Source organism: Benincasa hispida, chromosome 5 (genome assembly GCF_027475165.1).
Source record: "Benincasa hispida cultivar pf3 chromosome 5, pf3_genome.v1.1, whole genome shotgun sequence".
NCBI classification, from domain to species: domain Eukaryota; kingdom Viridiplantae; phylum Streptophyta; class Magnoliopsida; order Cucurbitales; family Cucurbitaceae; genus Benincasa; species Benincasa hispida.
Genome location: NC_143482.1, coordinates 45591088 through 45663176, shown reverse-complemented (window position 1 = coordinate 45663176; position 72089 = coordinate 45591088). Strand labels below are relative to the sequence as shown.

At 32.0% G+C, this 72089-nt stretch overlaps 4 protein-coding genes across 6 annotated transcripts; 1 reads left to right on the top strand and 3 right to left on the bottom strand.

Moving 5' to 3' along the window:
• The first annotated feature begins 18645 nt into the window (after window positions 1–18645).
• Window positions 18646–22323, top strand: LOC120078779 (transcription factor bHLH95-like). Of its 2 annotated transcripts, none has more exons than XM_090314144.1 (3): window positions 18646–19008; window positions 20724–21221; window positions 22016–22323. In XM_090314144.1, exons 1-3 carry the CDS (start codon window positions 18727–18729, stop codon window positions 22112–22114), a joined length of 879 nt encoding a protein of 292 aa, XP_090170270.1. In that variant the 5' UTR covers window positions 18646–18726; the 3' UTR covers window positions 22115–22323. The 2 variants fall into 2 exon arrangements, with proteins under 2 accessions (XP_090170270.1, XP_038889014.1); XM_039033086.2 differs by having other exon boundaries at window positions 18647–19008; window positions 22019–22317.
• A 1443-nt stretch (window positions 22324–23766) lies between these two features.
• Window positions 23767–29887, bottom strand: LOC120077948 (glycoprotein 3-alpha-L-fucosyltransferase FUT11-like). Of its 2 annotated transcripts, none has more exons than XM_039032082.2 (7): window positions 29117–29887; window positions 28423–28587; window positions 27203–27444; window positions 25428–25532; window positions 24693–24849; window positions 24374–24601; window positions 23767–24286 (listed from the first exon to the last, which is right to left on the bottom strand). In XM_039032082.2, the coding sequence occupies exons 1-7, from the start codon at window positions 29329–29331 to the stop codon at window positions 24031–24033; spliced, it is 1368 nt and encodes a 455-aa protein (XP_038888010.2). In that variant the 5' UTR covers window positions 29332–29887; the 3' UTR covers window positions 23767–24030. The 2 variants fall into 2 exon arrangements, with proteins under 2 accessions (XP_038888010.2, XP_038888009.2); XM_039032081.2 differs by having other exon boundaries at window positions 28427–28587.
• A 2629-nt stretch (window positions 29888–32516) lies between these two features.
• Window positions 32517–36439, bottom strand: LOC120077171 (cold-regulated protein 27). Its single transcript, XM_039031075.2, is given in 6 exon segments — window positions 32517–32973; window positions 32976–33008; window positions 33107–33216; window positions 34834–35116; window positions 35210–35368; window positions 36052–36439. Coding segments are annotated over 6 exon segments (843 nt in total). The 5' UTR covers window positions 36235–36439; the 3' UTR covers window positions 32517–32898.
• Window positions 36440–55292: 18853 nt separating this feature from the next.
• ATHM3 (Thioredoxin superfamily protein) lies at window positions 55293–58352 on the bottom strand. The gene is made up of 2 exons (XM_039031430.2): window positions 57960–58352; window positions 55293–55884 (listed from the first exon to the last, which is right to left on the bottom strand). The coding sequence occupies exons 1-2, from the start codon at window positions 58135–58137 to the stop codon at window positions 55565–55567; spliced, it is 498 nt and encodes a 165-aa protein (XP_038887358.1). The 5' UTR covers window positions 58138–58352; the 3' UTR covers window positions 55293–55564.
• Window positions 58353–72089: the final 13737 nt, after the last annotated feature.

Sequence of the window (72089 nt, the reverse complement as noted above, 5' to 3'; positions counted from 1 at the left end):
GAAGAATCTTCGCAGTGGTTCTTTGCCCTCCGAAATGCCCTCCATAAGGAGAGTCATGACACTCAGCCAGGATGCGTTGTGTCTCTTCCTCCGAAACGCATCGACACGTGATGGAGTCGGGGCCTTGTTTATAAAGAAACTGTTCATCCCAAAAATAAAATTTGCTATCGTGTACTAACCGTTTCTTTTGCTGAGAGTTGAAGTTTTCAGGGAATTGCTTGGTAGTTAAGTAATTAACTATGTCAGCATACCAAGGTTCCCTACCTTCAACTCTGAACAAGCTTTCATCAGGAAATGAATCTTTGATTTAATTTTCTTGGCCTTGTATTTCTTGATTTTCTAATCTGCACAGGTGGTCAGCCACCTAATTCTCAGTCCCCTTTCTTTCCTGAATATCGATGTCAAATTCCTGCAATAGCAGCACCCATCTTATTAATCTTGGTTTGCATCCTTTTTATCATCGAGAACTTTATGGCTGAGTGATCTGTATAGATGGTTGTTGATGCACCAACTAAATAAGATCTAAACTTCTCGATGCCAAATACTATAGCTAACATTTCTTTTTCCGTGATTGTGTAGTGTTCCTGAGAGTCGTTCAGTGTCTTGGATGCGTAAGAGATGAGGTGTATCAAATTTCCTTTCTTCTGCCCCAACATTGTATCTACTGCAACATCATTTGCATCGCAGATGAGAATAAAACGTTGCGTCCAATCCGGTGCTATTAGTATCGGAGATGTAGTCAACGGATATTTTAGTGTTTCAAACGCATCGCAGCAGTCTTCATTGAAATCATAGGGCCGGTTCGCTTCTAATAATGCGCTTAGAGGTCGCGCAATTTGAGAAAATCTTTCGACGAACCTTCGGTAGAAGCCAGCATGTCCAAGAAAACTTCGTAGAGCTTTGACATTTGATGGTGGTGGAAGTTTAGCTCTGACAACTATCTTAGCTTCATCAACTTCCAACCCAGCTTTAGATACCTTGTGGCCTAAGAAAGTTCCTTCAGTCACCATGAAGTGACATTTTTTCCAATTCAGCACAAGATTTGTTTCCTCGTATCGAGCGAGGACGGCCTCCAAGTTATCTAAGCATGATTGGAATGAGTCTCCAAAGACTAAAAAATTGTCCATGAAAACTTCAACGGTCTTTTCCAAGAAGTCAGAGAAAATTGTCATCATACACCTTTGGAATGTTCCAGGTGCGTTGCATAGCCCAAAGAGCATGCGCCTGAACGCGAACATTCCAATGGAATAAGTGAATGTTGTCTTTTCTTGATCTTCTGGGTCAATTAAAATCTGGTTATATCTAGAGTATCCATCAAGGAAACAATAAAATTCTTTTCCGGCCAGTCTGTCAAGCATTTGGTCAATGAAGGGAAGGGGGAAGTGGTCCTTCTTGGTTGTCGCGTTGAGCTTCCTATAGTCTATACAGATGCGCCAGCCTGTGACAGTTCTTGAAGGGATGAGCTCATTATTGCTATTGACTATCACTGTTGTTTCCCCTTTCTTGGGAACGCATTGGACTGGGCTTACCTAACTGCTATCGAATATAGGATAGATGACTTCTGCGTCCAACCATTTTAAGATTTCTTTCTTGACCACATCCTTCATTATGGGGTTCAATCTTCGTTGAGGCTCGATTGATCCCGGCTTCCCTTCTTTCAGCCTGATTTTATGCATGCAATAAGATGGGTTGATGCCACGGATGTCCTCCAGCGTCCAACCTATTGCACACATGTGCTTTTGCAGCATCTGCAAAAGAGAATGTTCGTTAGGCTCGGTAAGATTCGCGGAAATAATTACAGGTAAAGTTTTATTTGTTCCAAGGAAAGCATATTTAAGGTGAATAGGTAACGGTTTCCACTCAAGTTCTAGTGGTTCCTCTAGTGATGGACGCATTGGTTTCATCCACCGCTCACTCAGACTTGGCGGCTCGGGTTCTTTCATGTTTTCCTCCAATGCGAGGACCTCGCACTTGAGTCACTTCTTCTTCAGGCAACTCTATTCCGTTCAGTTGACATTCTTCACTTTCCAAGAACTTTAATGCGTTTAACACACTTCTTGATTGTCTACGCGTATAGTCAATTCTTCTTTATGCACGTCTATTAACATTTTCCTAGTGGCTAGAAAGGGGCGTCCAAGAATAATTGGTACATCCTTGTGTGCTTCATATTCTAAGATGATAAAATCTGCTGGGAATATGAAGTTGTCAACTTTTACCAGAACGTCTTCAATCTTTCCTTCAGGCTACTTGATCGTTCTGTCAGCGAGTTGAAGAGTAATAGAAGTGGGTTGTGCTTCAACCAATTCCCAATTTCTTGAAGATTGAGAGTGGCATGAGTTTAATGCTTGCTCCCAAATCCCACAACGCATGTCCCACATCCAACCCTCTGATCGAGCACGATATTGTGAAGCTCTCAGGGTCCTTCTGTTTCTTGGGTAGACTGTCGCTTACTGACGCATTGCACTCCTGCGTTAGCGTAATTACCTCTGTCTCACTGACTCTCTTATTTGTCAAAATGTCCTTAAAAAATTTGACATATTTTGGCATTTGATCCAAGGCCTCTATAAGTGGAATATTGATGTGTAATTGCCTCAAGAGTTCAAGAAAACGCTTAAATTGTTGTTCGTCATTCTTCTTCATCAAGCATCTACGGAATGGTGCGTTCAGCGGCACTGCAGGTTTTCTCACATTAGACGTGCTTGGTTCTGAATAACTCATGGATTAAGGCATTCTTTCTTCTTGATCTTCTAATGCCATTAGACGTGTGTTGCGTTCTTCTGAAGGATTGTTGTTTCTTGAATTCCTGGTTCTTTCTTCAAGAACTTTGCCACTTCGCAATGTCACCGCGTGACATTGCTTCTTTCCATTGTTACTCCCCGGGGTTTTAGTGTTGCTAGGCAAAACTCCAGGCTACCTATTCTTCAACTCACTCGCTATCTACCCCACATGTATCTTCAGGTTTCTGATAGACGACGGTCCTTGCCTTTGCTGCTGGTTCGCCCCTGGGTGGTGCTCCATTTGATTTCCTGTCCAGGAAAAATTTAGATGGTTCCTCCATCCGGGATTATATTTATTTGAAAATGGGTTGTTTTTTTATGAAGCATACTGATTGTAGATTTTGTGGACAATCAACGTAGGAATGGGGATCTCCACAACCCACACAGCTAACCATGGGCTACACGAATGTGTCTACCTAATTTACCTCTTGCTGAGTTGATGCGTTCCCTAATGACATGTTCTGCAAAAGGTTAGTCATAGTAGTCACTTGTGCAGAGAGTGTGGCTATTGCATTGGAATCAATAGAATTAACATTCTAAGATCTCCTCTTCCTATCGACTCTTTTGTCATACGTATCGTTCACCCATTCCATGTTGTGCTTAGCAATGCGGTCTAATATTTCCTTAGCTTCAGTATAAGATTTATCCATAATTTCACCAGTTGCAGCTGCGTTGGCTGCCATCTGTGATGCTCTATTCAATCCACCATAAAAAGTCTCCATCTGGATGGTTAGTGGTAATCCATGGTTTAGGTAATTTTTTACCAATCCCTTAAAATGCTCCCATGTGGAGCTTAAGGTTTCAGCTTCTTCTTGCTCAAAGTTCATGATCTCTCGACGTCTCCTTACGTTGGTGGTGGGTGGGAAGTATTTTTGCATGAATTTCTCCACCAACTTCTCCCAGGTTGTGATCTCACCAGGCTTCAGTGAACTTACCCATTGCTTTGCGTCATCACGCAAAGAATATGGGAACAAAGATAGCCTGATCGCTTCTGGGTGATTCCAGGAATCAAAAATGAGTTACACGTTTCCAGGAAACATTTCATGTGGGCGTGAGGATCTTCTCCACGACCACCCCCAAATTTTCCAGAAATTTGGAGCATTTGTAGCATCACGGATTTCATCTCGAATCTTGTCCCATCTGGCGTTGGGTATATGATTCCTAGTGAGAAATCATACAATATAGAAGACGCATACTCCCTCATGGGATGCGTACTACGATTTGCCATTAGGATCGAATTTTGTGTAGCATGAGCTAGTTGTTGAACTAAGTTCTGATTTGCCTATTCATTCGCTATTTCTTGTTGCCTTTTTTGTTGTCTGAGAAGTTATTGCCTCAACCTACGACGACGATTAGATCGATTTCTACGTCGAAAGGTTCTTTTAACTTTCGGGTTGTATATAAGTTCAGGAGTGCTCTCCCTGCTCATAAACGTTCACAAGCTTAGGCTTAGCTCGTAATACTCCCTCGGTTGAAGTGTTCCTACAAAAGATACAAGAAATATTTCTGGTTAGTTTTGTTCCTGAATCCCCGGCAACAGTGCCAAAAACTTGTTCGTTGCTATCGTGATTCGAGCTAGGAGTGTATCGTATAAAATGATTTGGAAAAATAAGTTCTAAGTATGAATGATGCCTTGTTGCGTTTGTGTATTCGTAACGTGTTGATGCGTTAGAGATGTGCAACAGAACGCACGAAACTCCTCTACTGACGTTTAAGTTTTCCTAAATCAGACCCAAGTATAATCCAATTTAGGTTCCTGGTAAGTCCAGGGTCAAACTCAGGGATTCAGATTAAGCTAACCAGACCTTGCATTGTAACTGTTGTAGGGGTTTCCTAAATGTATGGAGAAATGTGTTATTTACACTAAGGTGTTGTGTGTGTGCAAGAAGATACAAAAGGGTTGAGCAAAAAATGATGGATCGTGTGAAAATGGATTTTGATGCAAGTGGTATGCATCAATCTACGTTGAATGTACACGAACTAGAATGTGATGAATGAGATGATTTGTTTATCTTTGTTTATGCGTTAGACTTTATTCAACAATTCTCAATGCGAATAACATACAAAACCTATCTCTAGGATGCATGCATTAAACACAGGATGCAATAAACACCAGTAAGTCTATCTCTAGATGTACTATGCATTCTAACTCGATGCTGGCTTACTTATTCTCTCGAATAATCTAAGCTAAATATGCTTTTACCAATTGATCAAGTTAGCTTAAGCATTTGGAATGAAATTTTGCATGAAGTATAGATGCATCCAACATAAACAAGAAATAAACAATGGCAAAGTGTGATAGATCAAATATGTGAATTTATAAAGAAGCAGATTGTCTTTACAAAAGCAATACTTAATCAGATGAACGGATGAAAGTGATAAATAAGATGAAAGGAAATGAGTCAAGCCGCAGTACAATCTCTTGTCCTCTTTGGCTCAATTCTAGTTGTGTACAATCACTTGTATAAGAATTGGTCGAAGTGTCTCTCTCAAGCTCGGCTTCCTCCGCTCCTTGATCGGCGGTGGTGGTGGTTCTCTTCCTTTCTGCTCTTCTTGACACCACACCACAGCTCTAAAGATCTAAAACTACAATTAAGCTAATATTGAGAGTGAGAACTTGAAATTTTCTGAACTTCAAACTCTGGAGGGATTTCTTCTATTTATAGGTGTTGATCTTCTCTAGCTTGATGATGGGCAGCATTAAAGTCCATGCCCTGGTCAGCCGTCTGACACTCAGAAGCTTTTTGATGCCGCCTGCTGCAGGTGCCCATGCTTGCAAGTGGTGATTTGACACAAACAGCCTGAATCAATGAATCTTCCTTGCGTTGAATCCCTCCGACGCATGGCCCATTCATTAGAACTTTGCCTGTGACACTTCTTAATCATGTATTAGCCTCTTGTTGAAATCCTGTAATATAATGCGATAATGCCATAGTATTTTAGTAATAAACATTCTTTTGCATGAGTTTTCTAATGTTTGAGTAATTCCATGCGTTTCTTCTAAAAATGAGGAGAATTTATCATTAAAAATCTTAATTGTTCCAACTTAAGAGCCACAATAACTTGTATTTCTACAAGTTATCAGTTTGCTTGGTAATTACTTTGTAAAATTAGCTAGCATGAGAATAATCTTTCTTTAAAACATGGTTTCTTTAAAACATTGTAAACATTTAGTCACTCACAACTTTTAGAACTATTTCTCAAGAGTCGATATGCTTCTATTATTGGTGTCAATCCTCTGAACACAAAAGCATATATTAGCTACTAGCATAAGTCTTTCTTTTGAGACTAACCCTTAAGTAAGCTTTGTGTTTAGCCTTCCGCTTGAAGACTTTCACAATAATGCACCTTGTTGTAGGTTTAGATACTTAGGAATTTATTTGAGATTTGGCTCATGCAAAGCTTCCAACCGCTCTTCACAAACGCAACACCACTTATGCAACCAACACTTTTCTCTCCAAGTGTTCTTACAGCTGCATATAGTCGTTCTCAAGGCTGCTTATGCATCCAAGACTCTACTGCAAGCTCTCCTCGACCTACACAGTAGGTCTAGCGCACGAAAAAACTCAGCCCTTGGTTTGTCCAAGCGTTTCCTTCGAGCTGTCAGCTTATTCAAATCAAGCTACTGTCTACTTGTTCATAAAATTCTAGATTCATCTTACGAAATTAATAACTCAAATTCTAGAGCTCATCTCAAGAAATTTTCTTCTAAAAACTACTTAACAAACGTCTTAGGAATCTTACCTCAAAATTTCAACTTCAAACTTCTCGTGATCTGTCCTAGAGACTCTATTCTTTAACAATGGCCAAAATTCACCCGAGAACAGAACCTCTGGTCCTTTTTCTCCTTCTTCGTCCTTAATCCGATGCGGAATTGATCAAACTAATCGTTTGAAGTTTGACCTCTCCTATTTATACTGCTTTACACTGCTTCTCATTAAATGTTAGCCCGACACCTTCAACTTTCATGGAGTCAAGTCCGGTGCTAAGGACATCTGGTATTTTTAATCGATGATTAATGTCGATCAATACAAGTCCAATTGTTTAGCTCACCGCCCCATCGTTTAGCTCATCATTTAGTGACCTCACACTGATGCTTGTCACTCGACGATCTCGCCCAACGCATAGCACACTAATGCCCATCGTGTAGTGCTGAAGCCCATCGTCTAGCGCCCACGCCCATCGCGTAGTGCCATCGCCCAGTGTCATCGTCTAGCGTTGATGTCGATCGTGCCATGCCAACGCCCCATCGCTTAACGCTATTGTCCAACGCATAGTGCTATCGTTTTGCATGACCCTTCGCATCGTCTAGAGTCGTACCTTGCCGCACGACCGCCTACTGCATCGCTTAGCTCCGCGCATTTGCTACACGACCGCTTACCGCATCGCTTAGCTCCGTGCATTGCTACACAATCACCTACCTCATCGTGTAGCGCCACTCGTTTGCTACACGATCGTCCAGCGCATGCAACTCCAACGCCCAGCGCCTATTACTCACACACACTTAAGGCTGCTGCATGCTTTGCTAACCTCTCAAGACTTTGGCTGTCGCATGCTTCCCACACATAGCTTTTCCTCTGGCCACACTTTGGCTTCCTTCAACTCCCAAATAACCCCTCAAATGAGCAAGGCCAACGCATGGCACAACACTTAGCCAATTTTCTAACATCCAATGCATGGGTTATACTTAGCCAATTTTTCAAGCTTTACCCAAAAGTCAAGTTTTCAAATTCAAACTTTTCTTCTAACTTTTCACCTTTTTCTCTATAATTACACATTAATTTTCACATCAACCTACTCACCCCGCTGGTCTCAATAGGGAACATACTCAAGTAGAGAAATGAGGGCTCAGGGATCATAGTCTATGTTCTTCAATTTAGTTTGGGATCTTGTAGATCAACGTGATGGGGTAATGCCTATAGGTTGCAAATGGATTTAGAAGAGGAAAAGGGGTGCATATGGGAAAATGTAAATTTTTAAGACTAAACTAGTGGTAAATGGTTATACCTAGGTTGAGGGAATTGACTATGAGGAGATTTTCTCATTTGTTGCCATGTTAAAGTCTATCTGGATACTCCTGTCCATTGCCGCATATTATGACTATGAGATTTGGCAAATGGACATCAAGACTGCCTTTCTAAATGACAATCATGAGAAGACCATTTTTATGCAACAACCGGAGGGATTCATAATCCAAGGTCAAGAGCAAAAGGTTTGCAAGCTTAATCACTCATTTATGGAATAAAAGAAGTTTCTTGATCTTGGAATAGAAGATTTGATTATGCAATCAAATCTTATGGCTTTGATCAAAACGTTGATGAACCTTGTGTTTACAAAAAAATCATCAATTGTTCAATAGCTTTCTTCGTGTTATATGTAGACAATATCCTACTCATTAGGAATGATGTAGGACTACTGACTAATATCAAACATTGGTTGGCGACCCAATTCCAAATGAAAGATTTGGGAGAAGTGCAGTTTGTTTTGGACATACAGATATTTAGGGATCGTAAGAACAAATTGTTGGCCTTGTCTTAAGACAACATATATTGACAAGATACTCATCAAGTATTCGATGAAAAACTCCAAGAGAGGCTTGCTACCTTTCAGGCATGGAGTTGTCTTGTCTAAGGAGCAGTGTCCTAAGACACCTTAAGAAATTGAATAGATGAGACAGATCCCCTATGCATCGGTTGTTGGTAGCCTGATATATGTGATATTGTGTACTAGACTTAACATCTGCTATACAGTGGAGATAGTCAGTAGATATCAATCTAATCCAGGATAGTCAGTAAATATAAATCTAATCCAGGATTAGATCACTAGATAGCCGTTAAAACTATACTCAAATATCTTAGGAGAACGGGAGATAACATGCTCGTATATGGGCCTAAGGATTTGATATTTACAAAATACATTGACTCTGATTTTCAGACTGATGGGGATTCCAGAAAATCCACTTCAGGATCAATGTTTATGCTTAATGGAGGAGTTATAGTCTGGCAAAGCACTAAGCAGGGGTGCATTGCTGACTCAACTATGGAGGTAGAATATGTAGTGGCTTGTGAAGCTGCCAAGATGGATGTTTGGCTCAGAAAATTCTTGACTAATCTAGAAATAGTTCCCGACAAGTCAAGGCCTATCACCCTTTATTGTAATAATAGTGGTGTTGTGACTAATTCTAAAGAGCCTAGATGCCACAATCGTAAAAAACATATTGACCGCAAGTATCAGTTGTTTCGAGAGATTGTGTATCAAGGGGACGTGATCATCACGCAGATAGCTTCAACACACAACGTTGCTGATCCTTTTACAAAGGCCCTTACGGCTAAGGTGTTTGAGGGTCACTTGGACAATCTACGTCTATGAGACATGCCTCATTTAGTTTAGGGCAAGTAAGAGATATTACTAAGCACATACTGTATGCCCTAGTTTCTAGTTTTTGTACGTTGTACTTATTTGTAATTTTATTTTTTAGACTCCACTAACTTTGGGACAAGTGAGAGATTGTTGGGGTTGGTACCCTAAATCTCATGGGTCTCATAGTTTGTAATTGTATTGTACAAACACTTTATTTATCTAATAAATAAAGAGATATTTTATTTAACATTTAGTAGCATTAACCCACAAAAACCAATAAACTAAGATCTAGGGTTATCTTCTATAATTTAAACATGTATGTAAAGAGATATAGGTAGGTCATATTTAAGTGATAACCTAAACGGTCTGTAGTAGATGGATAAAGTTGGGTACCTTATCCTGGTGACATTACGAATACGACCCGTTTTGTAGTTGTTACAATTGTTGTAAAGTGCTGCAAATGATCTAATCTTGATCATTCATGTGGAGACATGTGAGCGGGGGTATTTTATATAAATAGTGTATAAGACTGGACCACAAAATGAATAGTCTTTCTATATAACACTATTGAAGAGACAATTTCACTAAGTTGGCCATAGGTGACTTGACTTGAATCTTAAGTGAGTTGTGAACTCCTACCTATAAAGGCGGCCCTTTGATTTGCATGGGTGAGAGTAGCCAGTTTTACCGACTCAATATGCCTACCATTTTGGGGATTTGTTTGATTAGGGAGCTGGGAACACAGCTACACAAGAAGGAATTCACCCATTCTCTTTAGTTAGAGAATATTAAGAAATTTCTCCTTTAAGGGCTGATTAAGGAGTTAGATTTTTAAGGCTTGAACAATGTAAGTTAGGTTATAGTTGGACTATAACTTATTGTTCATTAAAGGGACTAGTGGTAGCTAAGAAGTTAGATGTAACTACAGGGGGAAAACAATAATCTTGGCTTAGTTGTATATATGAACAATTTATGAAGGGTCTAACATACCGTTGATTGGTTATATCCAATGGACACAGAAATATATCTATAGTGCAAAGAGTGCAGTTGTCGGTCATCAGTGGAGTAACCGATAGTTAATGAAACTTGATTAATTTAATCAAAAAGTTTGATTAATTAATCAAGTATCATTGGAGCTTCAATCTATAGGTTTCATAAGGTCCCCTTGTTAGCTCAATAGGGATTTATGATAATCGAATTAATTTGGATTAATTTGAATTGTTCAATTTAATAAAGGGAATTATTTGAATGTGATTCAAATATTAATATGGATTTGATTCATATAAATTAAGTGAGAAAATATTATACTATAGGCTATATTATATATGATATAATATAAACGGTAGGTTATATGTTATATCTTAATATAACATATAGTTCTAATGTATATATATATAATTAATATTAAGAAATTTGTTTTAATTGATTATATAATTTAATTATTTGGGAAAGTGTTATTTTGAATAACTCAACCTCATTATTTTCTCATATTAAATTTATGGAATTGAAAGTGCAAGAGGTATGGAAGATGACTATATAAGGACACACTGTGTTGCTGTTGGAGTGAGTTTCTTTTGGTGTTCTACTCTCTCATATTATTTTCTCAAATCCTTTCTTCAAATTAATCTTGAAGCCCACAACTCTCATCAATTTCTCTACCCAAGAACAAGTAGGTTTCCGTATGGTGGTGTTTGATTGATTGCTGAGATTTTGTGATCAAAATGTTGATTGTGTTCGAGAATTGAATAGGAATTGTCAAGAGACTAGTCTTCAAGTGTATGTGATCTTTAGATCGCTTGTTCCTCTTTAATTTATTTACAAATGCATACTTTTTAGATTGTGAATACTTTGTTTCCATCTTTTATATTTTCTGTATGTTATGTGAAATTAGAATTAGGACATAATTACTTTTGCAATGAGTATTCACATATCCTTTCAATATCAACTCTTAGTTTCAAATTTGATCATTTGCAATTTCATCATTAGTTTGATAAATGACGTGGCGATTTGTGATTGGTTCGAAAATTTCTTCTCTTTTCAAAACGTGTTGGTTTTAAAAATGTATTGATTTGGTATACTTTCTCACATTTCCATCCCTACTTATGTCATCTCTCCATAATTGATAAGTAAACTTTTTAAAATTATATGTAACTCTTATATGATGTTTATGTTGATTAAGAATGCATACTTTAAACTAGTTGAACTACGTTTATGGTTGACTACTATTATTTCGTAATAGTAGTGATTATGATTCCTACACTATTTTGTGGTTGCGACTCCAAAACAAATATATATATATATATATATATATATATATATATATATATATATTAAGATTCCAAAAAATTGTGTTCACAAAATTTATCTAAAATATGATAAGTGTTTTCAAATGTGAAAAAAAAACGTAGGTATATATAAGTAGTTTTGCGATGTACTTGAAAAATGGGTAGTTTTCTGGTTTTAATTTTTATAAATAAAAATAGGAGAAGGAACATTAAAAATTAAATAAATAAATAAGACCTTACTGAAATTTTCAAATCCCCATTCTAATTTATTGTTTACTAGTCATATTATAAATTTGGTCTATAATACTTTCAACGTTATATCAAGTAGGAGTGCTCATAAATATCGATGATTAGAAAAATCCGATTAATCCAATCCAATTCATATAATTTGGATTAGGTTATCAATTTATTCGGGTTGGATTAGATACAAATAAATGAAAACTTTATTAGTTAGATTGGTTTATGAGTTCACCTAAAATAACTCAACTAAAATGAGCTTATTATTAACTTTCAGAAGTATCTTTTCTTACTTCCAATACACATATACGTATATTTATTTTAATTTTTCTTAATCTTTTTATTCTTTAACAACTAATAAAAACAATTTTTAATATGATGGAAAGAAATTTTCATAATATAAATTAAAATTGATTTATTAATCTTAATTTAATATCGAAAAAAATTTAATAAATTCTTTTACCTATTAACATTTTACTTCTTTTTAAAACAAAAATTTAATAATCACCCAAGTATCAAAAAAATAACAAAAAAAAGTTTTCATCTTTTATAAATAACACTCTTTTTGGCCAATTTTTTTAATGGTTCATCCATATGCATTTCGGTTGGGATTAAATAATGGTCCGTGCGCGTTCTATCACTTAGTGGATTGATCTTCATGACCTCCTCTAGCTTGTTTGTTGTTCGTTGTCTTTTGCCTCCTCCTAGTTTCTATGGTTCTTGGATTGTCCCTGGTGTGGGGTTTCTTATTATGTTTACTCTTTGCTTGTGTTTGGTTTGTTCGTCTCTCTGTTTGTGGGTTGTGGTGTTTTGGGTTGGTTGTTTTGAGTTCTCCGATTGTGCATTGTTTATGTAGGTGTTTTGTTTGCTTTGATACTTTATCCTAAACTATGGGATCTCTCTTGTTATTGTATAATAATATTGTCTATTCAATATATATATATATATATATATATTATGACCAAAACGAAAGGTTAACTTTTTTGATTGAAGCATTCAAACCATCCATTTTTTTGGGGGATTTTCTCAGGAAATCTTGGCTAGGACGAATACATGGACTTTTATTTTGCATGTACTTCCAAAATTATTACAAATAGTCTTTTTCAAACTCTCTATTTCTAATCCAAATCGAAAATTCAATCCTTGATTCTCATAGAATTCTCTATTACAATACCCATCCAAAACTAATTAGATAAAATTTGGGAAAATTACGTAAAAAAATAATAATCAATCTTCATCTTCATCTTGGTTAGAATTCCACCGAGAAAACCTAAAAAATTCGTTAGTTCGGATGGTTCATTAAATGAAGTTAAATTTTTGTTTTGGTCCCAACATCGATCCAGAAGCATCAAGATCAGCCACAAAGCAATTGACCAAACAGAAAATGCTATTTGTAAAACATGAAAAACTTTTTTATGCTACTTATGTAATTTTTCACTGTTTTAGTTGAAGAAACTCATCACCCAAACGATTGAGTTGAGTCTAAAAATTGTTCCAACCCAATCCAAGAATACCTCATTGTTTAGGGGTGGGGGAATTGATCACATATCTCTTAGTCCCTAAAACCTACTATATACAGTTGAGTTATGTTTGCTTAGACGATTAAATTTCAAAATTATATGAACATTTTGGGTGCAATAGTAGGTAGATAAAATGTAATTTTGGTGTGTGTATATACATATATATATTTAATTATTAAATTTTTTTTATGCAAGATGACAAAGTGAATTTTGTATGGAAGAAAATATGGTTATAAAAATACATTTTCCAAAGTTGTAATGACTAAGGAGGTTTGTTACTTTAGTAACGCTCCCCTAACTTAAAGAATCTCACAGCCAAACAAACATTACTTTTCTTCTTACTTTTTAACAGTTCACCAACATTTTTGTTTTGGTACAACACGCTTTCTTTTCTCTTTCCTTTTTTTTTTCAATATTATTTTTAATTGAGGAGAGATTCGAATTTCTATTTTTTTTTTATTAAATTATATATTTTAGACCTTGTTTAATAAATATTAGGACTCGTATGATAATTATTTAAGCCTTATTTGGTAAACATTAGGATCTCATTTAATAATCATTTAGGTCATGTTTGATAATCATTTCATTTTTCGTTTTTTGTTTTTGAAAATTAAGCTTATGTACTCACATTTTCTTACGATAGTTTGCATATTTTTGGAGTAATAGAGTCCAATTCTTATCCAAATTTCAAAAAAAATTACCAAACATGGCCTAAGTTTTTAGCTTTTTGTTTTTAAAAATTAAGCTTATAAACATCAATTCCACCTCTAGATTGCTTGTTTTGTTATCAGTTTTTACCAATGTTTTCAAAAACCAAACAAAGTTTTGAAAACTAAAATCCTATTTGAAAACCGTTTTTTGTTTGTAACTTTTGAAAATTAAGTCTATTTTCTTCTCATTTCTTAAAATGATTTGCATATTTCTTAAGTACAATGTATGAATTCTTAGTCAAATTCCAAAAACAAAAACAAGTTTTTAAAATCTACTTTTTTTAATTTTCAAAATTTGGCTTGGTTTTTTAAACCATAGTAAAAAAACAAATAACAAAAGAAGAAATTTAGGAGTGGAAGTAATGTATCTATAGACTTAATTTTCAACCAAAAAAAATAATAATAAATGGTTATCAAACAGGGCCTAAAAATGTAGATTTTAAAAACTAGTTTTTCTTGTTTGGAATTTGGTTAAAAAAATCAACTATTTTGCTTTTAAAAACATGTAGAACATTGTAAGAAATTGAGAGAAAATAGACTTGATTTTTAAAATCTAAAAATTAAAAATTATACATGCTGCCATGATGGTAGCAGCGGAAATTTTTCTTGTCGAAGGCCCAATTTGATAGCCATTTTATTTTTGGTTCTTGGTTTTTAAAAATTATTCTCTCAATTTCACACAATGAAAAAAACAAGTTTTTAAAAGGGGAAATTGCAAATGTAGCAATTAGGCTCAAAGTATTTGCAGATATAGCACAATGCAAAAGAATTTGTAGATATAACAAAAAATTTAGATTTTTCTTTCAAAGTCTATCAATGATACACCATATTATAAGTAAGGGTCTATCGGTAATAGACCATATCACTGACAGAAGTCTATCACTGATAGATTTTACTATATTTAAATTCTTTTAAAATATTGCTATATACTTAATTATTATCCATATAAGTGCTATCCAATGCAATGATGCTTTTTAAAAACTAATATTTTAGGGGGCGTTTGGGGTAAGGAGTTGGTTATTATAGTTCTAGATTATTATAGTTAGATTAATAGTTTGTATTTGGGGTGTAAATTATTTTAGGTTGGGTTATAATAATATATGTTTGAAGTGTAAACTATTTTAGTTTGAGAAGCAAATAGTAAATACTGTAGCAAAAAATTAAAAAAAATGATTAAGGTAAAATAGTAAACATTGTAGTAAATAGTATATACTATAGCAAATGGAGGTTTTGAAATTGTGTTGACTGTAGCTAATTGGGAAATATAAAATAGTATTTACTATAGAAAGATGTGATTATTATAGTCTTAGGATAATTCTTGCCCTAAACACACCCTTAGTTTTTAAAACTTGGCTTAATATTTTAAAACAATGGTAAAATGTAGACGATAAAGTAAGAAATTTAGTGGTGTATGAGCATTTATAAGCTTAATTTTCAATAACAACTTACCAAATCAGGTCAAAATGATTATTTTTAATACAATTCAATACTATCTTTTTATGGTTCTATTTATTTAATCAATCAAGTAAACTATGAAAATTTTGAATTGCAGTCTCAAACTTTGATTTATGATGGAATATAACTCCCTCCAATAATATTTGATTTTAAATTTCTAGCGAGTTGAAATTAGAATTCATTAAGTATGTGACGTCCTAATTCACAAATACTATAATCGCTAGATTAATTCTATTTTTAACTTTAAGAATTGGGTTAGACATTGACTATTTTAAAATCAAAACTTTTACAATAAAGAACAAGTCTTTTTTTTTTCTTTTTTTTCTTTTTTTTCTTTTTTTTTTTTCTTTTGTCCAGTTTCAAACACTTTCAAAATAAGATTATTCATATCTCCGGAATGTTTTTAGCATACAAAATAGACGAGTTACCAAATTCAAAAAATTCCCTAGCTGAAATTGAAACAACCATTACAGGCCAATAAAATCCATACAATTAAAGGGTATTGTTTGATTTGATTAGCTATTTATTTATATGATTTGATTATAACAAAACTTTTAATGCTAAGATATAAGCTCAACTGTTACATGCAACTATTCAAGTAGTTCTTGAAATTTATTATTGTTTTTTTAATTAAAAAATGTGAAGATTTTTACTTTTAACAGTGTTAATTAAGAAATGTAATAAAGGATGATGATTAAAAAATAATGCTTTGAAATAAAACGAAACAAAATATTCATTAAATGGACTCATAATAGAATGATTTATACAATTATAGATTTGGTTCTTTAATAATTAGGGAGCAAATGAATCTAACTCAACCTACATGGATTTACTTTTATTTTCCTTTTTCATTTTCAGTGAGTAATAATTAACCTTCTATAAAGGAATCCAAACAAACCTATATTTTTATTACTATATATATAAATTTTTATTTTTTTAGGAATATTACCTTATAAATGTGGGGGCAAATTTGAACTTTGAAATAGGTGATTATTAATTATCTTAACCAAGTAAAATATATTTTAGGAGAAAAAACATCTTTATAATTCTTAAGTTTTAAGTTCCATTTTTATTTAGCATCTCAAAATATTACATTTTTTTTCTTTTAAATTTTGAGTTGAATTCTCATTTGATTATAAGTTTCAAGGTGCTACTTATAAAAAAGAAAATAAAAAAGGAAAAACATTACTTTTTTACTTTTTGAGTTTAATTTTTGTATAGTCTTTAGGGTTTTAGTTTATACTTTTGCCCTCAAATTTTCACCAATACTAAGTTTGGGCATTTGGCATTAATTTTCAATTAATTCATTTAAAATAATTATGATGTGAAGATTTTTAACTAATTTTAAAAAATTAGTAAAAAGTAATTTAATTATAATTCTTCAAAATTAATTAATAGAAATTGACTACAATGACCAAAAATGAATATTTAGTGATAAAAAAATCAAGAGTAATAGTGTAAATCTCGAACCTTAAAGATCAAATGAAAAAAAAAAAAAAAAAAAAACTCAAAACACAAATGATAAAAATGTAACCATTTAAAACTTAATAATCACACATATAAACTTTACCTAAAATTAATTCAAAGGTAAAAATACAATAATAATACATTTTAAACCTTAATAAACCAAAATAAGAACTCGATAGTTTTTCATATAAATCCAAATTTTATATAGAATTTATGGACCAAATAGATACTAGACTCAAAAAAACTAAAAAACTAAAGATCAAAAAGATACCTTTCTTATGTTTTAATATATGAGCTTCATAGAATTGGTAGAATAATAGGAAGAAATATTAACAAACAATTTTTTAAATTCTTCCAAATATGGAAGGAGTGAAAAAGATGCTATATAAAATTTGGATTTATACGAAAACGTAACGAATTTTGGTTCTGATTTCGATTATGCGTTTTCTTTAAAATTTCATAAAAAGAATCCTATGGTTTTTTATTTCCTAGTTCAATTGCATGTGGAGTGTTAAAATGGGTTTAGCTCAACGATAATTGACATAACTTTCCAAAGATGAAAGATTTGATCTCCTCCTACACAATTTTCGAACTAAAAAAGAAATTGACGATATTTCAAATTCATGTATATATATAAATAATGTGTATCTAAATACATATATTAATTAATCTAGATATTAAATATTCAAAATTATGAAATAATATTAACGATCCAAACAGATCGTAATGAAACTAAATTGACGATCAACTTTAATATTATCTATTCACTATGAAGCACAGATACTTCATGCAAGGCAAAGAATCAGTATTAGACATGTATTGGATACCGATACTTCCAGATACTTCTTAGATACGTATCATGCGATTTGACATATCTATTTCTATGTGTACTTTTTTTTAAAGAAAAAAAACAAGCAACTCATCTAATCTTCCCCAATCTAAAATTAGGCAATCTATTTAAAAAGTCTACTACTCGAGTCCAAAACTAAAAAAGTTAAATAAATAAATAACGGACCAAACCCTAGACTATAATCATCTATTGAACAATTCAATGAAGAAATTCTTCGTTTATCTTCGTACTTCGTACTTCATATTTCTCCCTCTAATCTAAACCATTTGGATATCTTCAACAATTCAATGAATAAGTTCTTCGTTCATCTTCGTACTTCTCCCTCTAATCTTCTTTTTCTCCTTTGCAATATGAGTCATTATTCTATTGAATTTTATTAACTATTGTACTTCAACATCTTAGAAGTTGCGTTTTTGTATTGTATTTCAGTGTTTGTATTCTATTTTGTGTTATTATTGTTAACTTGTATGCTAAATTTATCTATATCATAGATTTTTTTAAAGAATATATCTTCAACGTTTCAGTATCCTCGTTTTTTTAAACATATATATTAAATATATATATATAAAATGATACATCCTCAGACGTATCTGTATCTTAGTTTTTTAGAAATTGACGAATCGTCGTATGCAATTGTATCCATATCATGTAGAGATATTTGTGTCTGCATTTCATGGTCTATTGAGCTATACTCAAATTAACTTTTTAATTTCATTCGATAAAAAACCAATTAATTTATAATGGATGGTGATAAAAAAAAATGAATAATAATAATAATAATAAGATGTGAAGTAGAAAAAGAGAAAGAAACAAAGGAAGAGAAGAAAGGCAGCCACCACCAAAAGTGGGGCCGGGATTCGAGTACTAAGAGGTATCCGTTTTTGTTTTTGAGCGCCGTAACGCCATCTTCTTATGATTGTTTTTTGTGTTTTTTCTCTAACTCCTTTATTTTATTCTCTCTCTCCTATTTCAATTTTCCACCACCTTTCTTAAAATTAAGTTAAAACCAACCCTCCGCTCTTCTTTAATTCCCTCTCTTCTCATCTTCCACCTCCCATCTCCGCCATGTCCGGCCACCACCACCCTCCTTGGACCCTCCTCAACTCCGGCAGCGAAATCGCCAATGATAACAGCAACAACAAGATATCCCCCATCAACGATACCCACCTCCTTCCTCCTCCGCCGACGCAGGTGGGGAAGAAGAGAGAGGCGACCGAGGGAAAATCCGGTGGCGCTACCGAATCGTCGGATCACGACATTCATATTTGGACGGAGAGAGAGCGGCGGAAGAAAATGAGAAATATGTTCTCTAATCTTCATGCCTTGCTTCCTCACCTTCCTCCTAAGGTAACTTCACATTATACAAAAATTGTATCACTCTTTTTCTTTATTTATTCTTATTATCGGTCAAATTGAGCCTAGTTTAATAGAATTTCTCAAATATTTCGTCTTTTAAAATTAGGAGGTTTGAATTACCATATTCACAATTTTTTGTAAAAAATCTCTAATGATTATTTATAACTTAGGTTGCAACTAATCTCAAGCATCACTCTCTTAATACATAGTAAACAAATATAAATTGATCAATTTTTTTTTAAAAAAATAGTTTTTTGGCAAAATTTTATTAGGTAAATATCTGGACTACATAAATATATACAAAAATGCAACTCATAACACTCGAGTTTTTTTCATATATGTATATATATAATTTTCTTTGAACCATAAAAAGCTGCGAAAAGTGGCCTTATCTTATGTATGTTTTTGGATTTTAATCATATGGGATTCTTTATTAAATGTATATTTGTTTTTTTAGGGTATATCATGTCTTTTAATAATTATGGAGAGGGAAGATTTTAATGACATGTTTTTAATGTAAAAAGTGAAAAAGGGACATAGTTTTTTTTTATGTACTTTAAACAGAAAATGAAACAAATAAATTGTTGATGAATAACCCTCATTTAAAAAAAAAAAAAAAAAGGTGAAATTTTTATTTTTTTTGTTTCAGAGAAGCATATTTAGAAATTAGTTTTCATGAGTTCACTTGAAACAATTTTGGGTTTTTTAAAAACCTAAGAAAATTATTTAGGTTTGTTTTGTTTTGGGTGTGTGTTTTTAAAAATGCAGTGTGCTTATTTACTAATTCTCTTTTTTAAAACTAAAGAGAAATAAATATCTTTCACTCACCTTTTTTATCTTCTTAGAGTAGAATATTGACTATTGAGATTTTTTTTCTTTTAAAAAAATAAAGTTAATTTTAAGGGGAAAAAATTGAGAACTAAAACAAAACTAGGAGATAAGTTCAAATATTCATAACGTAAATTAATATTTGTGAATGGAAAGAGTGATGAAAGTTGAAACAAACACTTAAAAAATATTACTCTTTTTCTAATCTTTTGTACTTTCAGAAAGTTTAAGGAAACGTTAATACATTTTTTTTTTTTTTTGAAATCAACCAATGTTATACTATTTTTAAGATTTATTAAAAGTGGAACTAAATTTGAAAAATGTATAAAATTAAAATTGAATGAAATTCAAATACACTTACTAAAATATATAATATGTATTTTAACCATGTATATGATTTAGTTAAAACCTCAAATTATAGTTCAACCTTAAATCTAATAAAATACCTTTTCGTATATATTTATATATATGAATGATTAATGTAGGTTCATTTATGAGTTGTTTTCAAATATAGCAAAATGAATCTATTATTTATAAATATAGTAAAATGTTATTGTCTATCAATGATAGACACTGATAGTCACTATCAGTAGACTCTGATAGAGGACTATCAGTATCTATCACTATCTATAATTGATAGACAGTGATATTTTGCTATATTTATAAATATTTGTTCCAACAATTTTTTCGTTTAAAATAATTTTCCTTTATTTTATTTATTCCAGCATCCTAAACTTTAGTCTATCTTCTCTATTTTCTATCTTTTTAACTCTTTGAAGTTTATAGATATATAGACAGATAGAAATAAGGTAGAAAAATTCAAACTTTTGATCGATTAGTCGAGCAGCTTTAACTAATTGAAGAATAAAAAATGGCAGGCAGACAAATCCAGTATAGTTGACGAAGCAGTAAACTACATAAAAACCCTTCAAGATACCCTCCAAAAACTCCACAAACAGAAGCTTGAAAAACTCGACAATAACAATAACAACAATTCATCTATGAATTTCTCCAAGATTGTTCATCATCCCTCCACCACAACCCGTGAGGCATTCTTGGCCGACCAAGCCTCCTCCAACGACGACATGTCGTCGTCTGCTGCCCTATTTTCTCATTTTTCCACCACCGTCGCCGCCGACAATGTCGTTATGAGTAGTCTCCCACCGCCACCGCCACCCTCCGCCTTCCAAACTTGGACTTCCTCCAACCTCGTCTTGAGCGTCTGTGGCCGCCACGCTCATATCTGCGTCTGCTCCGCCAAGAAACCCGGCCTGTTCTCCGCTCTTTGTTATGTTCTTGATAAGCATCAAATCGACGTCGTTTCTGCTCATGTCTCCTCCGATTTCCATCGCTCCTTCTTCATGATTCAAGCTCACGTAAGTATCATATTCATACTTTCTTTACATTTTCAGTTCTTTTCTTCCTAACAATTCTTTCTGTTTCTTCTTGTGGGATACATGTTTGCAAGTTTAGTTTTGAAAAGTATGAAATTTTTTGTTTAAGTAAAATGTAGTTTGAATGTTTAGAATTTAAATAGAACATTATAATTTTGAAAATGTGTTGGGTATAGTACAAGTTTAGTCCATTAAGTTTAGTACAAGTGTTAAGTGTATAATTGATTTTTGGGCTTAATTTCCATTTTATGCCTAATAAAATTTGGATATATCCAAAATAGTTTAAAATGAATTGATTTACTAGATATAAATTTAAATTTTATATGTCTAAATAATAGAACTATAAACTTTCAATTTTGTGTATATTAAATTGTGAATTTCTATTTTTAAAATATATATCTAAGACACAAAATTGAAAATCAAATGACTACCACCACATATGAAATTAAAAAATTTAACAATCTATTAGACACAAAATTAAAATTTTTAAAAAATTTAAGATTCTAGCTATCAAACATTTTTAAAGTATATGATCTATTAAGACACTTACGAAAGTTAAGGACTAAATAAATATAACACTGGAGGATGAAAGATTAAACTTCTAATGTCACTATATTTTTCATATATTTGAAAATCTTATTACATGGAAACGTAATTGAAAATTAATAGGCATTTTTTAAACTATCAGAACAAGAAACAAGAAAATTACCAAACAAATTTTTTATCGAGGTGATTCCAAAAAAGTTTTTATTTGAAACGATTTGTTTCGATGAAAGCAGGCGAACGGAGGTTACGACGAATTTGGGGCGACGACGGTGGCGGAAGATACATTCAAGGAAGCTGCAGGGGAAATCATATTTTGGTTGTCTTCTTGATGTGATTATCAAATCTCTTCTTGACCATGAAGTTTCAGAGAGCTTGAGATCATATATATTATGTATCCACATGATTAATAATGGCTTTTCTATCTATATCTTGAAAATCATATCTCTCATCTTGTTATGGTTCTATATGCAAATATATATAATCCACTCCATAAACCCTAGCTAGCCTCTTCCCATATAATTTTGTCAAATTTTGGACATAAAATAATAGAAGCTTAAATGTTATTGACTAGGGAAATTTCTTCATAATCAATTCTATTGGGGTTTTTTTTTTTTTTTCTTTTTTTTGGTTCATTGAGGGTAGAGATCGAACTATCAATGTCTTTGAAATTGTAATTGGTGCCTTAAATGTTAAAAGTTTCTCGGACACCAAAAGAATTCTTATTTAACAAATTTAATATTATATCATCTTACACTCCTTTTCACAGGGCTTGAAAAGTGAAAATCAATTTTAATTGAAGAGGAAATAACATTGAAAGTGTTTGAACATTGGACCACTTAGACCACCTACTATGATACATCTTAAATTAACGATTGACTCAAAAACTTAAGAAACTTAAGATAATGGGTGAAAGCAAATTTAATATTATATCATCTATCACTCACAATAACCAAAGAAAAAATGCATTAATGATTTCAATAATTAGCCCAACACAAATTATTCTAACGTCTATACCAAAATTTATTAGGACCCAACTATCCCCTTTAGTTTGTTCAAGCATCTAAGGGGTCATTTGGTTCAAGGTTTTATAGATACTTGGGAATAAAGTATAATACACTTATATTATCAATTAAATTTTTTATATTTCATATTTATAATATAATCTTTTACTAAAAATATTGGTGATTAATTTAAATATCTATTTTCTTTTTTTTTTAATGTAGTTTTGTTAATTGGATAGTTAACTAACTAATTGTTTAATGTCAATTATAAACCTTATATATATATAAAAGAATATATATACAAAAGTAGTTGATATAAACTAATTGATTTCAAATCATCAAACAATGTTTTTAATTTTAAAAAATAACTATAGTTATAGATTAAAACTAGAAGTACAAGTGTACTAGATTGTTTATGAAAAAATTAACTTCTTTTATTATTAGTTAATTAATTAAAAAAAATTAAAAGACTAATTAATAATTCTAATAAACAATTTATGATGTTAATATATATTACCAATAAAAAGATATTTAAGAAAATATAATTATGGTTATTCATATTTTTTTAAAAAAAAATTATGATTTTTTATATTAATTCATAATAATAGAATAAATTATTATATTAGCATTATTATTAATAAAATTAATTACAAATTTAACTTAAACATATTTATAAAAATTAAATAAATTAAACAATGTCAAGAAAAAAGTAAAACAAATAAAATGATAAGATAAAAAAGTAAGAGAGAGAGAAACCATTGAAAACGTAGAAAACCCATCTATTTGAATGGTTATGTGGAAATATGAAATACCTTTGAATAAATATTCTCATTATCAAGGTTGAAAACTTGTGACAAATATGGTGATAAAATACCATTTTCCATTTCCACCTCTTAATTCTCGTGAACCTAACGGGCCTTAATATGTACATATGTTGAAGTCCCAAAGCACAAAAGAAAGATGAGAAAATAAGAAGAGGATTGTTCGTGGAATTGGCTAGATTCAACTAGCAAAATATGCATCACGCCCACAAAGGCCAATTCTGTTCTCAACATTTACAAGAGCGCATGATCTGTAATTAGCTGATCAAAGGAAACCCCCATTTGGCAGCCATTGCTAGGTTTCTGCTCTCGTCTTGTTGCACCCTAAACTTACATTAGTTCAGCAACTATGTTATACAAATTATACGTCCAATGATGAACGAGTTAATCGCATATCGGATGCGCTCGGAAGATGATTTAGACTCAAACAAATATGACTTCCATCTTTGCACAAGGGTGTGTTTCTATGTGAGTTCTGAAATGATCATTGCCTTCGAATCTGAAGGTATATAAAGCCTGCCTCTGAGTCAACCCAACAGGATATATTCTATATAGTTTTAGTTCATCTCCTCCTCTTATGCTTTCGGGCCGTTCTTGCTTCCAAATCGGTACGTGTTTCAAAGAATTGAAGTTTTCGAGTACCCTTGATTCTAAAGCCTCCAATGTCAAATTTCCTGACCTGCCATTTTCAAGGCCAAATGATTTGGTTTCCCCTAAGACAGAGCTTTGGAAAGATAACTGTGTTTGGACTTGAAAGGTTACCTACCTCAAGAAAATGGATTGCATTTCAAACCTCCCTCTCTCCCTTACATATAAATGATATACAGTTTCAGAGCCTCGAGAACATTTGCACGGTCGTTTCTTGAACCTGGGACTGTTTTCTTCTTTCTCATGGATGATGGTTGCCATGTGGATGCAAAGGCGGCAGGATGAGTGTACGGCTGCCATATCGACAAGGGCCTTGAAAGACTCAGATGGACCGTCGTACTTCCATCTAAAAGATAAAGACAGCCAAATCTTCATCAGATTTCATATCATAATGAAATGGAAGAAATTGATCTGACTAACATCATTGCTCCGAGTACCTTAGGGATTGATTGTACAATTTGGGATTTTCAGCAAGGTATTTCATGGACTTGGCAATTGACTCAACATCGGAGAATTCCTTGATATGCAAAAATGAATCAGGAGAAGGAGCAAACTCCTCGATATTTGGAGCACCAACCACCACCGGAATAGTTCCTACAAATAATTGCATTGGTACTTAAAACTCTACAAAACAGTTGATGTAGCAAAACTATGAGAGTTCTATAACTTTTCGAGATTTCCAACTTTAGAACTCTATCCATAACTGGATTCTTCAAAATTATTTGCTAAAAGTATTCTGGTAAAAATATGTGCTAAAGTGAGGGTCTCTAAAGAAATATAAGGTAACTAGCCCTAGAGGTGCAGTGCAAGCCAAAACAAAAACCAACAAAATGGACAAATACGAGTTAGTTTGGACAGTTTGACTTTGAACTATACTAGCTTGTCATTCCTTTTGATTTTCTTAAATATCTACAAAAATAGTCGATTGATCTGATGAGAATTTGCAGTTTCAATTGGTTCAGTTTGATCTCCATCACTTTGTTGAGTATGGTCATGTTACAATATCGAAAAGAACTAAACACCTGTAAAGACAAACTGTCAGCAGAAACTCTAAGTACACGGAAAGATTTAATGAAGTCAGATATAAAACTTAGAAACCGGCAAGCCGAATCAACGTGTCTCACAGATGTTGGTAACAGCATGAAACGGAGAAATACGTATGAACCGCATACCTGCAACAAGAGATTGGAAAAACTTTTCCGTGACATAATCTTCCTCATTGGAATTCTCAAAAGCCAAGCTGAACTTGTAGCGCTTCAAAGTTTCCACCTTGTCAACTGCAAATATCAATTAAATAACAGTAGTTTGTAAAGATTGTGTCAGTAGGATTAGATGTACACATTAGAAGTTTACATAAAAAAAGGTGTTAAGAAATCGACGATCAAAGATATACAGAAAATGTAAACAATAGAGAATCGACACGGAGAATTACGTGGTTTACTAACAATGTGTTAACTATGTCCATGGACAACGGGAGAGAGCAATTTTATTATTAGGGAGAAAAATTCAGATTACAGATCAAGAGACACCTCTAGGGTTAGAGAGTCACTCCTCTAAACCCTAGGACCAAAATCATAAATAACGTAAATAGGAGAAATACAAAAGGCTAGATGAAATATTCAAACCATTACAGAAAAAGGGAAGATCTGAAGCATATAGTATTAGAACTAGAATCTGAACCATAAAATTGATGACAAAAAGAATATGTTTAGAAGATGGAAAGTTCCAACTTCTAGTCATTGAGGTCCGAAAATGCCAAATTGTACTACCTTCCAAAGTCTCTTATCCTCACCTACCCTGAGTTGTGTATTCTTCCCAATATCAGCAAAAGATCACTAAGTTCTTCCATTTTCAAATCAGTAAGCACCCTCCTTGTCACTGTATCTCTTACTGACAATGCTTTTGAGCATGATGTCCCATTCAAATAACAGCAAATACACTCGTTGGGGACGTTATTTAAACATTTGATGTGAATCCCAGGACAATTAGCTAGACATTCCAAAACGCCAACTACCTAATGCAACTAGACAATCAAGTAATGGTGTTGATTTTGAGAAGCTGGAAGAGGCAAAATACATCATCTGAGGGCTTCTTCAAAGTTCAAATACATCATTTGAGAGTCAAGACGCGAAGAAACGTTCCTCTTCAGAGTGAGATCCACGGAATTAAACCTTCACTGGTTACCAACCAAGTACTGAGAAATAAACAAATAAATAAAAGGTGCAAAAAACCTTTACACCTTCCAAATTCTACAAAAGGGGAACTGAAAAGTTGAATTGGATGGAAACACCAACAAAGAGAGAGTGAGAGAGAGAGATCTTTTTTCTTGAAAGGAACCTAGAAGCAAGGATAATCCACTAGTAAAGAAACCTTCAAAAGTTGAAGCTAACATTTAAAAACTCCAAAAAGGATGAGAAACAATCAATAAGGGCAAATATAAACCTGGCAAGATTGTAGAGATGAGGAAATATTATGACCATCCTTTTGAGCCGAATGTCATTCCAATTCTCTATCAAGAGGAAAGGGAGTTCCAAAAATGAAAGCATGAGAGACAACCCCTGCTGATTTAATTAACCATGGGCCCAGAAGGATACCATTTTCTTAAGGTTTTCCCTGGGGATTATTCCTTCATTAAATAGTCAGAAATCATGATTTTTTCCAATGGATGCTGGGAAGGAAAAAAAATTCAGCAATTCTTGAATGCATCAAGACAACTGATATCCATTATCTTAAACAAATTTCCATTAGTTTTCCCAAGATAACAGTCTAAGTGGAAGAACTATGTAGTTCCCATCTGCTACGAACCTAAGAACTAACTGTTGACTCCAATATTCAATCAAGATAAGTTGTCAATAATATTAAAAAAATAAGAATAAAAAAAAACAGAGTCGGTCAATAAATCAAAGTAAAAGTTTCAAAACTAATACTTGTAAAGGTTTTAGCGCACCTCGTCCATCGTGGTTCCTGTGGCAACTACCATATGAATCAATTTTGACATTCAACTTCTCAAGCGCATCAAGAGCTTGCAAACGGAAGTTTCGGGCACCACAATTTGAAATGAAGGCAGCTGCAAGGGCAGGCTCAGTCTTTGGCTGTACTGGTGCCATTATCTCGTATTCTGCCCAAGAAAAATATCCAACAGGGACATCTGATGATAGACTAGTGGTCATAACCACGGTATAACCCTTCCTACAGAAGTTGAAGTTCATTTATTATAGAATTATAAAAGAAGCATGCGTCTGAAAGCAACATATAAAAGCAGATTGAAATGTGACCAGCAAAAAAAAGAATCCAACATTAGCAGAACGTTATAGGGAAGAACATTTCAGAAATGAGTACAGACCGAAATAGTTCTCAATTTATAGGTATTCGACCTTAGACTATCTAAAATATGATAGTGCACAAGTGACAAGCGTAGGGATAAGACAATCCACATATATGAACCCCCTTTGATTCTGCAGTCCGAAGAAAATAACTGCAACGTGGAAGGAAAACTATGGTCCAAAACCTAGATGATGAAGATTGAACAGGGGTGAGAATCCAGTTAATTTCCTTGAACCATATAATCCGAAGGCTTACCGACGACTTTGCGGAACAGAATGAGATGTTGGGTAAGCTTCAAAAGTGGTGGTGGATACCTATGAAGTGAAGTTCATGGTGGCAGTTTGGTACTTAACTGCATGTTAATTGCACGTGTGCAGCTGGCAGTGGTAGTTAAGTTAGTAAGTTGGCTCGAGTGAGTTAGTTAATAAGCTAACATTGAAATGATATTAATTTTTTAAAAAATAAATAAAAATAAAAAAATAAAAAACCGCGAGGGAAGATTGGAAGGGCCAAGAGGCAGCTTGGAATTTGAAAAAGAATTGGGAGAGGGTAGGATTCTCAAATTTCCTATAACCTTAGCTAGAAGAGAAGATTAATCCCTGATTACTGCATTTTGTAACCAACCATTTATAGGAAATAAGACCAATTGTTGGTTAACACTATCAGTTCAAATGAAAAATGAACAAGTACCATTACCAGATATGATCTCACTGTCATAACCAGATCAATAAAGTTATCTTTGTCATGGAGCTGCAGTTCCATAAATTTAAAATACAGTAAGCAGTACTGTAAAGGAAAGCAGTTCTCTGAACTGTAAGAATGCATCATATTAGTTAGGCTTACCCACCGTCTTGCCAAAGCAATATTGTTCTCTGGATAGTAATGCGATGACTCCATGGATCGAAGTACGCTAGCAGCACTACCTTGTTGAGGCGATCCGAATATAGCATCAGGCTGCTGGCCAGGATTAAATCCAAACTGGCATCCCACATCACAAGTTCTCCACTCCTATGATGAATTCCAAAAGAGTAAAGGTTTTGAAGAGTAAACGGGAAAGAACATCTTTCTTCTTCATTAATTTCCACCAAGTATGTATATAGCAGCAAGTTAATGACTATAACCACCTCCCCTATAATCCATCTATATGATCTTTCGACGGCTCACCCAAAAAGGAAAAGAAAATGAAGAGGTAAACTCAAGAACCTATGGCAATCAATGCCCACAAATCAAAATTATGTAACTGTAAGATATCATTATAGCTGTGACTCATCACAGTATGAGCACATCAAAATACTTCCAACAAAATCTCATACAGAAATTCAGTAAGACATCTACAAATTCATACATTGGCAAACAATTAGAAAGTGAGATAAGTAAAAAGTCATATGTATAAGGATTAACTTAGCAGCTCTTGAATGAGTTTATACATGAATTGCAAAAATATAATAGGATTTGCAACATACTTCTTCAAGCCAGAACACCACTAAAATCAAAACTTCTAGCTACAAAGGTTCACAAAAGGAGAGATAGAAAGAACCTTCTCGGAACCAGAAACCAAAACAGGTTCCCTTTTGAAGTCCCTAGAATACTCCACAGCATCCTCCTTCTCCAGCCACTCCTCACACCTAACTCTATCAATTTCTCCATCATCAATAGACATTCCCGTGCCCAATTTACTACCACCTTCATTCCCTTCTTGCAAAACCGGAGATCCATAAAACAAGTCGACCCAAGAATCCACCATAGCCGCATTTTTCGCCATGTCAAGCCGACTCAAAGAAGTGATCTCTGCTATAACCACAATGGCCACAAACAAAGGCAAAAAACGAGTCCATTTCCTCTTGCTCGTTGCAGGAACCCCATTAAATCCCATCGAATCATCATGGGTCGTTCCCGCTCTCCAGATTTTTTGCTTTGAAAAGATACCCATCTGGCAAATCGAGGAGTTAAAGAGATTTGGGGGGAGAAAACGAAAAGAAGGAGAAATGGGTTGCTGATAAATAGTGTGGAATTGACGTGTTTTCAACATTTAAGCTCTGTTGAAGCCATAGCCATAGTGATGGCCAATTGGGTCAGAGCAGAAGAAGAGGGAATGATGAAAAGTCAAGTGGGCTTTGCTGGGGTGTCAATGGTTTCGTCTTCTTCAATCAAGAGAATACGATTTTGAAGGAAGAGCATAGACTTTGGTCGTTTTTCAAGTCTACGCTTAAGAGATGAGTACCTAATCCCTTTGCTTTTTTGAGAAAGTTTCGTTCTCTTTGGTTCATAATTTCTCTCTTTGGACAGTACTGTCAACTGTGGACAGATTACCACTTTTTAGGATTAAAACATTGGATCAATCTAAGGAATATTTAACTTATGTTTAGTTTTTTTGAAGAAGAAAAAAAAATACTTAATACCATTTTGGTTGGAATATTATGAGATTGATTCCATTTTAGTTTTTTATATATTTTTAATTTTTCTAAATTTAGTTTATATACTTCAATAAATCTCTATTTTAATAAATTGATTTTTACCGATAATAGTTTTTATGAAAGAGAAGATGTTCATTTGAATATATTTTCAAAATTTGTTAAGAGAATGTTAATTTGAGATTTGTTGAAAGTATATGGTTAAATTTGAACAACTCAAAGCGAAATAGACTTTAAACTAGTATTTTTAATTTTTTTTTTTTTTTAATATTCTCAATGAAAAAAATTATGTCTTACCTTTTCTCTTTTATTAATAATAAATATTTTAACATTTTTTTCCCTTTGCACTACATTAAAAAATGTATTTTTTTCAAGATTTTTTTATTAATCAATTTAAAGTCATTTTAGATAATTTAATAGTCAAATAGTTTTAAATTAATCTAAATTTTGTAAGTACTTTTTATTTATTGTGATTATAAAAAACATTTTTGATTGTCTAAAGTTATCGCTCCCTTAACTAAACTAACACATCTTAAATTATTCATTTTTTAAGGGTAATTATAGAAATTTTGTTTTGTTTAAAAAGTAGTTTAGTAAAAGAGTCGTTTCAAATGCACAATGTATATACATTGGTCAATTCATAAATTTTCATAATTTTTTTTTCAAGATGACCATTCATATTTGAGAAGATAACAATATTACTAAGACTAATATCTATGAACAAAAAATAATTCAAACCAGAGAGGAAGGATTTAAATTTATGAACTTTAGAGAGGTAAGTAATATCTATGACTAATTGTATTATTCCTATATTATTTTTTAATTTAAATTATATTTATTATAGATAATTTTAGACTTATGAAAAAGATCGAAGTCGAAGTTTGAGAATAAAGTTGGGAAAGTCGTTTAATCTCAAACTAGTCCAAGATGGAGTAGAAACAAGCCCAAAAAAGTCATAACCAAAGATTAGTGAGGCGATTGTGGTCATTCGGCCCAAAAGACCTAAACAAGTTTGGCCCTCTTATAAGGGGCAAGTGGGCCATTCGACCGAAAAGGCCCATCTCAGCCTTGGACTTTGAGGTCAAGGCTAAGGCTAATCTACCTCTAGTGGATCTAGTTCTCTTGAGTCCTATTAATAGGGGATTGAGGAAACCTTAGAATTGTGTAAGATCATCTCCTTTCTAAGATGTTAGTTCGGTGTCTTCTAATCCTTTGTTAGAAATTGACTTACAATTTGGAGTTTACCTGGTACGCACCACATTGGTGTTCCATTTTTATTATTTTGCATGTCATTTTTTCTCTCTAATTAAAAGTTTAGGTCAAGTGAGTTGAGCCATTAAGAGGTTGTTCGATGACCAATTAACCTTTGTTTGGTAACAATTTTATCTTTTTTTAAGAAAAAAAAATACTTGTAAGAGTTTTTTTTTTAACATTTTGTCGGAAAATTAAGAGTACTAATAAAAATTTTGAAAGGCCATTGGTATTCTTGGAAGAAGGTATTGACAGATTATTTTTATATACTAGCAATAAGGACAACTTTTTTAATTTAAAGTTATTAAAAAAAATAAAGCTAAAAGGCATATTAGAAACAAGTATTAACGGCAGGAATAATTTTTTAACCCTTTTTTAAAGTTAAAGGATATTGTTGAAACTTTTTTAAAGTTAAAGGGTATTGTTGAAACTTTTTTAAAAGTTGAGAGTCTAACATACATACAAAAAAAAAAAAAAAAAGTGTGGGTTTGAGAAATTCTTGCCTCCTCGAAGTGGCTTGTCACCCACGCATTCCCTCCCTCAAAATTCCATGCAATAATATAATCTAAATTTCATCTTCACAAATATTTGTCTATTTACCGGAGATCTACATTTTTTCTTTAATTCTTAAAATTTGACTTGGTTTTTTAAATTAGATAACAAATGAAAAATTTTTGAGGTAAAGGTAGTATCTATAGACTTCATTTTTAAAAATAAAATAATTACCAAACAAAATCTTAGCTTTTTTTTTTTTTTTTTTTTTTCTCTTGAGATCTTACAAGTGTGTCCAGACAAAAAGTTAGTCCACAAAAAAGGCAGAGGGAGCCTCAAACTAACTAAAAAAGGGGATCCAGTCAAACATAGCACTAACAAATACTCACGCACTCTTCCAAATGCTTAACAAAATTGTTTAGTTTTAACTCATCCAGAGTTTTGCTTGGTGGAATAAAACCACAGCAAGCACTTAACCCCGTCAGTAAAATGTCATCGACCATCTTCTGGGATGAACTCCATAAATAAGAGCAGAAGCTCTATTATTTCATTATCTAACTGTCCTCCAAATCGCTTGAACACAAATGTTTCAACCTAGCAGCAAAATGAGGATATGCTGCTAGCAACAAAAGTAACAAATATCAAATAGTTGAGTAAAACACCAGGATACAATACAATGGAAAAACTTTACCCCCTTAAGAAAATCAATAAGTTTGTTCAATTCTCTTTCAGTGCCACAAAAGAATGACACTTTGTTTTACGTAATAATTTACACTTGAGAACTTCAGAATGAGAGTATTTCAAACAAATAAGAGAAAGGGTGTGTATCTATCTCACTATCAGGGTTTCTATCTTCTCTATAACATGTATGAATTACCCTACATCTAGTAGACTTTCCATCTTTTCAAACTCTAAGAAAAATGGAAAACAGGAGAAATGAAAGGGTTAACATATTTCACTCAATATTTGAACTAGGAAAAAGTTTAGTTTGTACCATACACAAACATATTTTCTCCTTCCTGCCACAGATCTTCTGGTAGAATTATTTCCTGTCACTTCCCTTATTTTCTTTACAATGCTCTTTCGAGAAGAAAACAAAATCGTGTCGCATTTGGTTAACGAGCTTGAACAGCCAGGTACTTTTACTGGTTGAATTGAATTGTTGTCAGCTCCCTCTTACACAGTAACACAGTTCTGAATTTGGAGGCATAGAGTTTTGAGGATGCTCTGAAGATAATATTATGACGTCTGGCTTGATCTTTTATATGGTACAACCTAAGAGTTCAAACAGCAGCATATTCGACCTCAGATCACTCGTGTGATGCAATTATAAGTTTTCCAAAGTGAAATCAAAAGGTAATCCAGAGATTAACCTGGTCATTGCCCGACGAATCAGAAGAAACTTTTTTTAATCTTTTTGCAATAGGTATGCCACCAGACAACTCTCTCGGATGATCATCCACAAAGTTTTGATCTGAAACTTCTGCATAGAAGACAAAATGAAGAGATAAAAGACGCCAAGTTAGTATGACAAGAGGAAAATCATATTCAACATTGCAATGGTATCAATAACGTCTGTAGCATCAATAATTTCCTAATTATGAATCTTATTAAATTGATATGTTTTAAATTCCAAGCTAATCACGTCAGGGAGACTTCTTTAACAGGGAGTGTGGTAGCATGCACCTTAGATGAGACGTTTGCCCTTTGGCATCTGACCTAGATATTTGATCCTTTAATTAAACAAACAGGAATGTACCCTTTAAGAAACAGCTATTTGTTATTTCTTGCTGAATTATGAATCTATGAATCATTCAGCTTTGTAAAAGGTAAGCTTTAAGTCTCCTTATGCACAAAAATTTAAATTATTTTGTCGTTTATTTGACCCATAACAATAAAACTATTCTTCATCAGGTTTCAACTCTACAGGAACGTTTATATATATTCAAAGTGGAAGGAGAATTTCTTAAATTGAGACAAATTAGAGTGTAACCACAAGGTCCACAACCACAACTGCTCTTTTCACTTCCTTCAACTCAATATTAAAGTAGTTTCTGTCTATCAGAGTCATTTTCATTCATTAAAGAAGGCTAATTCTTTATGCTTCATGGCTCCTCTAATTTGACCAAAATATTATCCTCCCAAGAATTTCTGCTTTGATTCATTCCTAAACAGCTACTGTCCTAGAATTCGTACCATCAGGATGGCTTCATCAGGTCATCGAGAAGTTCATCAATATCCAGAATGTAGTCCATCCTACTCATGTCTACTCAGTTTTAACCGTTTTTTCCACTAATACAATGTACATAAATGCTCATCTAACTTTAAAGAAAGGACCTCTAGTTTTTCAATTATAAATACACATCGAATAACTTCAAATAGAAAAGGCCATCACAACACTGAAAACTATGTTGAAACTATTAGATTAATATATCAGAATATATAGATTTTCCATTGCTAAGAAGATAACACAATATCCTAAGGTTGTCGTACAAATTTTACAATTTACATGCCCAACTTATCCATACAGTGAACAAAAAGTTCAAACAAACACGTGATAATATTGGAAAGAAGATTTGCAGGACTTCAACTAGAGCAGGCAATGTGGTATGGCAAACTAGTGGGAACATCACAAAGTAATGGTCATATTGGTACACCAACACAAAATTGAATCAGAAAAGTGAGTGCATCTAAATGGTGCTAAAAGGGAATACTACTACTGAAGTAATTATTGCAAATACCTTCACCATTATGAAATACGATTGAAAGATCACAGTTGACAACAACAAAATATGTAGCGTATGGTCAATCCAATCATCATCATTAGTGTATATGCATAATGAGGATATAGATTACAAATTGTAAGTATATTAGAAGCTAGAATCAACAAAAAGTGAGACTCTGGAGAATTTTCTCCAGCAAGGGGATTGGAAGACATGAACGACGTGTTCAGGTGTGTCACTATGAGAGGAGTGTTTGAAGGGTAGAAGATGACTACTCAGACAACAGAAAAGAGTACATAAAGCGCCAACAACATAAAAAAAGATATAAGTTATAGAAAGAGAAACTTTCAAAAACATATGACATCAATCAAAATTACCTGTAATGATTATATTGGAATCGCGACAGCATGGAGGGATCTGCTGTGAACTTCTGGCAGATCCACAGGAGTTCGACGTGTTTCTTAAGTGTCTCCTATCACTACAACTTCCACATTCTTCAAGGACATCAGGAATTTCCGGAGTACACTGTTTTCCTGCAGAAGGAAAACGATTTATCCATAGATCCTCTAAAATAGCAGGAGAATCGGCAGTCTTATCCAATGAAGGATCATTCCTCCCAATGTTAGCCTTCTGCCAGGAGGCATCTTGAAGGATCATCAACTAAAAAAAATATAACAAGGAAAAATCATTAAGAAGGTAGAGGAATGAGATAGGGAACTCACTCCCAATCTTGCTATGGATATGTTGCCTCACCTCTGAAGAAGATATATTAGGCATGAACGGCTTCCAATGCATTTTCTGTTCCATCGACAAAGCATGCCTGCGCCTATGTTGATGCAGACCTTGAACAAAAGATGCTTCTAAAGAATCAAGATATAATCTGTGTTTCTCATCTGTCCAATGGGTTTGCTCCTGTTCACAAGTATTCAATTGAGTAACCCATTTCCATTAACTAAAAATTCGAAAGACGTGACTTTGATCAATAATTTAATAAAACCATTCCACATTTGATAATTTGGCTTGGTTTTTGAAAACATCGTAGTAGAGGTGAAACAAGTGTCTATAGTCTCGGTTTTAAAAAACTAACAACCAAAAAACAAATGGTTACTAAACTAACAACCTAATTAATTCAAAATTCATCCGTGAATTAACTTGAATATGCCCTAACGCTAAAAACTAAAACAAATGGGAAAGATAAATAATAAATCAAGCATTACAAAAGAAATTCTTCCCCATGGCCATTCAAGAAAAAGGGGGAAACAGAGAAATGGTAAAGACATGGCACTAAAACAAAGTCATAAGCAAGTACATACGTACGTACCTGCCCTGTCTTACAGGTTTAAAATAACCCCAAATGGGAGGTACCCAAAAACCAATTTACCATTAAAAATTCCAAAAAGCACAACAAAAGCAACAGAATCACTCATAATCAGACATAAAACTTTCGAGAAGCCAAAAAATAAGTCACAAAATCTCCTAGTGGTACTTTCAAAGGGGGGGAAAAGTACAATCCGCAAACAACTCGTCATACCGAGGAAAAGCAAAAAAAAATAATAACAAACCAGAGTACCGAGAAAGAGAGAACCACAATTTACCGCATCGAGTTGGAGAGAATGATGAGAATACAAAAAAGGGTTGGACCCATCAAGAGTAATGGAAGAAGAGACGGATTGAGAGATAGAACGAGTGGAATCGGAAGCAGAGGGCGGCATGAGTGATTGTCGTCGATCTGGAAGCGGCGGCGGCGAGATGGAGGACTGCGTGTGAGAATGACCCATTACGGAGGGGATGAAAAACAAGGCGAAATCGTTGGAAACAGCCCTAAAATAGAAGGGGATCAAATGGAAATGGTGGGAGAAAATTTAGGTCCGAAACCCTCTGGGGATTCAGGCTCGTGGAGAAATGAAATGAAATGAAGAGGAAGAGAGAGAGAGAGAGAGAGAAGCGGTGAATGGTGGTATGATCTTTTTGGGGGCGAAACCCAAATAAAAAGGCTCCACATGGGCGCTACGCTTTTACACGTGTAAAAAGCGTCAGCTAAATTCCACGTCATCATCCATATAAATATCTTCCGCCAATGTCAGCCAGATATTTTTATCTACACATACAATCCTTAGCATTTGGCATTTGCATTGGTGAACAGAAACGACTAACCGGCCTTTTCTCCACGCGCCTTTACGATATTTTTTCGCGCGTGACAAATAACACCATCGCATTTTCTTCTCGGTTGAGATCTTTTTTAGTTGATATATTATTTTAATATTTCTAGTTTGGGTTTTATTTGGGATTTTCAAAAATAAAAAAAATAAGGAAACTATTTATCTAAAATAGTAAAATTTTAATTTACATTCGTAGAAAATAATTTGACATTTTTTTTATTCCTGAAAATTTTCTTTTATTTTTATTTTAGAACATTTACTTTTATATGTCTAAATTTATATTGTTAATAATCTTTATTAGAATTGTTTTTGCATTCAAATTAATATTATTATTTTCTCAAGAAAAAAGTACTGTTATTATTCAACCAATATTGATAATTAAAAGGTTGGAATATTATTTTGACATGAGTTGATTTAATTTTAGTCTTTATATTTTTAAATATTTAATTTTAGTATTTTTACTTTTTAATCAATCTTATATTTAGTCTCTCAAAATTAATTTATCAATATTGCTTAAATACTGATGATGTTACTTTTCTTGAAAGAAAATACAATTTATGAATATGTTTTCAAATTTTATAGTGAAAATGCTAATTGATAACAAAAGTTTTTTTTTTTTTTTTTTTGCACAATAAATTAGCAGTAGAGAGTGCATTTAAGATTTATTAAAAGGCATTGATTAAAAAATTGAATAAACTTCAAAATACAGATATCAAACTTGTATTTTAAATACTAATTAAAATGATTAAGATTAAGATTTATTGAAATTACAGAGATCAATATTTCAATTTCTGAGAGTATATAGACTAAGATTTAGTCTTTCAAAATTAATTTATTTGTTTTGATTTATTATCGATTTGGTTCTAGACATTTTTTTTTAACTTCCAAATTTTTCTTTTTGTTTCCACTTTTGTTTTGAATTTGTTATTTTTGCTATTTTTAAATTAAATTGGGTTCATTTCTTTTTTTATAGATTGAAATTGGACACTTTTTTCTTGGTACTTTTCTAAATTAAAAAATATATATATACTCCATAATAATTGGTATTGTTCTAAACAACAAAAATGCATCATAACAACAAAACATGCACACTCCATAGTTTATTTTTAAGGGTATATACTCTCAGTTCGGTTTGATTGATTTTTTTCAATAAAAAAGGACCAAAATCAATAGTTTTTTATTTTCTCCAAATACACCAAGTTATCCAATTTTAAATCAAAAAACCGAACCAAACTAGTGAATCGTTTATAATTCTCTGTTACACTCCTAAGTAGAATAAACCACTCCCGACAAGGAGCATGAAGAACTAAAAATGTTAGCATAAATTCTTTAAATCTATATTGAATAGATAAACCCTAGGATCATTCATGTCAAATTGTCAAGAATAACATACCGGATTCCATTGAAAAATTGATGATAGCTTTAAGATGATGATGGATGACTATGGTCTTCCTCAACCAAAACTCCGAATGCCTTAGTATGATCTCTCTCTAGATAGGATTCAAGAAAGACTGAGACCACAGCCCTAAGGTCTCTTTATAAAGTAGTTCAATTAGGGTTCTCATTAAACCAGACTTCTACCATTAAGTCCATACTCAATTAGGAATCTAGGGCCTTAATTAATTAGATCACATAATAGGGCCCAATCTAATAAAATAACCCAATGTGATAAATTATTAATCCACAGCCCATACTTTAATTAAACATATTATTATTTAAATATGTCTAACAATCTCCCACTTGGGCTATGTCTATGTACCCAATATAATTAAATCACATAAACCTTAAGCGTGCATAAACAGGTTATTTCAATAATATAATTCCCCTTTAATTCAATCTGGTCCATCTCCTGTATTAGCATGGAATCAAGGCATCTTTCGTCACTACCCTTGTAACTAAACCTTCCTTGATCACCAATTCTAATACATTCAATGACATATATCAAGTATGGATGGATAATATGGAAACTACATGCAAAGTGATATGGATCATGCCTGTTTCCAACTGGTCCAAATTCCTTAATGAGATCATTCTAAAAAAAACACTTTATGCGAAACTGCATGCATGATAAACAAGTTCAGATAATAAAACATAAACCATCAACTTTATTTAATATAGAAAATAAACAAAATAAGGTCAAAGAACATCCTCAATAACAAACTCCCACTAAACCGTGGAATCAGAAAAGTGAATAATGCCCATGTGAGCAACATGCTCATGAAAAACTTTAGGTGGTAAACCTTTAGTCAATGGATCTGCCACCTTAGAGTTTGTTCCTATGTGTTCTATCGAATTTTGACCATTATGAACTATTTCTTTAACAACCAGAAACTTCACGTCTACATGCTTTAACTTCGTATTGCTTTTGTTGTTATTAGAATACATCACAACCGACTTATTGTCACAAAATAATTTTAGTGGTCTTTCTATGTCAAACACTATCCGCAGCCCAGTGACAAAATTTCGCAACCATATTCCATGATTGGATGCCTCATAACATGCTATAAACTCCGCAACCATGGTAGAAGAAGCCATAAGTGTTTGTTTAACACTTTTCCAGGATACAGCTCCTCCAGTCAACATGAAGATATAGTCTGAAGTGGATCGTAAAGTCTCTTGACATCCAGCATAATCAGAATCAGAATACCCAATGATCTCAAAAACTTTCGATCTCCGATAAGTGAGCATATAATCTTTTGTTCTCTGTAAATACCTCATAACCTGTTTGGTTGCTTTCCAATGATCCATCCCCGGGTTACTCAAATATCTACCTAACACTCCAACTATGAACACAATATTTGGATGCGTACATACTTGAGCATACATTAGACTTCCAATGGCCGACGCATAGGGAACCTTCTTCATCTCCTTAGTCTCGAGTATGGTCTTGGGTCATTGACCTAAATGAAATTTATCACCTTTAGCGATCGGGGTATCTCCCGGCGCACAGTCTTTCATGTCAAATCTACTCAAGATCTTTTCAATGTAGTTCTTTTGTGACAATCTCAAAATATCTTGAGAACGATCTCGCAGTATTTCAATTCTTAATACAAAAGAAGCATCACCAAGATCTTTCATCTCAAAATTTCTTTTGAGAAATCTCTTAGTATCATGCAATAAACCTACATCATTACTAGCTATGAGTATGTCATCAACATATAACACCAGAAAGATTGATTTACTCCTACTGAACTTGTGATATACACAATCTTCCACAATGTTCACCTCAAAACCAAATGAAGTTATCACTTCATGGAATTTGTGATACCATTGAAGAGAGGCTTGCTTGAGACCGTAGATGGATTTCTTTAATTTACACACCATAGACTTTGAATTGTCAGACACAAAGTTTTCTAGTTGCACCATATAAATCGTCTCATTAATGTTCCTATTGAGAAACGCAGTTTTTACATCCATCTGGTGTAGCTCTAAATCAAAGTGAGCTACCAATGCCATGATTACCCTAAAAGAGTTTTTCGATGAAATCGGAGAGAAAGTCTCTTTGTAATCAATGCCTTCCTTTTGAGTAAAATCTTTGCAACAAGACGAACCTTATATCTTTCGATATTTCCATGTGAATCCCTTTTGGTTTTAAATATCCATTTACAACCTATGGGTTTCACTCCTGATGGCAGTTCGACAAGTCCCCAAACTTCATTGTCTTTCATGGATTTTATTTCCTCTTCCATAACACTTATCTACTTTTGAGAGTTAGAACTTTATAAAACTTGTTGGAAGTTGATTGGATCATCTTCCATTATGCCCACATCATCCTGATGTTCTTGAAGAAACACAATATAATCATCTGGAATTGCACTTCTTCTCTCTCTAGTAGATCTTCTTAGTGGCGTTGGAAAAGAAACTTCAGGTTGTTGAGTTTGAACTTCAGGTTTAACAACGGGGACTTTAATGTTGTCTTGTTCTATAATTGGTTCAATAATGAAGTCAAGAATTGGAGCCTGAACATCATTTATAATCACATGAGGAAAAAAATCAATTCCTCTTCAAAGACAACTTTCCTTATGTTATCTTCCCCCTCAAACTCAACATTCTTAAGAAATCTAGCATTTCCTATCTCAAACAATGATCTAGAAGTGGGATCATAAAACTTGACACCCCAAGAGTACTCAGAATACCCAACAAAATAGCAGCTAATAGTTCTTGAGTCCAATTTTCTTTCATTAGGCCTATAAGGCCTAGCCTCAGCTGGACAACCCCATATTTGAAAATGCCTAATACTAGGCTTCTTTCCTGTTCACAACTCATAAGAGGTTTTGGCTATTGCTTTACTAGGTACCCTATTAAGGATATATGTTGCAGTCTTTAGTACCTCGCCCCAAAGGGATTCTGGTAGAGAATAATGACTAATCATACTTCTTACCATATCCTTTAGTGTTCTATTTTTCCTTTCCGCTACACCGTTCATGTTGGATTTGCCCGACATAGTGTATTACAGGATGATTCCACATTCCTTTAGGTATTTGGCAAAGGGCCCTGGACGTTATTCACCTGATCCATCATATCTACCGTAATATTCACCACTACGATCAGATTTAACAGCCTTAATTTTCTTTTCAAGTTGAAGCTCAACTTCAGCTTTGAAAGACTTGAAAACGTCCAAGGATTGAGACTTCTCATGAATTAAATATAGATACCTATATCTTGAATAGTCGTCTATGAACGTAATAAAATATTGTTGTCCATTCCAAGAGGTCGTAGGGAATGGACCACAAATGTCTGTATGTATTAGTTCTAAGACGTCTGAGCATATGTTGGCACCTAATTTTCTTATGTTTGTCTGTTTTCCCTTAATACATTCCACACAAACGTTGAAGTTACTTAAATCAAGGGAATCAAGAATTCCATCTGACACAAGTCTCTAAATTCTCTATTTAGAGATGTGACCTAAACGCTTGTGCTATTACATAGCAGAATTCTCATTTAATTTACGCTTTGTACCACATGAATTAGATAACAAGATCTTGTTAAATGAAGCAAAAGAATCAAGCATATATAGATTATCAATTAAAGAACTGGTACCAATAAACTTAGAATCTTGAAAAAGACTAATTTTATTATTTTCAAAAGAACAAGAAAAACCAAATTTGTCCAAACTGAAAATAGAAACTAAATTCCGTCTAAATGACTGTACAACAAAAGTCTCATTCAGATCCAAATAACAACCAATTTTTAAAAGTAATCTAAAATTTCTAATAGCTTCAACTGGATTTGCTTTGCCATCGCCGACATAGATGAATCTTTCAGCATCACTTGGTAGTCGGCTCCACAAGCAACCCTGCATTGATATACTGATGTGAGTAGTAGAACCAGAATCTACCCAGCAAGTATCTGTAGGTACAGAAACTAAATTAACTTCAGAACAAACCAAAGTAAGAAGTTTACCCTTCTTTACACGCCATTTGGCATACTTGGGACAATTTTTCTTGAAGTGACCTTTCTTTTTGCAGAAAAAACAAGGATTTTCAGTAGCTTGTTTCTTGTTTTTATTTTGCTGAGATGTCCCTTCTGCAGCATCCACAATTCTCCTTTTCTTCTTATCACAAGAGCCTATTGCCAAATTAGCACTTTCTGTCCTTTCTCTCTTAATCCTATCTTCTTCTTGCACACATTGTGAGATAAGCTCATTAATACTCCATTTATCCTTCTGAGTATTATAGCTTATCTTAAACTGAGTGAATTGTGCAGGAAGAGGGATAAGTACCAGATGCACAAGTAAATTTTCATTTATCTCGATATCAAGTGCCTTTAATACCTTATGTTTCCATTGCCCTTATACCTCATAGAAGTTAAAGAACTTTGGCATTTTTAGCAAAATATTTCTCATTTTTAGCAAAATATTTCTCAATTTGAGCAAAGAACTTATTGGCATTTTCACTTTCCGTGATAGAGCCCCGAAAAGACTTTGGAATGGAGTGCCTAATGATCATCAGACACATGCGATTTGACCATTCTCACTTCTCTATATTAGCCGTATTTGGTTGTTCCTCAGTAGAAATAGGTTTATCGGTCCTTAATGCAAGGTCCAAATCCATACACCCAAGAAGTATCTCTAGGCTTTCTTTCCAAATCTTGAAGTTCGATCCATTCAACTTAGGGATTGAACTTAGATTTCCAGATATTTGAGTAAGACCAACTGAAACAATAAACAACAAAACATATGCTCACAATTAAAACATAACAAAATAATTTCACATATGTGGTGGGCCTCTTTAACAAGATATCTAGCACAATATTGATGTCCATCCTTTGGGCAAAAAACACCAATAAATGGTACTCTCAACGTAGTAATCAAAGTAATGATAATTAACTCTGTAAAAAAAAAAATAGCTTTTCTTTGGACCGACTACTTTTCACATGAGCAATCCTAATAATTGCCACATACTCATTACCACATGCATACCTACAATTTGGCTAAATAATTATCTTCCTTTGGGCCGATAATTATCCGCAATATGCACATCTTATATTTCATAATTAAAACGATCTAGATAATAGAGGCTATTTTGGTAACATATTATTTTTGACCAATTCAATCTAAAATATAAGATACAATAATATAATAATATTATTGTACAAAAAATAAAGGAGGGAGAACACCAAATAGTCTTTTACAAAATTCACTTAATAATTGCATACACATAATACAATTAAAGTAACATAAACATGTGAATATCACAAAAACAATCAAATTGTAGATTTTAATTCACAAACTTATCAATCAAGAACTAAGAACCCTTTTCAAGAATTTCACCAAGTTATTAATCAATAAAACTTAGAAACGTGAGCAAGAAGTTCAATTAGCAATTAATCCAAATAGTTGACAAATTCAATATTATCAAACTATTAAAAAATAAATTCACTAAATTCAATCAGTTTTTTTTTTTTTTTTTTTTTTTAACTAAAAAGTTATGTTAATACTTAATTGATGAATATGAGTTTCAAAAAAAAAAAAACAGCGACAACATTAACTTTTTCATTATTAATCAAATTTAAAATCGAATTCATAAAGTCATCAATTAAGAATTAAAGAAAAAAAAACTGATAATTAAAACCAAGAACCGCTGACAAGACTTTAATCGGTAATTGACTGATGCCTTCGCCCAACGGCAACTCCGTCAGTCATAAACCGAAAGTCTTTATGGATAAAACTTGCAGCAATTAAAGACCTAACTCCTTCGATCGGTCTTTAACTTTTTTCCAGTGGATTTCATCACATTGGTGGACTTTTGTCAAGAACGTTGAACTGAACATCCTTAATTTTGACAATAATAGAACTAAGGTTTTTTTTCTAAAAAAAAAAAACTTTAGGAAACCACGTTCAATCAAAATAATCAACAAAAAAAAATTCACTTTAATCCACCACTAGCACATCATTCATAATCGGTGATGGGTATGTCAAATACCACAGACAAGAATACGGGTTGCAAGAACACATATTGCCAAAGAAAAAAAAATGATCGTCGAGATTTCCATCCTACCGTCGATGAGTTTACAACGCTGCTATAGTAAGCCGACCATTTTTTTAAAAAAAATTCTTTAAATTCTACCAAAATTTAATCAACAATGCCAATGGAAAATGCATAAACTAACAATCCAACATGAAATTCATGCTTTGATACCACTTGTTATCATAAATTCTTTAAATATATATTGAATAGATAAACCCTAGGATCATTCATGTCAAATTGTCAAGAATAACATACTAGATTCAATTGAAAAATTGATGATAGCTGATGGATGATAGATGGGATTCAAGAAAGATTGGATGTTTATTGTTTTGGTATATCGGGAACCATAGTCCTAAGATCTCTTTATATACTAGTTCAATTAGAGTTCCCATTAAACTCTAATTAACTAGGAATGGACTGCCATTAAGTCCATACTCAATTAAGAATCTAGGATCTTAATTAATTAGATCACATAATAGGATCCAATCTAATAAAATAACCTAATGTGATAAATTATTAATCCACATACATAGTTCATACTTTAATTAAACATATTATTATTTAAATATGTCTAACAAAAAAACTCTTGATCCTCGAAAGATTTACACGTAACACGATGCGATCGACCATTTTGAATATGACAAACATGAGAAAAAACGATAACCTCAAACTCACTGTCCTGTTTCTTATCCTCCACGATAAAAAAAAGTTTTAAAAAAATATCAACAACATCATTCAATATAACTCAACATTCATTAATATGTATTCTTTTCCTTTTAATTGAAAATAAAAATTCTCATACTAAGATAAATTAAGAGAGAGAGAGAGAAGTAAACCATCCAATCAAAAGTTAAAATGTAATTATATTATGTTTTTTTTTTTTTTGAAAATTTTCGTTTTTTTGTCAAAAAAAATATTAATTAATCTTATCATACGTTATTATTTATTTGTTTATTTTGTGCCATTGGCTTGTCGTATTAGATAATTTGACACGGTGAGATGTAGAATCATTCAATTATGGAATACGTTGTTGAGATATTTTTCCAATAAATGCCCCATCATTTCGTCTGCCATTTTCATTTCTTTAAGATTATTATTATTTATATATATATTATCTCCATATTTTTTGTCACTACCATAATTTTATTTTTTATATTTTAATTTTAATACAATTTTAATTTTATTTCCAATTCTTTCCACCATCTTTATTATATTTTATAATTTAGTCTTATCAATAATAGGGGTGATAGGTTATGATTGATATCATTTACATGTGTTTCCACGTAGATTTAAGTGTCAAATTAAAACCATTGAAAATATGACAACCTCAAATTTATAGAAATAGCAATGAGAATATCGATAAGATGTGGATGTAGCTTCTTGATAAGTTATTAATAAAATTCAAATATATATATATAAATTTTAGGCTTTTCAAACAAATTAACATTTTTAGTATTTATACCATATATACATTAATAACATTTTGTTGATCATATATTTATTATATTTAATAGTTTTTTTACGTTATAATAGAAATACCGATTCACCTCTCATATCGTTATCAAGTCCATAAAATTATAGAAATATCGACATGTCTACAAAAATTTAATACAATGCATAACGTATGTTTATAATTTTTTGTATATACCTAAAAATTGTCACATTCATCTTGAAATTATAAAGTTTATTTTTAATCAAAATTAGTTTGATATCCGGGGGGACGAAAAAGCCTTCCCCATCCCTGTCCCCACGAATTTTCTCATGGGGAATGGCGCGGGGATTGGGTTCCCCGCAGGAAAAATTTCCCACCTTTATTTTTCTCTAATATTTTTTTTTTAATTTCAATTAAATATATTTTTTTACAATTCTTTAAACATTTTCAATGGAATTTTCATTTAAATGAAATATTATCAATTTTACTAATTAAAACAATAATACACATGCAATTTAAAAAATATAATTAAAATGCTAAATTCTCATGATTTGTAAAAATTAAAATTTAACCTTTAGAGCATCCTATTTTAAGTATTACAACATCTAAAGAATTAAAGTATAAAAATATTGAATTTAAATAATTAAAACATCCATAATTATCTTAATAAAGTCTACAATATTAATATATATATATATATATATATATATATATATTAAAAATTTATAATTTATATACAAAGTCGGGACGGGGGAATGGGGCAGGATCGGGGTCGAGACCTATTCCCCGTCCCCGGCCCCGAATTGTAAATGAAAAAAAAAATTTCCCACTCCTTCCCCCATTCCCTGTGTATTCGGAGATTCCCCGACTCTACGAATTTTTTGGACATCTCTCTATACTCGCTTTGAAATGAGCTATTCTTAGTGTCATTGGCAAAATCATTAACCTGTGTATCACATTATGGTTTCCTCCTTTAAAATCTAAATCTTTGTATGCATGACGAAATCATAATTAGTAGTCTTGTACAAAATTCAACTAATAATTACTAATTAGTATCTTCATATTCCAAATCAATACAATTCCTAATTCTCCTTGTTAATACTCAATCAATTATCTCAATTCATTCCACACAAAGTTGAATATTGATTTGATAAAAAAATAAATTGTTATGTATGTTTTATTTTAAAAGTTTTGTGATCTAATCTCTCACACGCTTTTAAATTATTTTACAATATCTCCACTTTTATTTATCTTTTTTACTTTCGCTTTTTTCTTTCTTTTTGCCTTTTTTTCCCCCCTTTTTAGAGTATATTATAAACAGTAAAAAGAACAAAATTACGAAAGTTGCTACGACGTATTATTGTGACACCCTGTACAAGAGTTCTTCAATCCAAACGTTAAGTTTATACTATATTTTAGTTCCAAAATCATAATTAAAAAATATATTTTGGTTAAGTAACTTTTGCACTCATAATACATTTGAATTCATATAATTTTTAGACATTAATATATGACGTTCTAATTTTACAACAAAAGCCATGATTATAAAGTATTGGTATAAAATAAAACATTATAATATAACTACTAAAATAGAAGAAGATAAAGTAAAATTGAAATAAAATATGGGTAATACATTATCATGAGATTTTTGTTCCCAACAAAATATCTAAATGCACCTTTTTTCAGTTTGTTCCTTAAAGGGAAAATATAATATCATTAAAATGTCATCATCAATTATATATGCTTTCTTATCTTCTTTTAAATATATATCTTTTAAATAATTTAATGATAATCCCTTTTGATCGAATCCTAACAAAATGAATACTATACTTTTATATCCAAAACGTTGTTTAAAAACAAAATGTTAAAATATATTGTGTTTGATCTGACTGTGTACTTTAGAGTTGATTAAATTTTAGTTCTTATACCATTTAATATCTTATTTTAGTTCGTATATATTCAATAAATCTTAAATTGATTCTCTCAAAATTAATTTGTACAAAATTTATAATCTTCATGTAAAGAAATATAATATGAGAATATATTTCTAAAATTTATAATAAAAATGCTATTGAATAAAAGTAACAAAAATAGTAATATGGACTAAATTTAAGACTTATCAAGAATATATTGATAGAAATTAAACACTTGAAAATACATAAACTAAAATTGAACAACGAGAAGAAAGTATCTGCAACAATAAGTTTTATTACGGGACAGCTCATGATCTTCATATCAATCTATTCTGCACCTCTGCATCTAGCATTTTCATAGTGGATCATGTCTTTCAAGTTGCACATTGCTTTCCGCCACATCGTTTTAAACAAAGTTTTACCATAACCTTTAATTTCTTGGAACTGGTATGTAATTGATTCATTTATGGAATCATGTATAGTCATTGGGTTAGTTGGTCCATAGTAATCTATACTCATGAATGGGCAGTTTTGAAAAAGTCTTAGCAATACTTCAATTTATTTAAACTAATATTTTATTGTAGATATTGGATCAATAACTTTTCTTTTTGTATGAGTGTAATATTTATTTGTCCATATATAGACATTTTCTATATAATATATATAGAGAGTTTTTTTTAAAAAAAATTCTATAAAATCAATTAAGAAATAATTAATTACGAATAATTAAAAATCTCTATTTTTCAATTTCTTTATAGAATGGATTCACAAGTTTCACACTTCTTCGAGTAACCTAGACTCATAAGAAATCATTTCAAAATTTTAATTTATTGAAAATTTCCTATCTCAATATTATTATTTGACCAAAGTTTTGTAGAATTTATTATATTTTATTATCATAAATAAACGTATATACAACATCAACTAGATAGATCCAAAATAAAAAAAAAATTTCACAAAAAAAGAAATAAAACAATAAAAATACATAATAACAATGCATACATATCAACATTTTCTACCTAGTTTATTTAACTTAAGAGACTCAAATAATCTTTCCCTAAAATAAAGTGAAAAAGATGTATGAATTGTTACTTTGATTTACAATTATTCATTACAGACAAACACAAAATACGAAAAAATGATGTGAAAAGAAATACATAATATGTTACATATGTAACTTTATTCTTTATTAGTCAAATTCGGGTAGATATTTAAATTGATATCTTCCATTATGGATTAACTCCTATCTACCCCCAAGTATATAGAGTAGATGCATCATCTGAAATATAAATAAATAAATCCTACCGGGGATTAGACTAGTTTCGGAGATGTTAAACTATCTTGTATGAGGCCAAAGTCAAATAGATCTAGATTAAATGATTGTTTCTAATATAAGACGGAGATCACCTAGTACGGAAGTGCCCATCCCATTGAACTTGTCTGCTCCAAATTCGGCTTCTAAGAGTGGGGAACCCAATCCTATCTCAATGTAGGCAAGATCAACCAGCATGAAGGAATTCTAAATAGAGATCTAGTGAACAAAAGCGGATCGCTCCAAATTTCATTGAGAAAGAACACAAACAATTACAGTCTAAACGAATAGATTATGCATAAACAATAAATTACAAGCATGCTTCTTTAATTGAACAAGGGATAGAGTATGCAAACCTTTGAAGAACTATTTCTTCAAGTATCCCTCAATCGTTCAGAAACTCGTTCAACAGCATGAACTCGAATGCAACGATCAGAATAACCAAGAACACAATGGAAGAATCCTCAATCACTATCGAGTGCAACTTGATCCTCAACCCTCGAACGAGACAAGAACACCACCACAAGAGTTACCTTAGTATTCTCGGTGTGAGAATCCAGGAGTTGTGGACTCTATGTGACTTTAGATAGAGAAATGAAGGAGGTAAACGATTGAGTAGACGATCGAGTAAGTGGGAGAATGAAGAATTCTATCATATAGACTTGATACTCGATCGTGTAGTAAGAAGAAACCTATCGTATAGACTTGCTACTTAATCGTGTAGTAACGAGTAACTATCACATAGTAAACTCGATACTTGATCGTTTAGGCTATGAGATACTATTGTTTAGTAAAACTCTTTTACTCGATTGTTTTTCTTTTTGTGAAATGATACAATAATGAATCATCAACCTCTGATTTTGGAAAACCATTTTCTTTTTTATCTCACAGTTACCGTAACCATGCATAACCTCCCATTCAAGTCGGTTATTAAAGAAAAAGAATAATTAATTATCACATAATTAATATATTGTAAATAAATATAATAACCAACTTTTCATATTATATTTATAACCTATAGTTTTAATATTTCATCATATGAAATATATAAACCATAGTTCTTTTTCTATTTCATGGTATTTAATATAAACCATATTTATATTAATTACTCTAATTAATAATGTATCAAATACATCATATCAATTATATCACATATAATTGAATCAATTTAATTATATCATATATAATTAAATTTCATCTGGTTAATTTGAACACTTCAGACTAACCCAAAATCTAATTCTCAACTTGAACCCATTGAGCTACCAAGGGTGTTGGACAGGTACCAGCACGCAGCGGATGCGACGAGAATCGAAAGCACTCTAATTGATTAATTTTGGCAGAAACGAAAACATGTTTAAACAAAATTTAATGGGTTTCAAAACATACCTTTGAAGAACCGTTGAAATCTTGATTTTCAACTGCTAATTCCTCCAAATCTTTGTGCATATCACTACAAGATCTTCTCTACTATTCTCTTAGTGCTCTACATTGAGTTGTGGGACTCAAAATAAGTTGGAATCAAAGGGAACTTGGAGAATGCTCACTGCAACAACCCAATGAAGAACACATTCTTCAACCAAATTTTCAGCTAAAATTCTATCGGTTCAATCACCTTAACTTCACTCCAATCTCTTTAATATTTTGCAGACTATTATGCAAAGAGTTTTTCTCCATGGGATGCAGCTCATGCTTGGAGTTATTGAAGGTTGAAGATGTTGGGTTCTTTGTGAACTAGTTGAAGATGAAGATGAAAAATCCAATTTTTCATTTTTGTTTTTCTATTTTCAAAATCTAATTTTGATTTTAAAATCATATTTTATTTCTAAAATCAAAATTTATTAATTTTACAAATTAATTTTCTGATAAAATTAAATAATTCTAATTAATTTAATATCAATACTAAATTAATTTTTACACAAATTCATCTTCATATATTTAAATCATATTTAAATATATAATCTCCAATTCTGTTTGATTCTAATTTAAACGTTTCAAATTAACTTATCACGCTACTCTAGAGCTAATCCATTTTCGAGCTAGTAGGGGGACCTCGTGGACCTACAGTTCATGGGCTCTAACGATCCGAGATCAATTGGCTAAACTCATTAGACCAATCTAACCCCTATTCGTTAACTAATGGGTCACTCCACTAAAGTCCATAGTTGAACTCCCCTCACTGTAGATATATTATGTCCACTCGATATAACCATGATTAGTAAATCAAGCCTTCACAGGTTGTCGCAATAACGGTTGAGTCAAATCTCTGTTTTACCTTCGAAATTACCTCTTGTTCCTTAAGTCCCCACTGATCCCCTAATGAACAATTCTTTGTTGATCCAATCAACAAAACTAAGTCCCTCTTGGGCCAATGAGAGGGCGGGATCCCTTGTTTAAGACCCAAAATCAGCACTTAAGGGAACAACCTCTCTACTATCCCTAAAAGCGAGTAGGAGTGAATTCCGTCTGGCACCTTATATCCCCAGCTATCTATCCAGTCTTACCCCTGAAATGAGAGGTTTATTGAGCCGACATTGTTGAGCCAACCCTCACCTATACAAATCTAAGGATAATTCCAAATAAATAGGAGTTCATAGTTAGCTCAGGATTAAGGTCAAGTTACCTAGGTCATCGCTTTGAAATAGTCAGTCTTAAACAGTAAACAACTTTATAAAGTAAGAGTGACTGACTTCGTGGTTCGATCTTGTACAAACCCTTTTGCATAAAGACACCCCTACTCCTCATGTCCCAATATGAACGAATTAGGATCACTTCGTTTGTAGCACTTTACAACACTTGTAACATCTATAAAGCGGGTTGTATCCATAGTGTCACAAGGATAAGGTATCCCTCTTTTATCCATCTACTACAGATCATTTAGGTTATTACTTAAAGCATGATCAACTTGTATGTCTCCCCATACATGTTTAGGTTACATAATATAACCATGGATCTTCGTTTATTGAATGGAGTAAATGCTTATAAAATAACACTTATTTTATTAATAACAATATGTTTACAGAGTGTTTACAAAGTACGAGACTATCAGGAGAATTAGGACACCAATCCCAACACAACACTCACGCCTCTCTCGCATCAAGTTGACCGACCCCTCCACATAGTGATTCTATCAATCATGTACGTATGAGGGCCCTCCATTCTGATTGGTATATCATGAAAAAAGAAAACCATTCACACCAGGCGCACAATGTATTCCCTTGTCTAGATGTTCGCCTTTCTCAATCTTCGCAGAAGATTATTCCACTTCAACCAAGATCTCTTTTTTGTTGCCCACATCTGTAAAAAGATCCATACAGCATAGAGCTTGGTAAGCTTGAACTTGGTCAAGATTCGAACCACCACCAGACTGTAAACTAGTCGTTGAGTGACGTAATGGTTTTTTCGGCTTATGAAGGATTGACTGAAGTCATTTTCTCTACCACTTAGGTGAGGTAAGCTATATTAACCTCTGTCGGGTGGCGAGCAAGTGAATATGATCCTGCCCTCCATCAACTTGTGTGTGTGAGCTTCGCTCCAACTAGCTCTACACCGCCGCCAATCACTTTCGCTCTACCATATTCATAGATTCATTTTTTAGGAACCAAAATGATATTTTTGCTCAAATTAAATAAAAATAAATAATGTGTATTTATTATTATCATTTTATAGAAAAAAATAGAGAGAGAGAGAAAACTACATGGTTGTTTTTAAATATAGAATTTTTTTAAAAAATATTTTTAAATAAAGCAAATTTAGTTGTCTATTAGTGATAGATGGTGTTAGTGTCACTTCTATCAATGTCTATCACTATCAATCACTAATAAATAGTAACATTTTGTTATATTTGAAAATATTTCTAGCAACGTTATCACATTAGACAATTACCCAAAACTATATGTATTTTAATCCTTGATTTATTTCAGGATAATATATTTTCCTATGTCAAAATCCCTATTCATGGAAATTATTCCTTACTTGCTTTTGGAAAGAATATAATTGCTTCATTAAGAAAAAAAATATAATTGCCTTTTCAAACAAATTTTTATGTCACTTTGTTGTACGAAATTAAAGTGAAAAAAAAAAACGGAAGTACCAAAAAAACAAATATTAATTTATATTTTTAAACTTTAGAGGTTTTACCAATTTAAACTCTAAACTAATAATAATATTAATTTAAACCCTTAAATTTGATAATTGTATCATGTTAAGGGTTTAAATTGATATAAATATTAGTTTTGGATTTAAATTGTTACAACTCCCAAGGTTCAAGGTTTAAATTGATACAATCTCCAAAGTTGAGGGTTTAAATTGATATAATCATTAATTTAGGATTTAAATTAATACAATTCCAAAAGTTCATAGTATAAATTGATATTTCTTAATAAATAAATAAATAAATGAAAATGAAAATGAAACGAAAAGTCAAAGAATTTTTTTTAAAATTTAAAGACGTGACTAAACAAATAACTTCTATCGTTCTCTCGAAAATTGTTCAAAACAAAAATAGGTTGAATCGAGATTTACAATTAATCATATGGTTATTTTAAATTAACCAATAATGATTCAATAAAAAAAAATATTATAACTATTGAAGCCAAATTCTGGATGGTAGAAAGCACATTTAAGCTTTTCATATGACAACAATGATGAATTTGTAATTCAGAGAAGATATGATCTGCAAAACAAGAAAAAACAAGTCATTTGTGTGGTACTTGCCATAATGCCTAAGTCAGTAGGAGACTTCTCGTTGTAGTAAGAGGTTTTAGGGATAAGAATAGATGTACTTCTTCTGGATTCATAATGATGTATTTATAGAAAAATTATGATAAAAGATATCTAGATAAGGATTTTTTAGTCATAGTAGGTTAATTGTTGAGCCAAATGGATCATGACATACACTTTTATGCCTTCATCAAATTGGAAGGTCGAGCTCGAGCTTGCTCGAAGCCAAAAACAGTAGTTTTGGTGACTCAAACTCTTCTCTTCCTAAGACCCAAATGAGTTGGAGCATGTCCCATTCATCAAATTGGGAGAGTTAGTCTTGGCCTCGACAAGACTAAACAGGTCAGTTTGGGTCTTGGCTCAAACTCTCTTCATCCCATGTTTGATTAGACCCTAGGGGTGTAGTTTCTTACTCAGAGTTTCACTATTTTCTTGATCGAATAATTTGTGAACTCAATAAAATTGATTATGCTCTCTGGTCTAAATCTATCCATAACAATAATAATACAAATTAAAAATCACAAAGATTTTTTTCAATTCAATACCATATGTTGGTTAAAGGATTCAAAACTTTAACCTTTTGGCCGAAGATAAATCATATCAAGTTATATATCATCTTATGAGATTTTTTTAAAGAAATTTAAATTAGAAGCAATTGTATATATTGAAAGTTCTATTCCCTAGATTAACCCAATACCAATGTACTTTGAATCTAGAAAAGGGTGCTGAAATCTTTTAAAATTAGAATTAAAGCAACCCCATTGCTTGGGAGGCATCGTAATTTAAAATAATCATATTGATTTAACAATTTAATTGATTGCTAATAACTAAATTAATATATATTAGAATAGTATACCATATTAAAAAGGGACAATAAGAAAAATCTAAAGTTTCTTTTATTTTATATAATATAGATATAGATATTTTCCTTCTTATAATCTGTTGTCTCTTCTTCAAAATTACAATATAATATTTTTTTTGAACAAATTGCAAAAACCACCTTAAACTATGATAATAATGACAAGTACATTCTCAAACTTTTAATTATAAAAATTGAGCCTTTCAACATGTGTAAATGTTAAAATTAGAATCTCAAACCTATAATACTCATAGAAATTAGACCACCAAATGATAAAAATTGAACTCACAAACTTATACAATTATTACAATTTCTACAACTATGCAAATTTAAGGGTCCAATTTTAACACTTACATAAGTTGAGAGCTCATTTTTTACCATTAAAATTTTGAGAGTATAATTACGATTACCACTATTAGGGGTGATTTTTACAAATTAATCTAAAAATATAAAAAACTTCAAAAATGAAATCTTCTTAATGGACAAATATATCATTTTCTTATCAAATCCAAATGTTCAATTTCTTCACTTCAAACCACATAGTTATGATCACCTTGGTCGTTCCCTACCATTTGAATCATGCAGAGATATCTTTCTATAAATAAATAAAGTTTGAAAATAAAATCTTATTGAAATTATCCATACCAAATCATCCATTAAATGGTAAAGAAACAAATGGCTTTAAAATGACTTCAATCCCACCAACGGTTGATGATACTTGATTTACAATCTTAAAACCACAATTTAATTTAATCAAATTGGTAACAAAAGTTAATTTAAGCAAAATTTCTCAAGAACCAGTATTCAGAAATTCATGACATAGCTAACAAAAATTCAATAATTGACACGTCCTTCTTTACTTAAAATCAATCCTCATACCCTGTTATACTAAAACAAACAATAATAATAAGAAAAAATTGCACTTATTTTTTTAAAAAAATTTTTTGTAAAAAAATAATTGAAGACTCCTGAGTAATCTTCACCAAAAAGCCATTAGCAGTGAAGTGCGGATTGCAATACGGCAAAGTTCTATCACAATTTCACAACAAAAAGACAGCATTAACGACGAGGGCTATACAATCCATTCACCTACAGTAAAAAACTTGCGATTAAAGCTATATTTATTATATACAGCTCAATAACTAGTAACCAAGTGGAAAGCTTTAGCAACAAAATAGCCAACCAACTTGCACAATCAAGCTGATCAACCTTACCAAAGATATCCGATTTGATTGGTCATGTATCCTACTGCTTGAGAACCCTTTCAATGGCAGCAATGTAGAAATCTTTTGGCATGGTACCGATAACGCTATCACATTTCTCCCCGTTCTTGAACAGCATAACCACAGGAACAGCTTTAATTTCGTAGTCTTCAGCTATTTGCATGTCGGTGTCGGTGTTGAGTACAAAGCATTTGAGCTTCCCTTCATATTCAGCAGCTAGCTCATCGATAACTCGATGCACCATTCTACATGGTCCACACCAACTAGCATAAAATTCAACCAGGACAGTGGTTCCGCTCTCTAGAATCATTTTATTCCACGAGTCTTTAGTAACTACCTCAGCTGTGTATGACAATAGCAAGATTATTCAGAAATGCATTCTGGGAATGGAGGTCCAATTTTTTTTAGTTCAACACATGCGAATGGGAGGATTTGAACCTTAACCTCTTCATCGAGGGTATATAGGTCTAAACCAGTTGAACTATGCTCAAATTGGTTGATTGAAGTCCAAATCAGTACACAAATTTTATCAATTAAACACTGGACTCCAATGAGGATCAAAATTTTTAATACTAAGGTTTTCGCATAATTACAAGACAGCAATCTATTACTGATACCGTATGTGAACATACTTTATCAATTACTAATTTCCATAGTATGCAGTAAGGTTTAACGGCTTGCAAATAATGTACTTGATAAAGAAGGCATTGCACCAAGGAGGATGGATAACTTTTAATGATGCAAAAAGTATAAGACTGTCATAATAATCTATGGCACAGGCAAATGTTTCCTGAAATAATTCAGCTTAACCTTTTTCTTCCTTTTGTAACAAAATAAGAGAACTGAAGAGGTTGATATCGTGTATATGTAAATTATTTATTTTTTAAAAGATGGTATACTGCATGCATACTTTGGACAAGAAAAGAGATGAATACTAATATACATCAGCTGGAAAACATCATTCAAAAACAAAGGTTCACTTGGTTAAGTTTATGTTTCAGTTATAAGTTAGAATGATGAGGAACATACAACAAAACCATATATATATTAAGTACAAAAATACCATAAATGAAAAATGACCAAGAATCTATGTACCGTCATTTCAACAAGATGTGAGCCAGAAAGTCAGTAAAGGCACCCTTGCCTTGTCAGATCAGAACAAACAAGAATAAAGATTTACTCTATAAACTTGGAAGTTAAATGCACGTACAGTAACAATTAAGAAAAGAACAAACTCAAAGCGAGAAAGATCTCTGTGAGGTCACCAATAGTCAAAACATACAAAAGGAAGGGCAATTCGAGAATTACGTACACTAGTGTACCGGGCACTGTGTAAGGGGGGTAGTTGAACGGGAAGTTACTGGGAGGCTTATTTAGTTTGGGGAGCCTTGGGTAGTAGGGGATGTGTGTATTTTGGAATCTGACTTGTGTATTGGAGAGAACCAGCTCTCTCGAATAGCTGGAAACTTCTGTATTTTGAGTGATCTTGGCTGGTGAATGCATATTGTACCTAGAGGCATTTTTGTATTCTATTATTGTTGTTTATTCTTGCAGGAAAGGTATTCGGATACCTAACAATCTCATTCAAAATTACTCACTCTTGAAAGCTGATGAAAGGAGTTACCATGCCTGACAAGCTCAACTTAAATCATATGCAAGTGCAAGTGCAGTTTCTAAGCACTAAGCAGGTACAAGATATGATTTAACTTGGATCTAAGGGAAGTTCTATGTGTAAATAACAGACATCAGATTGCTATGAAATATAGTCGTCCATGTCCTGTTTCTATTTAAATCTTCAACCATGGTATGATTGAAAACCCTAATAATCCAATAGTTAATCCTTCCCTATCCAGCAGTTACCAAGAAGTAGCACTTTGCAGATTTTCTCTTGATAAAATCATCAAAATAACACCAAGTCAAAAACAGGCAAAGACGTTCAAAGATTGAAACACTAAAAAATAGGAACAAATCAAATGTTCTCTTAATACATTGAACAGATCTTGAAATTCTTCTATTTCAGGAATGTGCAGCATTCCAGCTAGCCATTACACCGCAAAGTTAAGATTGGATCTCGAATTAACACGAGCATTGGCAACATTACTTTAATTATCAGTAAACTAACAAAACAAAACACATGATAAGATTGTATTTGAATTCAATCATCTAATATGTAAACAAAGTCAATCTCGCTCAGTCATTTAAATTTCCATCCACAATTAAATTCCTCCAATATATAGAGCGCAATAATTACACTACATCCAAAATAAGAAAATCGCAACAAATCAAGATCTCATATCTAGAACGTAACAAAACCTACAGTAAGTCATGTTTAGAGCAGAAAATTAAAGAAATATACCAAATCGAGGAGTGTAACATGCAAAGTAAACAAATAGAAAAAGCGGAGAGATGTGGAAAACCTTTAGGTTGACTGATGCATTGGACGTTGAGAGTGAGAGAAGCATTTCGAGGCTTAAGGCGGCGATTGAGACGCAGACTGGAAGGAGGAGAGAAAAGGCGAAGGGAATTGAGGTTAGAATGAGGAGAAATCCGATTGGGAAGAGTTTGAGGAGTAGAGAAAGAGAAGGAGGCGGCCATGGTCAAGAGAGAAGAAGATTTGAAATGGAAAATGGCATAAGGAAGAAGATGAAGATGAAGATGGATGGAGAATTTCAGTGGGCGCAGCCGCAGAACGCGATAGACGGAACGGAAGTGGAGATTTGAAGATGCGTTTTTATTTATTTATGAAACGTGAGAGTTCGCTGAAAGCGATGGGCGCCTTCCACAAACAAGACTCCGAGTGAAGATATTTTTTTCAACTAAACATGTGATTCTTATAAACATTGATTAAAAAAATAGGAAAAAGCAAAGTTTTACGGTAAAAAATAACTATACATCAATTTTATTAATTTATTTTGTCAATTATACATATGTAAGAATAGGTAGATGGATTTCCGAATGTAATCTTAATAATAATTAAAAAATGTCTAAGTTAATTTACTTATTAGAATTCTGGAATTTAATTGATATAATTGTAATATTATATGAATAAAATTTAAAAGAGGGTATAAAGTGTTAAAATTGTGAAAGTTGAGGGTTTAAATTGATTCAACCCTTAATGTTTAGGGATTTATTGATGCCAAAATTTGGATAGAAGAAACATACATGACTTTCACATGACACTAAATGTTAATTTATTTGAAGGGAAGAAGAACGTGACCGATAAAAGAAGATTTGTAAAATGGTGTGGTGCTCGCTCCACACACACTAATGCTTAAGTCAGATAGTGAAATAATGTGGAAGCTAGGGAGTTTGAGAGTAGAATTCAAATTACTTCGTACGAAACTATATTGATATATTTATAGAGAAAATATTTGGTTATCTTATAATTTGATAAGATAATTTGTGATTTCATTCAATTGGGGTGTGTTGGACGCACTCCATATTATGATTAAGCCTCTCGATCTCGGAAGATGAGTCAAATGGCAAGTTAGTCCAAAGACCTAATTGATCGCACAATATAATTTAATTGCACTCCTCTACCTCGGAGGAGAAGATGAGTCGAGAGGCGGGTTGGCCCCAACTCACGCCCCACATGTTAATTAGGCTAAGGGAGATGTTGAACCAAAGACCCACTCCCTCCCTTGGCTCAACATGTCTTGTGTGGGCCCTATTTGAACTTCTTTCCCTTATTTTTAGGAAAATTGGATAATATGACAAAATTTTAGGTTTTGTTTGGATATTTGGCAAATCCAGAATTAATAAGATTTTTGGCAAATTACTCCTACTACACGTGTAGATTGATCATTATATTCTAAAAATATCCTAGAAAAATCTTTCACCCAACTTTTGTTATATATATATATATATATATTTTAAAAAATCTATGTATCTAAATTTGATATTCTACTTTTCAAAATCCTTTCATTCTCAATTTTCTTTTTCTCTTCTCTCCTCCTTCTTTTTTGGCTTCTTCCCATCACAGAGCCTACGGTGAAACTGAGACCCACCACCGTAAGAAATATCGATGACTGTGTTTACGTTCAGATTCCGATGCCTCAGGGTTTCTTTCTAAACTCATACCTCACTGCTTATCGTCTTTCTCCAATTTTCTATAGATTTTTCTAAATTTCTCTTCTAGATGGTTGAATAAAAGTTTGAGATTTTTTTAAATCTTCTGAATTTGTTTCGACATGAATGTTAGGCGGTTTCACAAGCCCATGATTTATTTTCATTCTTTTGGTTCATATTTCAACTTTTTAAGAAAATACTTTAAAATTATGCATATTTTTTAGGAGTTTATAATATTTTAAAATCATAAATGGTTGGTTTGAATATCCAAAAACTTTGTAATTTTACTTATACTTTTAAAATTTCCATTTTAACTCTTATACTTTTATTTGCCCTTTTTGAATATCCATTAGATTGCAATATACTCTTAAAATATAGTTTAGGATAATTTTTTTTCTGCAAAGGTAAATCTAATTTACGTATATAGAGTACTTGCGGAAGTGTTTACAATATAATAACATTGTGTTTCTTATATATTTTTTTGGAGTTTACAATATTTCTACACTGTATTTGTTATATTTTATTTCTCATATTTTCGAGAGTTTGCAATATTTCTACATCGTCTTTGTTATATTTGCTAGCGTTTGCAATATACCTAAACTATTTTTCTTATTGAATGCCTTTGAATAACATTAGTTTTTAAGTAATTGTGTTTTTAAAAATAATCAATTGCAAATTATATGCAAATACTTCGGAGACCCATTAGTTTTGTGAATTTAAGTTAAAAGCATTTTTTTTTTAAGTTGTTGATTTCTATTTCATGCCTACTAATAGATAGTGAACATGATTGGTTTAGAATTTCTAATAATTGATTAATGTATGTTTTATTTTTTTTCATTTTAATAGCAATGAAATCTATTTTAATTTTATCTCGGAACTTGAATTACTAGTAAGTAAGATTTGATAGGGTTATTTTGATCAATTGAAAATTTGAAATTAATAATTCAGAAAATCTTTTTGTCATTTATCTAATTTCAAAACTATTTTTGCCATTTATTCAAAGGAAACTTCCTATTTTGTTATTTCTCTTGTTAGCCCTTATTTTTAGATTATCTTTTTGGTCCAAAGTTACCCATAATATGTATCTAAAAATTATATTTAATATTTGTAGTTTAGAAAACACTATCTTAATAAGAACAGAGTTTAGTGGATAAACATATCAATTATCATCTTTAAGATTGATAATTTCATCGTTGATCCTTGATCACTAATCGTACTCAATCTTTACATACTAAATTTGAAGTTATAGGCCTTGTTTGATAACCATATGGTTTTTGGAAAAAAAAAAAAAATCTTCTCAGTTTCTTCCAATAGTTTGCATCTTTCTTAAGTAAAAGAATCGAATTATGAGTCATATTCCAAAAACAAGAACATGTTTTTTAAAACTACTCCTTTTAGTTTTCAAAACTTAGCTCGATTTTTCTAAAAATTGGTAAAATGTAGATAACAAAACAAGAAATATTTAGAGGTGCAAAAGTGTTTATAGGCTTAATTTTCAAAAACTAAAAGCCAAAAATCAAATAGCTACCAAACAAGGTTAAGCTTCATTGGTTTTAGATTTTTGAAAAGTTTGTTTATTTTCTCACAATTGTTTACTATAATTTTTATCTTTCTTAAGGAAACATATCAATTCTTAACCAAACTTAAAAAATAAAGAAAATTTTTTAAAAACCATCTTTTTAATTTACAAAACTTAAATTAGATTTTGGAAACAAAAGTAAGAAGTAAATAATAAAACCCATAGGTGAGATATCGTCCAAAACCTATATTTTTAAAAAACAAAAATTAAAAATTAAATGACCTTAAATTGTTTCGAAGTTAAAATTATGATGACTAAATTGTTATAAACTAAAATTTAAAGATTAAAAGGTACTTTCATGAATATTTATGGATGGATATGTTGGTTGAAATTTTATATCCAACATTGAATTTTTTTATCTGACCAATTGTTTATCCTACCTCCTCTACAATTTTTATAGCCCATCTTCTTTAATTTTTCTAGGTTTATGCTCTAATTTCATTCTTTAACTTCGAACCCTAAAAGGTAATTAAAAAAAAAACTTTAAAAAATGAATGAGTATTGTCATCAGTCAATGTATAATGTTCATTTAAGAATTTGGATTCCCCTAGTTGGTTTTGGGTAGATTTTGAATTTTTATTTGGTTCCTTTTTATATGCTAATATTTACTTTATGGTCGTTAAAGGTCTAGTAATTAACTTTATGCATCTAACAATCTATCAATAAAGTGAAAAACTTATGAGAATGTATGACATTTTGTTCATGGCTGATCAAAGCTGACTAAAGATGAATAATTCTAGCTTTTTAACCTAGATTTTTAACCTCGATAAGATTTTAGGGTGTGTTACTCATTAAAAATGAGAATTAAAGAATCGTAACTTTGCATTAATTTTGATGGTAAATACTAAATTCAAGAAAGGAAATAAAACAGGGGATCCGCTCTAAATTTAAAAATCACATTCTCTTCTCTCGTTCCCACCCAAAAAAGTAATCAATCTCATTCTCATTCATTTAATAGGTAGGACTATCCCTTTTTTGTGTTTACTTTTACCATTTGTCATACTATCACTTTTCCTCCACCATTTCTTTGTTGCATTTTCACCTCAATTACGATCATTCTTCCTTCTTCGTTCTTTTCCCTCTTTCTCTCTCTTTTTTGGTTTTTTGTTTTTTGTTTTTTATTTTTTGTTTTCGTGTTTTTCCTTAGTATGAATCTCTCATTGACTTCTTCTAAACATTTCTTTCTCCATTTTTTATAAGATGAATTCACTTTTTTCCATATAGAAAAAGAAAACGAGTAGTTCCCTTGATTGTTGATTTTAGATTTTGAACCAAATGGTATGGTTTGATTTTTGACCCAATAAGTAAGGGTGTGAGAAAATTAATAGCAAAAGCGAAAAACTAACAAATTGATTTGTGTTATGAATTTGAGGAGAAAAACGAGGTACAACGGAAATACGGATATCCAAAAATGTAATATTAAAATAATAAATAAAATAAAATAACTAAATAACTAAATTTGGAATAAATAAAGAAAATTTTAGAAAATAAGAAATTAAAAAATCTCCACTTTCTCCAAAATTCATGGAATTTCCACCAATCTATATGTATCTTATAAAACCTACCAAATGCCACTATTTATTGGCAATTTGATAGGTAGGAGATGGATTACATGGATAACACTTGGTGATGGGGGTATGACATATGGTGAATGGAAACTAAGCATGCCCATCTATCTATTATCTTAATATTTATAATATTCCCCCTTAGATGCCCATGGTATATATATGAAATATATCTCATTAAAATTTTAATAGGAAAAACCCAACGGGAAAAAATCCTAGTGAAGGAAAAAGAGTACATATTTCATATAATATATACTCTTAAAAGAATATAATATATTTACTCCCCTCATGAAAACGTTACTTAAGATCTCTGAGTTGCTGCAATGTTGTGCACCAATTTTTCAAAAGTTGTGGTTGGTAATGCCTTTGTAAATAACTCTGCGAGGTAAGATCACAAGTGTAGAAAAGCTTTGGTGAAATATGTTTTGTTCTATCTTCTTTAATATATCCTCCTTTGGTTTGAACTATACAAGCTATGTTGTCTTCCTATAATATTATTGGAAGATTTTTATTAAAAGACAAGCCACATGTTTTACGAATGTGCTGAGTCATTGATCTTAGCTATCACATTCTCGACTAGCCTCGTGAATTGCAAAAATTTCAATATAATTTGAGAAAGTGGTTGTTATGATTTGTTTCACCGATCGTCATGATATAGCAGTTCCTTCAGATGTAAATAAATATCATGTTTGAGATCTAGCTTTGTGTGGATCAGATAAATATCTAGAATATGCATGATCAACTAGATCAAAATCTAATTTATTTGAATAAAACAAACTCATGTCAATCGTTCCTTGGAGATAACAGAGTATATGTTTAATTGCATTCTATTATTATTATTATTATTTTTTGTTGGAGAAGAACTATATCTAGCTAATAAATTTACTGAAAATGCAATATCTGGTCTTGTATTATTAGCAAGATACATAAGTGTACCAATTTCACTAAGATATGGTGCTTCAGGACCAAGAAGTTCTTTGTTATTATCTCGAGGTCGAAATATATCTTTTTTCACATCTAATGAACAAACTTCTATTGGAATGTTAATGGTTGTGCTTTGTCCATATAAAATATTTTCAAAAATTTTCCTGTATAAGTTGACTAATAAACAAATATCACATCTGCTAAATGCTCAATTTGTAAATCAAGGTAAAATTTTATTTTTCCAAGATATTTCATCTTAAATTCTTTCTTAAGATATTCTATTGCCTTTGAAAACTCTTCAGAAGTTCCAATTATATTTAAGTCATCAACAATTATAATTGCAAATCCCGACTGTGATTTCTATATAAAAATACACTAACATGTTGGATTATTTTGATACCCTTCTTTTAACAAATATCTACTCAGGAAATTGTAACATATTCGTCCTAATTGTTTCAATCCATATAGTGATATTTATAACTTTATTGAATACAATTCCCGGGAATTTGATTTATATATTTTAGATACCTTAAATTCTTCTAGGATTCTCATATACATATTATTATCAAAAGATCCATATGAATATGCTATGACTACATCCATTAGGATGCATATATAGATTTTCATATACAATCAAGCCAATTAAATACCTTAGTGTAATTGCATCCACCACCGGAGAACATGTCTCCTTATAATCAATGTCAAGTCTTTGTGAAAAACCTTGTGCAACTAGTCTTGCTTTATATCTTATGATCTCATTATTTTCATTTCTTTTTCTCACAAATACCCATTTGTATTCCACAAGTTTAACACTTTCTGGTGTTCGGACTACTGGTCCAAAAACATGACATTTTGAAAGTGAGTTTAATCCTGCCTTGATTTCTTCTTTCCACTAAAACCAATCTTTTCTATGTTGACATTCTTCAATAAATTTTAATATAGGACCTCATTTTCAAATATAATATTAAGAGCAATATTATACGCAAAAATATTGTCAATAACTACATTAGTTTGGTTTCATCTTTTTCCTGTCATGATATAGTTTATTAAAATCTCATTATTATCTTTAGGAATTTGACCTTCCTCACTAGTCATGTCATGAATTTCTTCATGGATAGTTACACCCTCAATCAAATATTTTTTCTACTGTCGATTTTTCTTTTTCGAAGGTTTTTATCTTTAGAACTTACTGGCCTACCACGCTTATGGCGTGTTCCAAACTCCTTAGTGACAACTTGTTGTGTTGGGATATCAATTTTCGATGAAATAGTTGCAGTTGGTATATGTGCTTAGTTACTTTGTTTGCATTTATAAATATATTTGGTAATTGATTTTCATATTTTGCAAATGAATTATTTTCTAAACTTCAAGCTCACATTGCTCTGTACAGATATCTAAGTGAGAGAATTACGATGCATTCCAAGTAATTTCCTTTCAAACTTCTGGATTCTTTCTCTAATGTTGGAAAATTTGTCTCATTAAGATGACAATCAACAAATCATGCAGTAAATACATTACCCATCAGGGGTTTAAAATATTTAATAATTGATGGAGAATCATATCCAACATATATTCTTAACCTCCTTTGAGAACCCATCTTAGTGCATTGTGATGGAGCAATTGGAACATATATTGCACACCCAAAAATTCTCATATGGGAAATATTTGACTCATGACCATAAGCTAATTGTAATGGTGAGTACTTATGATAAACTACTGGCCTAATGCATACAATTGAAATTACATACAAAATAGCATGTCCCCATACGTTGCTTAGTTCTGATAAATAATGGTCTAGCATTAATTGCAAACATTTTTTTAAATGATTCTGCTAAATCATTTTGTGTATAAACATGAGCTACAAGATATTCAATACTTATCCCAATTGATATACAATAATGATAAAAAACTTGGGATGTAAATTCATTAGCATTATCAAGACAAATGGTCTTAATTCTATAATAAGAAAATTGTGCTCTTAACTTAATTATTTGAGCAAGTAATCTTGCAAATGTAAGGTTTCAACTTGATAATAAGCACATGTGTGACCATCTGCTAGATGCATCTATTAATACCATAAAATATCTAAATGGTCCACTTGGTGGGTTGATAGGTCCACAAATATCACCATGAATTCTTTCTAAAAATGCAAGTGATTCAGTTCCCACTTTAGCTAGTGATGGTCTAATTATTAATTTTCCTTGAGAGCAAGCATCACATGATAATTCATTAGATTGAAGAATCTTCTAGCTCTTCAATGGATGTCCATTTGAATTCTCAATAATTCTTCTCATCATTATAGACCCTAGATGACCCAATCTGTCATACCAAATAGAAAATATATCTAGATTTATGAACTTCGGGTTCATTGTTAAATATCTTTCAATTACCCGTATATGAGTATAATATAATCCATAAGATAAAGCAGAAAACTTTTCCAAAATATGTTTTTCATTTGAGACAGTGAGATAATATATAGATATTCTACATTCACTACTACAAAAACTGTATTATTTAATGTTTTTTTTACAGTCAAGTATTAGTCTTACTTGACATTTTTAAAAACGTCAAGTAAGCTCGTGTCAAGAATAAGAGAAAATTTTTTACTGGCTAAAAGCGTCAAGTTGTAATTTACTTGATATGTTATAACTATCAAGTATATGAGATCTGTTGACTTATTTTAAGTGTCAGTATCTAAATTCTTGACATTTGTGGATCAAAGTCTTCATAATTTAACAATTTTTACTTGTTAAATATAATTTCTTCTCGACACCCGAAAACTAACTTAAGGAATACTTGATACGTTTTGCTTGTCAAGCTTGTCTTTTTTTTTTCTTTTTCTTTTTTAAAAAAAAAAAAATTTAAATTTGTACTATTAGAAATTAACTATATAATTTCCTATTTTGAAGTCCAACAATGACATAGAGGATGATCATTTTATTAACCAAATAGACAAACAACACATATATATAGACAATTTAAGCATCAACCAACCAAAAATTTCCACCAACCTAACAAAGTTCACATATCTTGAATATATTATCATATACTTACAATCTCATATTAACAAAGTTGATATGACAATTTGTAATTTAGAAGACTATCAACCTCATATGAAAAAATTCAAAAAGAATGCGCAATTTCAAAATTATAGTCAACTCCATCTGAATAATTTCAAAATTATAACCATTATCAAACCCCCCAGGCTACAATTTTTAAAGTTGTTTGCTGAATTTATTTAACAAATCAACAAGAATTAAACCAAATACTAACAAATTCACCACCACCCTGCAACATCCTTACATGTTAAGTGCTTCAACAAAATCACACTATTGCCCCTAATCACCTGAAATGGAAAGGAAAAAAAATTAAAGTCTTGCACTACAAAGAATTAGAAAGAATTAGATCCAACAATTGGTCAAAACTAATTTCCTTTTGGAAACCTAAATTGTCTCACAAGAAACTACTTTGATTTAAAGTATCTTAGTTTTATGTTTTCCACTTCAAGGATCTCAACAATAAAATAGAACTTTCCAACCAAGAAACAATAAATAAAGTCAAATATAAACTATTTCTAAGTTGAAGGAACCAAAATGACAATAATAATCAATAAATGTAGTAAGAGAACAAAACATGGGCTATAATGCTAAAATGCAATGTATTATCTTTAATGAGATGTCATAGTTCTTGGATGCCTTTTTTTCGAAAAAAATATGGCGATGGAGTTTGGTCGTATAACAAAAAATACATATCATATAACTCTTTAGAGCTTTCACCATAATATAAATATATCAACTTAGAATCTTAAATCAAAATTGAAAGAATGTTTAGATAATTTTTACCTCAAAACAACCTTAACACTTAATTTGAAGATTATGAACTAGGTTCCAATTAGAAAATGAGAATTTTCAAGAATCACAAATTAATGAAATGTTAATTAATATGCAATATGCCATCAATTCTTCCCCTAAAAGTCAAAGGGTTTTAAAGAGAGATTTGCAATAACGATTATAGCTCCAAGCAGCCTGAGACATTCCATAAAAGATTTGCAGTCTGAAGAAAATAGAATATTTGTTACTAAGAGGAATAAAGCAACTAGTATTAGTTAATAAAGTATCTATCTTACTTGAGTTATCAATTATCTAAGGTTCTTAACTTATCGAGAGCTACAATGATAAAAGAAACCTAAGTCCAATTTGATAAACAGACATTCATTGATCTTTAATGAAAATAAATAATCCAAAATTTGTTGCTTTGAGCATTGCATCTTTCTCTTTCCTAGCAAGCAGAATATTGAACAATTAAAGAATAAAGAACAAACTCTATAAGATGAGAGTACCTCTCCTACTTCTTTCCCTGTTATTTAAAGGACGAACACATATAGGAACATCTAAGAATTTAACACTCCCTCCCATAAGCGGAAGCGATGGATCCACATTTTTTTTTTGGGGATTGACACTGTTTACTTTAGTGCTTCATTTTACATTTTGGTACGTAAAGATCCATGTTTTGGGGTAATAATTTGCAATAGAGTCTGTAATTCAAAATCCTTGAGTCATTCATGGCCTTTCCAATGTGGTTATGAAGAAAACGAGGCAAAAAATGGTAGAGTTTCGAAGAAGATCGATTCTATACAGTAGGCGACTGTACAGTAGCGTCGCGATGCTACAAGCGGCGGACGGAGTTTTTTCTCCGTAGCATCGCAACGCTCCGAGAAAATGGAGAAGCGCCAGTTCACGCGCGGTTTGGATTGGTTTGGAGCTGGTTCGAGTCCGGTTCGCCTGGTTCGAGCGGTTCAAGGATGGTTCAGTGGTTGGTTGGTTCGATTCGAGTGGTTCAAGGCCCGGTTCGCTTGTTTTTTAACTGGTTGATAATTCTTATTGTAATAGTTATTAGTTTTGGTTAATTAAATTAATATATGTGTTATATTAATTTAATTAATTGTTTAGTGTCCAATCCCGGTCCAATAATTTTTGTATATTAATTATATATGTGATGTATGATTTAATCTTGTATATATGTCATATTGTATGTCATATAGTATTAAATCCCACCTTAGGTTATGCATTTAATTTCATGCATCATTTATATTATATGAGTTACAATATATATATATGCATGATTTAATTAATATAGCATGTACATGGCATCATATAGTATAATTGTTATAATATATGCATACATGCATTAATAGTATATTCATGTATAATTTATATTATAATTGTTATAATATATAGTTCAATATATGAATGGATGTATGCTATTGTATGTTTCATTACTTTATTATATAAATGTTATATATATTAGTAATGAAATGAAATTGCATGAAGCATGACACTAACTTAGATCATTTATAAATGTTATAATTTACTAAAGTATGTCGAAGCATGCAATGTATGGTTTTAATTTATTTCATATGTTTATAATTGTTATAACAAAATGAAATTAGAAATTAAAATTAATAATTAAGAGATGCATGCAAACCTTAGGTTAATAATCATCTTTTAAAATTGTTTTAAAACATGATTCACATAGAACTAAGATCACTTTTCTAATGAGATTAGAAATTTAACTTTAATCTTGTAATCGGTTTAATAGGATTAAATTGATCTTAATTAAAAGATTAAATATTGTAACAAATGTATCTATAAGGGACCTTTTGCTTAAGGTTAGTTCTATCTAGGCTGGGGTATTTAAGTTGACGGAAACGTAACACCCCTACTTGGGAACTTAAAACGTAACACCCCTACTTGGGAACTTACCTGGAAAGGTGAATTAGATAGATTTGTTACAAGCATGCAAGTTTGATTAAAGTTTGTTAAAGAGTTTAATGGACCTTAATCAAAATTGTTTAACTATCCAAAAACAAGTGTTGTTTTTGGGCAAATTAAATAATCATTTAGATAAAATCAGTAGTCAGATTTTTCTAAATTAATTAACCCTAGGTAAAATGCTCAATGGGAGGTAAATAGGGTATATGATACTTCATTTCATCCTCTTCACATTTCTCCTTAAAATTTATACCGTGAGATCTATACTCGGTCTCGAGGCATCATGGGTGTCCCCTCTATAGGTGACATTTGTATAAATCAATATCAAGGTGAATGGAGAGAGTGTTTATAGTAAGTGGGAGTGGGACGTGTGACAACACATCCCTCGGTCTTTCTCATTAGTTTGAAGTAAAGTTTCATGCATGGTCTCGTGGCTGAAGGAAATCAGATATGAGGATTTTCATGAGTAGCGGAATGATCGTTCCAAATTAAATTCGTATTTATACATAACAATTACAGTCAACAAACAGAAACTAATAGGCCATGCATAAAACGAAATTACAGCATGCTTTACCAAATAATCAAGGGAAAGAATAAACATACCTTTGAAGATTCATCTTCAAAACTCCCTTGATCCCAAACGCTCGTTCAATATCCAAGACTGCAACACACGAATGCTCGAACACAGCGACCGCAACACAACACGATCACAGTGACCACGAACACGATGATCTCTAAGATCACAAACATTGCGAACGACCTCCAAAAATCTCGAATTACGTCGAGTTGAGTACGACAACACCACAATGGCTACCTTGGTATTCTCGATGTGAGAATCCAGAAGTGTGGGCTCTGTGTAGACTTGATTAGAGGAAGAGACCGAAGGAATAATAATTTTGTAAACGATTGAGCAAGTGGGATATGATAAAGGTCTAGCGTATAGACAAATGCCCAATCGATTAACAAATGTTATGCGATCATTTAGCAAAAGCTCTGCGATCATTTAGCTAGAGGCCAACTGAGTGAACTATCGTGTAGTGTCATTCCATGATCGTTTAGTCTCTCTTCAGCTATCATTTAGTGAATCCTATTCACTTGATAGCCAACCGTGAGTAATTCCGAGAATGAAAATTCTTTTTAACCACTACTAAATTTAGGAAAACATTTTTCCTTTTATCTCACGGTTACCATGAAGTCACCAATAATCTCCCACTCAATTGGTTATTAGAGAAAAAGATATAATTATCTAATAATTAATTTATTATAAATATATATATGATAACCAACTTACCATATTATATTTATAACCTATAGTTTTAATATTTCATCTCATGAAACATATAAACCATAGTTCTTCTATTTCATGGTACTCAATGTAAATCTCATTTACATTAATCCTCCATTTGATGTATCTCATACATCACACCGATCATATTATATATAATCGAATTATCTCTTGTCAATTTGAACATTTCAAATCAACACCAAGAACTGATTCTCAACTTGAATCCATTGAGCTACCAAGGGGACCTTATAGACTTGTAGCTCAAAGCTCCAACAATACATGAATAACTGACTAAACTCTTTAGTCACGGGATCCACCATCCATTAACTGCCAGGCACTTCACTAAAGTTCGACAGCTAAACTCTCCTTACTACAGATATATTATGTGTTCATATCAACCAATCAACAATGCGATAAGTCTTCATAGATTGCTCGTAGGTACAACTAGGACCAATAACCGTTATGCTTCTGTAGTTACATCTAACTCCTTAAGTACCACTGATCCCTCTAATGAACATAAGTAACAGTCCTACTATGACTGAGTCCTTTCTTCCAAAGAGAAGCTATAGACACTATGTTCAAGATCCAGAATCAGTTCTTAAGGGAGCAATCTATCTACTTACCCCTACTTCGGGGAAGGAGTGAATTCCATCTTGTGTAACTGAGTTCATAGTTCCCAGATCAGATAAATCCCCAAAAAGGTAGGCATGTTGATTTGGCAATCTGGCCACTCTCACCCATACTAATCAAAGGACCACCCCCAAAGGCAGAAGTTCCCAAAACACTCAGGATTGAGGTCATGTCACCTATGGTCATTTAGGTGAGATGTAAGTCTCAAGTATTAACGGTGCTATATACAAAGACTAGTCATCTCATGGTCTGGTCTTATACAAACTCTTTGTATAAGACACCCCTGCTCGTATATCTCCACATGAATGGTCAGGATCTACCATCTGTAGTAGTTCACAATATTTCCACACCTCTATAAAGTGAGTTGTATCCATAGTGTCACCGGGATCAGGTATCCCTCCTTAATCCTTATACTACATACCTATTTAGGTTATCACTTAAGGCATGATTCACTTGTATTTCTCATATACATGCTTAAGTTTTCATACAATAACCATGGAGCTTTGTTTATTGGATATGAGTAAATTCCAAATAAAATAACTCTTATTTTATTCATAACAATGTGTACAATATACAAACTAAGAGACTCTGGGAGAATTAGTCGTGAGAGCCTTTATAAACGGATCAACAATGTTGTGCTCCGTCGCGATCTTCGTGACTATCACATCATCGTGATACACAATCTCTCTGATCAAATGGTATTTCTGTTCGATATACTTGCCTCG

Bases quoted from the DNA above. Each gene is read 5' to 3' on its own strand.
- ATHM3 (XM_039031430.2), bottom strand. From the start codon at position 58,137: ATGGCCGCCTCCTTCTCTTTCTCTACTCCTCAAACTCTTCCCAATCGG. The intron at 55,885-57,959 runs GTTTTCCACATC...TGTCATACACAG, and splicing joins ATGCATCAGTCAACCTAAAG to CTGAGGTAGTTACTAAAGAC.
- LOC120077948 (XM_039032081.2), bottom strand. From the start codon at position 29,608: ATGTTGAAAACACGTCAATTCCACACTATTTATCAGCAACCCATTTCT. The intron at 27,445-28,426 runs GTGGGTAAGCCT...CAACTTCTGTAG, and splicing joins AATATTGCTTTGGCAAGACG to GAAGGGTTATACCGTGGTTA. The intron at 24,287-24,373 runs GTAGGTAACCTT...TGAAAATGGCAG, and splicing joins ATGCAATCCATTTTCTTGAG to GTCAGGAAATTTGACATTGG.
- LOC120078779 (XM_090314144.1), top strand. From the start codon at position 18,727: ATGTCCGGCCACCACCACCCTCCTTGGACCCTCCTCAACTCCGGCAGC. The intron at 19,009-20,723 runs GTAACTTCACAT...AAAAAATGGCAG, and splicing joins TTCCTCACCTTCCTCCTAAG to GCAGACAAATCCAGTATAGT. The intron at 21,222-22,015 runs GTAAGTATCATA...TTTCGATGAAAG, and splicing joins TCTTCATGATTCAAGCTCAC to CAGGCGAACGGAGGTTACGA.